Source organism: Coffea eugenioides, chromosome 1 (assembly GCF_003713205.1).
Source record: "Coffea eugenioides isolate CCC68of chromosome 1, Ceug_1.0, whole genome shotgun sequence".
In the NCBI taxonomy this organism is placed as follows: domain Eukaryota; kingdom Viridiplantae; phylum Streptophyta; class Magnoliopsida; order Gentianales; family Rubiaceae; genus Coffea; species Coffea eugenioides.
This window is the reverse complement of record NC_040035.1, coordinates 14,306,485-14,378,573: the sequence shown is the minus strand read 5'-3', so window position 1 is coordinate 14,378,573 and position 72,089 is coordinate 14,306,485.

Below are 72,089 nucleotides of genomic sequence, written 5' to 3'. Positions count from 1 at the left end.
ATCAAAAGCGAAGCGTCCATGCTTCCACTGCGCCACTCTGATCCTTGATACCAACCATTCACACGGAGAACTTTAATACAAACGTTTCCTTCGCCACGAGCCCTGTGGAGGGGAATAAAATAGTTTTGGGGTGAGCTAGAAGCTCAGCGAGTAACCAGCAAAATCAGTAATCAAATATATTTCACAATGTTGCATTTCGATCCTTTCGATGATGTCATGATTCAGAGATCAAATGTCCGTTTATTGCTCTCGTGAGCCAGTGAAGTCATAGCACTTGAACACCCAACGCTCAAATAGAACATTTAACATTCACATTAACATTAAGAGGGAGCCCCTTTTTGAGCTCCGGAGCCATTTGCTCCAAGTAAACAGAGGTGGAGACGTTGGTGTCCAGCACAAGACTCCCCAAGAGCTCATTGAAGCCAAAATCATATCATGAATTCACATGCAAGCACGCATGAGATGCAGTCGAGTAAATAATGCAAGAAACATTTCATAAGAAGCTTTAACAATAGTTTGGGGTCACTCACCTCCACGGCTCAGAAATCATCCAGCATATAACATTGCCTTGCTCAAATCCAAGTCTTAGATCACAAACTCAATGCAAACAAATCCCTTCAAAGTTCGGACAGCACTTCCCCTGAATTTGCTAACTTTTCTAGCCAGCCATCATGGCTTCATTATTTCCTCATTCCATCCCAAAGGTACACACACAACAACAAGTTCATCCAATATCCATTCAGCAAGCTCCAAGTAGTACTAGTACAAGTCAAGCTAGGGAAAAGTCCGGAAATGAAAGTTAAGCTCAAAACAAGAAAAACAGTTTTTGACGTCATTTTGCGGTAATGGTACCAAAGGCGCTACGATTGTCGGATGAAGGTTCAAGACCCACCCTTTCGAAGCTAAGAGACAGGGCTACAATATTACAGAAGGTCACTCAACCCAGTTTCGAGTTTAACCAGGTCAAAAATGCAAGATACCATACCAGAAACACAAAAACAGATTCACAGAACGCATTCTAGCGGAAACATCATAAAGCAGGCTATCCAAGTCCAAATCCAGAAATTCCAAAACCATAAGAAATCTAAGAAACAGGGCTAAATTTCATATTAATACCTCAACAACCAATTCGGAAGCAATTCCAGCCAAAACAACCAATTACAGGCGCAATTCTTACATTCGGGTAAAACCAGAACAGCAATAGTAATTTCGACTTTTCTCATTCTACACAACTCCGATTGACCTGATATTTTGTAGGCACCTTCAAAATGTCATTCCATACAACTTTCATGTTTTAATCCAAGGCCAATTCTGCCTCTAACTAGGAGCTACAAATTCGGGCAGAATGAAGAACATCAAACCCTAGCTTTCCAAGATTTCTTCCAAAACAGAAATTGGTTGCAATTAACCACCAAATACACCTTCTAGCTTCATTCTATATCATTTACAATCATCATACATAGCCACACAATCATGTTCATATTAAAACAGAAAAATCCCCAAAAATTATAAAACTTCACCAATTCAACCAAACTCAAGATATAATCCATAAAAGTGCATCTTATACCACCACCAATCATGAATTGAACATCGTTAGAGGAAGGAGAGGGGTCCTTCACAACTCACCTTAGCAATACAAGAGATAGAGCAACTAGTCACCTTAGCTTTCCAAACAACTTCACAACCAAGCTCAACTCCACCAAACTAAGAGGTTTTATGGAGTAATTGGAAGATTAATCGGTTTAATTGAAAGATTGGGCAAGATTGGAGACTAGAAAATTGAGAGCTTTTCTTCCCTTTTTTGAGCAAGAGAATTCGGCCAAGAAGCTTGCAAAATGAAGAGATTTTTGGTCAATTTCAATTAAATGGTAAAGTTATGAATAGTAGTCAAACTCAAGACTAAATCTTACGGTGACACTTGTCACCTTTAGGTTTAAAACTTATCTTTTTGTCTCTCCAATGCAAATATCTTAACACTTTGTAAAATAATATCACTTAATAGAAATTTCCAACAAGTTGTCAAAAATATAATGCATTTACCGCACTTGCGGGTCCCACGTTCAAAATACGCTCTTAATTTCTCAAAAACTAACCGATACTAGAAAAATCATTTTAAAACTATCTTTGCTCATAAACTTTATCTGGGCATTTTTTCTAATAAAAAAATGTAGAAAAGGCGGGCGATTAAAAAAAAATAAACCCTAGAAAATTAGAAAATTTCCGGGTTCTCACTCTCATTCTTTCGGGGCGTCACAAACTCCCCTCCTTAAAAGAATGTCGTCCTCGACATTCCATCTTGTACCAATCAAGTCGAGATATCCCGCAAGAATCTCTCAAGCATTCCAAGCAGACACTAAGAGTCAAATCAAACCCACAGTCCGGCATCCTAAACTTCAAGCCTAGGATACACTACAGAGATCTGAAGCCTAAGCTCTGATACCAACTGTGACAGCCCCACCTCCCCCTAAGGCGAACCAGAGGGTTCGGCGGGCCGCCTGCCCAGCTCTCGCCGGGACTCAGTCGTTCACTACATTCCTCAAACAGATTACAAGATAAAACTTCAAATATTACATCAAATTCTCCAATAAATAATTACATATCAAAAGCGAAGCGTCCATGCTTCCACTGCGCCACTCTGATCCTTGATACCAACCATTCACATGGAGAACTTTAATACAAACGTTTCCTTCGCCACGAGCCCTGTGGAGGGGAATAAAATAGTTTTGGGGTGAGCTAGAAGCTCAGCGAGTAACCAGCAAAATCAGTAATCAAATATATTTCACAATGTTGCATTTCGATCCTTTCGATGATGTCATGATTCAGAGATCAAATGTCCGTTTATTGCTCTCGTGAGCCAGTGAAGTCATAGCACTTGAACACCCAACGCTCAAATAGAACATTTAACATTCACATTAACATTAAGAGGGAGCCCCTTTTTGAGCTCCGGAGCCATTTGCTCCAAGTAAACAGAGGTGGAGACGTTGGTGTCCAGCACAAGACTCCCCAAGAGCTCATTGAAGCCAAAATCATATCATGAATTCACATGCAAGCACGCATGAGATGCAGTCGAGTAAATAATGCAAGAAACATTTCATAAGAAGCTTTAACAATAGTTTGGGGTCACTCACCTCCACGGCTCAGAAATCATCCAGCATATAACATTGCCTTGCTCAAATCCAAGTCTTAGATCACAAACTCAATGCAAACAAATCCCTTCAAAGTTCGGACAGCACTTCCCCTGAATTTGCTAACTTTTCCAGCCATCATGGCTTCATTATTTCCTCATTCCATCCCAAAGGTACACACACAACAACAAGTTCATCCAATATCCATTCAGCAAGCTCCAAGTAGTACTAGTACAAGTCAAGCTAGGGAAAAGTCCGGAAATGAAAGTTAAGCTCAAAACAAGAAAAACAGTTTTTGACGTCATTTTGCGGTAATGGTACCAAAGGCGCTACGATTGTCGGATGAAGGTTCAAGACCCACCCTTTCGAAGCTAAGAGACAGGGCTACAATATTACAGAAGGTCACTCAACCCAGTTTCGAGTTTAACCAGGTCAAAAAATGCAAGATACCATACCAGAAACACAAAAACAGATTCACAGAACGCATTCTAGCGGAAACATCATAAAGCAGGCTATCCAAGTCCAAATCCAGAAATTCCAAAACCATAAGAAATCTAAGAAACAGGGCTAAATTTCATATTAATACCTCAACAACCAATTCGGAAGCAATTCCAGCCAAAACAACCAATTACAGGCGCAATTCTTACATTCGGGTAAAACCAGAACAGCAATAGTAATTTCGACTTTTCTCATTCTACACAACTCCGATTGACCTGATATTTTGTAGGCACCTTCAAAATGTCATTACATACAACTTTAATGTTTTAATCCAAGGCCAATTCTGCCTCTAACTAGGATCTACAAATTCGGCCAGAATGAAGAACATCAAACCCTAGCTTTCCAAGATTTCTTCCAAAACAGAAATTGGTTGCAATTAACCACCAAATACACCTTCTAGCTTCATTCTATATCATTTACAATCATCATACATAGCCACACAATCATGTTCATATTAAAACAGAAAAATCCCCAAAAATTATAAAACTTCACCAATTCAACCAAACTCAAGATATAATCCATAAAAGTGCATCTTATACCACCACCAATCATGAATTGAACATCATTAGAGGAAGGAGAGGGGTCCTTCACAACTCACCTTAGCAATACAAGAGATAGAGCAACTAGTCACCTTAGCTTTCCAAACAACTTCACAACCAAGCTCAACTCCACCAAACTAAGAGGTTTTATGGAGTAATTGGAAGATTAATCGGTTTAATTGAAAGATTGGGCAAGATTGGAGACTAGAAAATTGAGAGCTTTTCTTCCCTTTTTTGAGCAAGAGAATTCGGCCAAGAAGCTTGCAAAATGAAGAGATTTTTGGTCAATTTCAATTAAATGGTAAAGTTATGAATAGTAGTCAAACTCAAGACTAAATCTTACGGTGACACTTGTCACCTTTAGGTTTAAAACTTATCTTTTTGTCTCTCCAATGCAAATATCTTAACACTTTGTAAAATAATATCACTTAATAGAAATTTCCAACAAGTTGTCAAAAATATAATGCATTTACCGCACTTGCGGGTCCCACGTTCAAAATACGCTCTTAATTTCTCAAAAACTAACCGATACTAGAAAAATCATTTTAAAACTATCTTTGCTCATAAACTTTATCTGGGCATTTTTTCTAATAAAAAAATGTAGAAAAGGCGGGCGATTAAAAAAAAAATAAACCCTAGAAAATTAGAAAATTTCCGGGTTCTCACTCTCATTCTTTCGGGGCGTCACAAACTCCCCTCCTTAAAAGAATGTCGTCCTCGACATTCCATCTTGTACCAATCAAGTCGAGATATCCCGCAAGAATCTCTCAAGCATTCCAAGCAGACACTAAGAGTCAAATCAAACCCACAGTCCGGCATCCTAAACTTCAAGCCTAGGATACACTACAGAGATCTGAAGCCTAAGCTCTGATACCAACTGTGACAGCCCCACCTCCCCCTAAGGCGAACCAGAGGGTTCGGCGGGCCGCCTGCCCAGCTCTCGCCGGGACTCAGTCGTTCACTACATTCCTCAAACAGATTACAAGATAAAACTTCAAATATTACATCAAATTCTCCAATAAATAATTACATATCAAAAGCGAAGCGTCCATGCTTCCACTGCGCCACTCTGATCCTTGATACCAACCATTCACACGGAGAACTTTAATACAAACGTTTCCTTCGCCACGAGCCCTGTGGAGGGGAATAAAATAGTTTTGGGGTGAGCTAGAAGCTCAGCGAGTAACCAGCAAAATCAGTAATCAAATATATTTCACAATGTTGCATTTCGATCCTTTCGATGATGTCATGATTCAGAGATCAAATGTCCGTTTATTGCTCTCGTGAGCCAGTGAAGTCATAGCACTTGAACACCCAACGCTCAAATAGAACATTTAACATTCACATTAACATTAAGAGGGAGCCCCTTTTTGAGCTCCGGAGCCATTTGCTCCAAGTAAACAGAGGTGGAGACGTTGGTGTCCAGCACAAGACTCCCCAAGAGCTCATTGAAGCCAAAATCATATCATGAATTCACATGCAAGCACGCATGAGATGCAGTCGAGTAAATAATGCAAGAAACATTTCATAAGAAGCTTTAACAATAGTTTGGGGTCACTCACCTCCACGGCTCAGAAATCATCCAGCATATAACATTGCCTTGCTCAAATCCAAGTCTTAGATCACAAACTCAATGCAAACAAATCCCTTCAAAGTTCGGACAGCACTTCCCCTGAATTTGCTAACTTTTCCAGCCATCATGGCTTCATTATTTCCTCATTCCATCCCAAAGGTACACACACAACAACAAGTTCATCCAATATCCATTCAGCAAGCTCCAAGTAGTACTAGTACAAGTCAAGCTAGAGAAAAGTCCGGAAATGAAAGTTAAGCTCAAAACAAGAAAAACAGTTTTTGACGTCATTTTGCGGTAATGGTACCAAAGGCGCTACGATTGTCGGATGAAGGTTCAAGACCCACCATTTCGAAGCTAAGACAGGGCTACAATATTTAAGAAGGTCACTCAACCCAGTTTCGAGTGTAACCAGGTCAAAAATGCAAGATACCATACCAGAATCACAAAAACAGATTTACAGAACGCATTCTAGCGGAAACATCATAAAGCAGGCTATCCAAGTCCAAATCCAGAAATTCCAAAACCAGCTGAAAGCTAAGAAACAGGGATAAATTTCATCAGAAGACCTCAACAACCAATTCGGAAGCAATTCCAGCCAAAACAACCAATTACAGGCGCAATTCTTACATTCGGGTAAAACCAGAACAGCAATAGTAATTTCGACTTTTCTCATTCTACACAACTCCGATTGACCTGATATTTTGTAGGCACCTTCAAAATATCATTCCATACAACTTTCATGTTTTAATCCAAGGCCAATTCTGCCTCTAACTAGGAGCTACAAATTCGGGCAGAATGAAGAACATCAAACCCTAGCTTTCCAAGATTTCTTCCAAAACAGAAATTGGTTGCAATTAACCACCAAATACACCTTCTAGCTTCATTCTATATCATTTACAATCATCATACATAGCCACACAATCATGTTCATATTAAAACAGAAAAATCCCCAAAAATTATAAAACTTCACCAATTCAACCAAACTCAAGATATAATCCATAAAAGTGCATCTTATACCACCACCAATCATGAATTGAACATCATTAGAGGAAGGAGAGGGGTCCTTCACAACTCACCTTAGCAATACAAGAGATAGAGCAACTAGTCACCTTATCTTTCCAAACAACTTCACAACCAAGCTCAACTCCACCAAACTAAGAGGTTTTATGGAGTAATTGGAAAATTAATCGGTTTAATTGAAAGATTGGGCAAGATTGGAGACTAGAAAATTGAGAGCTTTTCTTCCCTTTTTTGAGCAAGAGAATTCGGCCAAGAAGCTTGCAAAATGAAGAGATTTTTGGTCAATTTCAATTAAATGGTAAAGTTATGAATAGTAGTCAAACTCAAGACTAAATCTTACGGTGACACTTGTCACCTTTAGGTTTAAAACTTATCTTTTTGTCTCTCCAATGCAAATATCTTAACACTTTGTAAAATAATATCACTTAATAGAAATTTCCAACAAGTTGTCAAAAATATAATGCATTTACCGCACTTGCGGGTCCCACGTTCAAAATACGCTCTTAATTTCTCAAAAACTAACCGATACTAGAAAAATCATTTTAAAACTATCTTTGCTCATAAACTTTATCTGGGGATTTTTTCTAATAAAAAAATGTAGAAAAGGCGGGCGATTAAAAAAAAAATAAACCCTAGAAAATTAGAAAATTTCCGGGTTCTCACTTTCATTCTTTAGGGGCGTCACAAACTCCCCTCCTTAAAAGAATGTCGTCCTCGACATTCCATCTTGTACCAATCAAGTCGAGATATCCCGCAAGAATCTCTCAAGCATTCCAAGCAGACACTAAGAGTGAAATCAAACCCACAGTCCGGCATCCTAAACTTCAAGCCTAGGATACACTACAGAGATCTGAAGCCTAAGCTCTGATACCAACTGTGACAGCCCCACCTCCTCCTAAGGCGAACCAGAGGGTTCGGCGGGCCGCCTGCCCAGCTCTCGCCGGGACTCAGTCGTTCACTACATTCCTCAAACAGATTACAAGATAAAACTTCAAATATTACATCAAATTCTCCAATAAATAATTACATATCAAAAGCGAAGCGTCCGTGCTTCCACTGCGCCACTCTGATCCTTGATACCAACCATTCACACGGAGATCTTTAATACAAACGTTTCCTTCGCCACGAGCCCTGTGGAGGGGAATAAAATAGTTTTGGGGTGAGCTAGAAGCTCAGCGAGTAACCAGCAAAATCAGTAATCAAATATATTTCACAATGTTGCATTTCGATCCTTTCGATGATGTCATGATTCAGAGATCAAATGTCCGTTTATTGCTCTCGTGAGCCAGTGAAGTCATAGCACTTGAACACCCAACGCTCAAATAGAACATTTAACATTCACATTAACATTAAGAGGGAGCCCTTTTTTGAGCTCCGGAGCCATTTGCTCCAAGTAAACAGAGGTGGAGACGTTGGTGTCCAGCACAAGACTCCCCAAGAGCTCATTGAAGCCAAAATCATATCATGAATTCACATGCAAGCACGCATGAGATGCAGTCGAGTAAATAATGCAAGAAACATTTCATAAGAAGCTTTAACAATAGTTTGGGGTCACTCACCTCCACGGCTCAGAAATCATCCAGCATATAACATTGCCTTGCTCAAATCCAAGTCTTAGATCACAAACTCAATGCAAACAAATCCCTTCAAAGTTCGGACAGCACTTCCCCTGAATTTGCTAACTTTTCCAGCCATCATGGCTTCATTATTTCCTCATTCCATCCCAAAGGTACACACACAACAACAAGTTCATCCAATAGCCATTCAGGAAGCTCCAAGTAATACTAGTACAAGTCAAGCTAGGGAAAAGTCCGGAAATGAAAGTTAAGATCAAAACCAGAAAAACAGTTTTTGACGTCATTTTGCGGTAATGGTACCAAAGGCGCTACGATTGTCGGATGAAGGTTCAAGACCCACCATTTCGAAGCTAAGACAGGGCTACAATATTTAAGAAGGTCACTCAACCCAGTTTCGAGTGTAACCAGGTCAAAAATGCAAGATACCATACCAGAATCACAAAAACAGATTTACAGAACGCATTCTAGCGGAAACATCATAAAGCAGGCTATCCAAGTCCAAATCCAGAAATTCCAAAACCAGCTGAAAGCTAAGAAACAGGGATAAATTTCATCAGAAGACCTCAACAACCAATTCGGAAGCAATTCCAGCCAAAACAACCAATTACAGGCGCAATTCTTACATTCGGGTAAAACCAGAACAGCAATAGTAATTTCGACTTTTCTCATTCTACACCACTCCGATTGACCTGAAACTTTGTAAGCACCTCCAAAATGTCATTCCCTATAACTTTCATGTTTTAATCCAAGGCCAATTCGGCCTCTAATTAGGAGCTACAAATTCGGGCAGAATGAAGAACATCAAACCCTAACTTTCCAAGATTTCTTCCAAAACAGAAATTGGTTGCAATTAACCACCAAATACACCTTCTAGCTTCATTCTATATCATTTCCAATCATCATACATAGCCACACAATCATGTTCATATTAAAACAGAAAAATCCCCAAAAATTATAAAACTTCACCAATTCAACCAAACTCAAGATATAATCCATAAAAGTGCATCTTATACCACCACCAATCATGAATTGAACATCATTAGAGGAAGGAGAGGGGTCCTTCACAACTCACCTTAGCAATACAAGAGATAGAGCAACTAGTCACCTTATCTTTCCAAACAACTTCACAACCAAGCTCAACTCCACCAAACTAAGAGGTTTTATGGAGTAATTGGAAGATTAATCGGTTTAATTGAAAGATTGGGCAAGATTGGAGACTAGAAAATTGAGAGCTTTTCTTCCCTTTTTTGAGCAAGAGAATTCGGCCAAGAAGCTTGCAAAATGAAGAGATTTTTGATCAATTTCAATTAAATGGTAAAGTTATGAATAGTAGTCAAACTCAAGACTAAATCTTATGGTGACACTTGTCACCTTTAGGTTTAAAACTTATCTTTTTGTCTCTCCAATGCAAATATCTTAACACTTTGTAAAATAATATCACTTAATACAAAATTCCAACAAGTTGTCAAAAATATAATGCATTTACCGCACTTGCGGGTCCCACGTTCAAAATACGCTCTTAATTTCTTAAAAACTAACCGATACTAGAAAAATCATTTTAAAACTATCTTTGCTCATAAACTTTATCTGGGGATTTTTTCTAATAAAGAAATGTAGAAAAGGCGGGCGATTAAAATAAAAATAAACCCTAGAAAATTAGAAAATTTCCGGGTTCTCACTCTCATTCTTTCGGGGCGTCACAAACTCCCCTCCTTAAAAGAATGTCGTCCTCGACATTCCATCTTGTACCAATCAAGTCGAGATATCCCGCAAGAATCTCTCAAGCATTCCAAGCAGACACTAAGAGTCAAATCAAACCCACAGTCCGGCATCCTAAACTTCAAGCCTAGGATACACTACAGAGATCTGAAGCCTAAGCTCTGATACCAACTGTGACAGCCCCACCTCCCCCTAAGGCGAACCAGAGGGTTCGGCGGGCCGCCTGCCCAGCTCTCGCCGGGACTCAGTCGTTCACTACATTCCTCAAACAGATTACAAGATAAAACTTCAAATATTACATCAAATTCTCCAATAAATAATTACATATCAAAAGCGAAGCGTCCATGCTTCCACTGCGCCACTCTGATCCTTGATACCAACCATTCACACGGAGAACTTTAATACAAACGTTTCCTTCGCCACGAGCCCTGTGGAGGGGAATAAAATAGTTTTGGGGTGAGCTAGAAGCTCAGCGAGTAACCAGCAAAATCAGTAATCAAATATATTTCACAATGTTGCATTTCGATCCTTTCGATGATGTCATGATTCAGAGATCAAATGTCCGTTTATTGCTCTCGTGAGCCAGTGAAGTCATAGCACTTGAACACCCAACGCTCAAATAGAACATTTAACATTCACATTAACATTAAGAGGGAGCCCCTTTTTGAGCTCCGGAGCCATTTGCTCCAAGTAAACAGAGGTGGAGACGTTGGTGTCCAGCACAAGACTCCCCAAGAGCTCATTGAAGCCAAAATCATATCATGAATTCACATGCAAGCATGCATGAGATGCAGTCGAGTAAATAATGCAAGAAACATTTCATAAGAAGCTTTAACAATAGTTTGGGGTCACTCGCCTCCACGGCTCAGAAATCATCCAGCATATAACATTGCCTTGCTCAAATCCAAGTCTTAGATCACAAACTCAATGCAAACAAATCCCTTCAAAGTTCGGACAGCACTTCCCCTGAATTTGCTAACTTTTCCAGCCATCATGGCTTCATTATTTCCTCATTCCATCCCAAAGGTACACACACAACAACAAGTTCATCCAATATCCATTCAGCAAGCTCCAAGTAGTACTAGTACAAGTCAAGCTAGGGAAAAGTCCGGAAATGAAAGTTAAGCTCAAAACAAGAAAAATAGTTTTTGACGTCATTTTGCGGTAATGGTACCAAAGGCGCTACGATTGTCGGATGAAGGTTCAAGACCCACCCTTTCGAAGCTAAGAGATAGGGCTACAATATTACAGAAGGTCACTCAACCCAGTTTCGAGTTTAACCAGGTCAAAAATGCAAGATACCATACCAGAAACACAAAAACAGATTCACAGAACGCATTCTAACGGAAACATCATAAAGCAGGCTATCCAAGTCCAAATCCAGAAATTCCAAAACCATAAGAAATCTAAGAAACAGGGCTAAATTTCATATTAATACCTCAACAACCAATTCGGAAGCAATTCCAGCCAAAACAACCAATTACAGGCGCAATTCTTACATTCGGGTAAAACCAGAACAGCAATAGTAATTTCGACTTTTCTCATTCTACACAACTCCGATTGACCTGATATTTTGTAGGCACCTTCAAAATGTCATTCCATACAACTTTCATGTTTTAATCCAAGGCCAATTCTGCCTCTAACTAGGAGCTACAAATTCAGGCAGAATGAAGAACATCAAACCCTAGCTTTCCAAGATTTCTTCCAAAACAGAAATTGGTTGCAATTAACCACCAAATACACCTTCTAGCTTCATTCTATATCATTTACAATCATCATACATAGCCACACAATCATGTTCATATTAAAACAGAAAAATCCCCAAAAATTATAAAACTTCACCAATTCAACCAAACTCAAGATATAATCCATAAAAGTGCATCTTATACCACCACCAATCATGAATTGAACATCATTAGAGGAAGGAGAGGGGTCCTTCACAACTCACCTTAGCAATACAAGAGATAGAGCAACTAGTCACCTTAGCTTTCCAAACAACTTCACAACCAAGCTCAACTCCACCAAACTAAGAGGTTTTATGGAGTAATTGGAAGATTAATCGGTTTATTTGAAAGATTGGGCAAGATTGGAGACTAGAAAATTGAGAGCTTTTCTTCCCTTTTTTGAGCAAGAGAATTCGGCCAAGAAGCTTGCAAAATGAAGAGATTTTTGGTCAATTTCAATTAAATGGTAAAGTTATGAATAGTAGTCAAACTCAAGACTAAATCTTACGGTGACACTTGTCACCTTTAGGTTTAAAACTTATCTTTTTGTCTCTCCAATGCAAATATCTTAACACTTTGTAAAATAATATCACTTAATAGAAATTTCCAACAAGTTGTCAAAAATATAATGCATTTACCGCACTTGCGGGTCCCACGTTCAAAATACGCTCTTAATTTCTCAAAAACTAACCGATACTAGAAAAATCATTTTAAAACTATCTTTGCTCATAAACTTTATCTGGGGATTTTTTCTAATAAAAAATGTAGAAAAGGCGGGCTATTAAAAAAAAAATAAACCCTAGAAAATTAGAAAATTTCCGGGTTCTCACTCTCATTCTTTCGGGGCGTCACAAACTCCCCTCCTTAAAAGAATGTCGTCCTCGACAGTCCATCTTGTACCAATCAAGTCGAGATATCCCGCAAGAATCTCTCAAGCATTCCAAGCAGACACTAAGAGTCAAATCAAACCCACAGTCCGGCATCCTAAACTTCAAGCCTAGGATACACTACAGAGATCTGAAGCCTAAGCTCTGATACCAACTGTGACAGCCCCACCTCCCCCTAAGGCGAACCAGAGGGTTCGGCGGGCCGCCTGCCCAGCTCTCGCCGGGACTCAGTCGTTCACTACATTCCTCAAACAGATTACAAGATAAAACTTCAAATATTACATCAAATTCTCCAATAAATAATTACATATCAAAAGCGAAGCGTCCATGCTTCCACTGCGCCACTCTGATCCTTGATACCAACCATTCACACGGAGAACTTTAATACAAACGTTTCCTTCGCCACGAGCCCTGTGGAGGGGAATAAAATTGTTTTGGGGTAAGCTAGAAGCTCAGCGAGTAACCAGCAAAATCAGTAATCAAATATATTTCACAATGTTGCATTTCGATCCTTTCGATGATGTCATGATTCAGAGATCAAATGTCTGTTTATTGCTCTCGTGAGCCAGTGATGTCATAAACGCCGAGGCCCACAAGTGGTCGCAGAGACCTAGCCGAGATCTATCTGAAGTGATAGGAAGGACCACGACCATGGCCCCACTTCGGATAAGGCGATCCGAAGTGACCGCCTTCACATGACAGAGGCAATTACGATTTTTTTCTGCTGCCTTTTCCTTCTATTTTGTGTGCTTTGGCTGTTTTTCCGTATCTTGTATGTCAAGGTCTGATTGTTCTTCCCTTTCTTGACATTTAGTGCTTAGAGTTGGTTTGCTCTCTGTTATAGTATAAATCTTTCGGATAACTTGAGATGTTCAGGTGAAAACTCAGAAATCAGCAAAAAAGATGAAGTATTCGACTGAGTTGCTTGAACATTTTTTAGAAATTCTATTTAAACCCTTCAATTTTTCTTAAATAATTACGCTAAAGCCCTGAAAACTTGTACGTTCTTTCAATTAGGTCCTTAATTGAATTGCAAATAGGTCCCTAAACTTTATTTTTCTTTAATTTTGACCTCGGATCTTTGTGATAATTATAATTAACCCCCAAAACTTTGTTAATTTTTGCAATTAAGTCCTTGATTGTCTTAATTTCTTAAATGTAGGTTGTTTACATTCATTTAAATGATTTGATTGATTCAATTTCATGTTTATTTTCATCTTTTATGATTATTTGCTAATTAAAGTGTAAGTCCCAAAGACAACTTAAGAGGGGGGTGAATTAGGTTGATTAAAAATACTTTATTGAGTTTATGCACTTTTTCTTTAATGAAAATTTACCTTCTTTTCTAGTAGTGATCAGCCAAGTAAATTTAAAGAAAAGAGCAATGTTGATCAGAAATAAGAGTATATATAAGCAATGAGAATTTTATTAAACAAAAGGAATAAGATAGAGTATCAAACCGATTGTCTACCAAGCTTTCCTCAAACTTGAAGACCAATCACAAAGATGAGCACCTTCTCTTTGATAAAAAATAATCAACTCAATGCACAATGGAGGGATTACTTCCTCCTTGCCCCAAGCATCACTTAGTCAAGCTAGGAAGTTTTACTATCACTCAGATAACCCTCAAGAAAGCTACACTATTGAAAATTTCAAACACAAGAGAAGTGCATACACGAACTTCACACTACTTGGAGAACAAATCTTGCTTAGGAGACTATTTTCTAGCTAAAATATCTCTTGAGATCTTGTAAACAAAGTGTGCAAAAGTCTCTTTCTCGTTCAGAATTGTTTGTATTTGAAGGGGACAAAAAATGGGCTTTATTAATGCTTCCAACGGATAGAAGGCAGATGAAGAGTCAGCTAGCCGTTGGGGCTGTCAGACGTCCGACAGCTTAATCATCGTCCGATCCCATCGTCCGAAAATCACCAAGTTGTCGTTCGGACGTCCGATGGGATTTTATCGTCCGAAAGCATCTGCGTCCGAACGTCGTCCAGAAAGTCATCAAAACTTTGCGAAATTTTTCGGACGTCCAACGCGATCGATATGCGTCCGAAGAGTGCGTCCGATCCTCCCGGACGTCTGATGCTTCCTCACGAGCGTCCGAAGGAGTTTCCTTCTTGATGTTCTTCATCCTTTCAGACGTCCGACAGTTTCCTTTCGGACGTCCGACATGAGTGCCCTGTTTTTGCTTCTTCTTTTGATTGATTTTCTTTCCTTGACACCTTTGTACCTAATTCTCTAAAAAGCAAAACACTTATATTTGAAGAGAATTAGATAGACATTTCAAAGTGCTTTGTGATCATCAAAATCAAGAATAACATTTCCCCTATATACACCCCTTATCCCATATTTCCTTCTATATAACCCTATGTGTGAGACATGACACTAGACTTGCATTTCATATAAGAAAAATTAGAGGTAGGTTAGTACATTTGCTTGATTAGATTAGGAAATACCTCTTAAATATGGGATATGGACGAGTTTGGCTTTTCTAGCCTTAGCACGCTCGTATTCCCTCTATTAAAGGAAAAATTGAAGTCACCAACATTAGATCCCCACACCCGTTATGATGCATTCCTTTAGATCATGTATTCGTATATAATTATTTTTATTTTTCTTTTATTTTTTACTTTTTTTTAGTCTCATATTTTTGTACAATTCGTGACTTCTTCAAAAGTTTACTTTTGGGCAATGCAATTAATGCGATTTGCATCAAATAACTTCGAAGAGACATGTTAATCCCGATACATTAGGTCTAGAGTTTGCATTCATATAGTACGTCCAAATATGATAAATGTTTAGGTTAAAATAAGAAAATTTTTTACTAAATCACGCAACTAGCCTTGGCTAGGTGGAAAGGGTGCCTTGGATTTATCCTTGCCTTTCCTTTCTTCAAATGTGACTCCTGAACACTTTTTCTCTGATTTTCGAAGATTTGGAGTCGTTTAAAAAGGATTTTTTTTATTTTTTCTTTAAAAAATTCATTTTAGGTGATTTGGTACACCTTAACTCAATACCAAGAAGCGGCTCCAAGTTTTTCATTTAAAAATCTTTTTTAAACTATTATTTTTTGGGGCCCAAACCGTCGCACTTTTAAGTCCCATTAGGCCCATTTTTCTTTAATTACATTATCAAAATTCAAAAACTCATTTTTCAAATAAAAAATTAATCAAAAAAATTCATTTCTTTATTCATTTTAATTAAAAATTCATTTTTTCCAAAATTAATCAAAGATTCATAAACACATTTATTGTTTTATTTAAAAAATGGGGTGCGACAGCTTGGCGACTCCACTGGAGATTTTGAGAGTCCGAGCATTTAATGTAGTCAATCTTTTTCTTTTTTCTAACCTTCTTATATATCACATTTGGAGGTTTTAGGTTGCATTTTTTTCCTTTTTTGGGTTTTTTACATTTACCATGCCCGTAATCACCTCTCGCACACCGCGTATGTGATGAATGGATGGTTTATTTATTTATTTTTTACTTGTATCACGCTTGCATCTTAGGGGGGTAGCTACCCTAGAACCGTCGACCGCAATTGATGGTATTATGATCTCTCCCCTCGAAAGGAAACACTTCATACGTGTGTGTATTACTTTTTACCTTTTTTTTTCGTGGGCGCCATCCCACATCTCCTTGTAGGATTAGGATCGATTTCCTTAGGTAGGCAGATGATGTGCACTGCGCCTATAGCAATGCCTAAGGGATCACTCGAGCCACCGACCGAAGGCCCTGGGATTGATGACCCTTCGCCTTTTGGTCTGAAGGCTTGGGAGCCGAAAATCTCATCGAGTCTAGATGTATTAGTGAGCCAAACCTCATGTATCCATATTAGAAATACCCTAAGATAGAGTCAAACCTTACCCAACTAGGAACACTAGGCACGAGGGGAGGGATTCCACCATTCTTTCCTTATTTTTCTTTATTGCCTTTTATATCAATTGATTGCCACAACGTGTTATGTGTTGAACTAACATTTTCTTGTTTTCTTGTCTTTTGCATTCACAAACATTAGGAGTAAGAGATCTAGCATGATCCTCTTTATAGAGCCTACCTTCTTAGATACGCTATTGTACGTTTAAAGATTTTGATGTATTGCATTTATAGATTAATAATTGCATGTCATTTTAGGCCTACCCTGGCATACAAAGGGTTCCTTTAGGTCATGTTTTCATTAAATTATATTTTATCGCGTTAATAAACTGACATCATGCATAAATCTTAGAAGGGAATGCCGCAAAGGGAATCCCATGTTAGGAATAAGCCACCATGTGTCTCGGATATTTAATCCAATGAGACTTGCATGTTTATAATTTGTATTGCCTAAGGGGTAAAATCCCGAGGTAAGGTACTAAAAAGCAAATTTCTCCTCAGATGGCTCCATGCAGAGTGTTAAACCAGATACCTACGGAACTGACAGACTGGAAAAGTAATATATCGCATGAGGTGAAAGGGTTATTTAAATATATGGGGCATTTACCAAGTCTCTTAAATGTGACACCCAATGTGGCAATTATCTAAGCTCTACTTGAATATTGGGATCCGGAGGGTTCAATTTTTCGATTTAATGGATGTGAGTTGACGTTGACTTTGGAGGAAATAGAAGGACTTTTACAAATACCACGGAAAGGTCATCCCATGGTATATCCAACTAATGGAACAAGGGAACAGTTTAGGCTTTTAGGGCTGAGGCAACATAGTATGGATCAACATTCCGATGTAAAATCGTGCCCGTTAAGCCTCCTGTACAAGTGGTTTGGGGAAAGGGAATCTTATGATCAAATCCGTGATTACTTCTTCATTAGCAGAGAGTAATGGGAGGAGAAGCGAGTGCAAGCCTTTGGACTAGCCCTGATTAATCTGTTATTGTGACGGCCCCACCTCCCCCTAAGGCGAACCAAAGGGTTTAGCGGACCGCCTGCCCAGCTCTCGCCGGGACTCACTCACTACTACATTCCTCAAGTAAATTACAAGGTACAACTCGAATAATACATCCAATTCTCCAAAAATTACATATCATAAGCGAAGCGGAAACTAGGTCTAAGCGTCGAACGTAGATATACATCCGATTCAATTCCAAATATTTATACAGGCCCAAAAGTACATAAACCAAAACCAAATCTAAACTATACAAGATGTACGCCATCCAGCCACACAAAGATCCAAATACAAGTTCTTCCTTTACTTCGATCCCTGTGGGGAGAAGAAGATAATAGGGGGTGAGCTAGAAGCTCAGTGAGTGACCAGTAAAATCAACAGCCAAGTATATTTCACAATAAAGCATTGATATGATGTCATGATGCAGTAATCAAATGTTCATTTATTGCTCATGTGAGCCAGTGAAGTTCTTGTACTTAAATATCCAACGCTCGTTTAGATCAGGTAACCGGGAAACAGAAGTAAGGAGCCATCGTGCTCCAAAGAATGTGTAAACAGTAGTGGAGACATTGGTTCTAAGCACAAGACTTTCCAGGATCTCATTGGAGCCAAATTATGTCATGGCACACACCCAAACCCAAATGATATGCAATGGAGTAATAAATGCAAGAATTAGTTCAAAAGTAACTTTGGAAATAGTTGAGGGATCACTCACCAACCACGACTCACGAACCTCATCCATCATTTATTATTGTCTTGCTCAAGTCCAAGCCCTAGATCACAAATGGAAATAAGGACTAAAACGATCAAAGCGGAAAAACAGTAAAGGAATGCATCGGGCGTGCACGGAAATGAAAATGGTACAAAATGGGTTACACGATTTTGCCCATAACTGGAGTTGTGGTTATCAGATCAAAATGTACTAGGTAGTGTCTCGAAGCTTAGACAAAGAGTTACAACTTTCATGAAGACACCTCAACCTAGTTTTCAGTGTATCCAAGTCAAATTTTCCAAATATAGAACTAGAACTCTAAAGGCTAGTTTATCTTTCTCGTGAAAATTTGGCAGCATGCCCCTTGTGTTTACCCATTTTCCAGCCATTTATGGCTTCAATATTTTCCTCAAACAAACCCAAAGGTACACACACAACAATCTAATTTCAATAGCCGTTCAATAGGCTCAAGATAATACAAGGACAAAATCAAACTAATAACAAGTGCGGAAATAAACTTAACATAAGACAGATTTGACGGATTTTTACGGAAAGAACACATCCGAGGCTACGCTTATCGGATTGAGGTACAAATTACACCATTTAGAAGCTAAGACACAGGGTTACAACTTTCATGAAGATCACTTATACCAGTTTCCAATGCAACCTAGTCAAATTCCCAATTTACATAACCAAAATCCAACTAGTCGGCTAATTAATCGCACTGCACTGGAATGGTCATATCTCAGGTTACCAAGGTCCGATTAAGGTGTTCTTGGAGGTTTTTAAAAGCTAAGACAGAATACTAAAACTTTCATGTTTCGCCAACAGGCTAAATCCCCACGGATTATAGTGAATAAATACAACCAAATAGACTAAACTGTCCACGCAGAACTATGGAATGTAACCTAGAACAGCGAGGGTATTTTCATCTTTTCACAAGCTACATAGCTCCGATTGAGGTGAAATTTTGTAGGCACCTATAAAATACCATTCTATACAACTTTCATGTTTTAGGCCAAGCCTAATTTGGCCTCTAATTATGAATTCCAAAACCGGACAGAACTGAATTAGGAAATTCCAGAAATCTGAAATTTTTGGTTTCCAATGAAACTCTCTTCAATTCCTTGTTCCAAACTCTACCAAAGCCCCTTATATAATCTTATATATAACATCTATCAACCATACAACAAGTTAAGGTAGAAATTAATCAAACCCTAACTTGCTTAAATCATCCAAAATTCATCACAACAACTTGCATATCTTGTAATCAAGCCAAAACATGAACTAGATAGCATCTTAAACCAAAATAAAAGAATCAAAGCCATAAATCAGACTTTATACCTCAAAAAAAAAGCTTGAAAGAGTGATACTTTGTTGGCCTAATCAGCAACATCCCTCAGATCCCGGCTCGAAGGGACTAACCGCCCAGCGCGTGGCACCGAGGGGTGCAGCCCCTCATGCTGGCCGAGCGTGGTACGGTGCTTTGCGCTGCCATTGTGGTTAAGGAAATAAAGTTGCGCCTTCGCTAAAAGCTATAGCTTTTGGTGCAATGGTAAGCGCTTGATCCTGACAAGTGGTATCAGAGCGAGGTCGCGGGTTCGAATCTCCCTGGCTGTTGCTGGGGGAGGGATTGTTGGCCTAATCAGCAACATCCCTCAGATCCCGGCTCGAAGGGACTAACCGCCCAGCCCGTGGCACCCAGGGGTGCAGCCCCTCATGCTGGCCGAGCGTGGTACGGTGCTTTGCGCTGCCATTGTGGTTAAGGAAATAAAGTTGCGCCTTCGCTAAAAGCTATAGCTTTTGGTGCAATGGTAAGCGCTTGATCCTGACATACTTCACCTCCTTTGGAATTTCTTAGTTCCCCAAGCTTCCCAACTCACAACCCGCACTTTAATCGGTTTAGAATTTTGATTCTTCACTTGGATGATGTAAATCAAGAAGAAAATGGTGCAACTCTTGCTCTCCCTTTCTCTCTCTCTATTCTCGGCCAAGGAGCAGAAAAAAATGAAGAAGAAAGGCTGCTCATGGTGTTAATTAAGGCAAGAGATTAGGATGAATCTTGACCACAAGCTTTGCCAACACTTGGCTCACCCTCCACCACAAAATTTTCTCTTTCTTCTCCTTGCATTTTGGCCACATATTTCGATCAAGAGATAGCTATGAGGGGGAAGATATTTTGCTCAATTAGTAATGAGCTTGTATGGTAAGAAAGTAGTGGTCAAGTGGTGCGTTCAATCGCTAGTACGCGGTACCCGCCGGTTCGCGCCGTTTTTCTTAAAAACACACGTACTAGGGTTTTCACTTCCTATTCACTAATCTTGTATCATTGTTTCTAATCACATATTATTTCTCACTTAAAAGTCATTTTTAATCACCAAATTTGATCCTTGCTTCGTACCGAAAATTCATCCGGCGAAAATCGCGAAAACCCTAATTTTGCTCCAATCTTGAAACCAAAAGTGAAACCCTACTTTCTAAGTTCATTGGCACTTATTGTGGGGTGATTGAGTAGTAGGGCCACTATAAAGTGATATTTGTCAAAGAAAAGGGAATTTTTAAGAAAAATATAAGGAATTTGCACGGCTTCTGGCCGGATTCTCCACAAAATACTATTCACCAGAAATTTTTCCCTTTTCTTTTGCCGCGGGGCGTCACAGTTATTGTTTCCACAAAAACATGGGAAAATCACGTTCTCAACCATTAACATGATTTAGAGTCTGTTTCTAGGAATCAATGGAGCAACCCCTACTTTGGTACCTGTTATCGTCGCCGATATCTTCACTGCTATTACTGAGTGTCGAAAGAAAAGGGGATTCTTTTATGCATCAAATTTGGTACTTCAGATGTGGGCAATGGAGCATTTATCAAAGAGAATACTCAATCCCTTAGGATCATGCCTTCCAATAGAGAATTGGATCGAGTCACACCGAGAGAGGATACTACCGAATAGCATCTCCGAGTCGCTTTGTTCAAGAGTTCGAAAATTTGACACCGGATAAGATACAATGGGTTCTTGATTGGACAAAAGTTAGGGATCCGGCCTTCACAACTACACAACATGGTTTTATCCCTCTAGCAAGCATTAATGGGTTGGTCTCGTATGTTTCGCAATGAGTTATAAGGCAGTTTGGGTATCCACAGAGGGTCCTGATAGTACAAGAAATCGAGAACATCGGACTCAACACCGTTGCTGAGTGCCGAAGCATGGTACTGGAGGTTTAGGGGAATCTTCGTAGCCTAGACAACCTGCACCTAGATCAAGTGAATAAAGTAGAGCCTAGGGTCACTTTGGAATACAATGAATGGATCAAAATGATAATAGCACAAGGAAGAGAAAGGTCGTCGTCTGTCTCCATTAGTCTTGAAGAGCAAAATGAGAAACTAAAGAGAGAGTTGGAGGATCACCAATTGCAGATTATAGTGGCCGACCAAGCTTGGAAGATGCCCGATCACAATTAAAGCATTGGACGCCTTTGACAAAATTCAAGAAGAGATTCGAAAACTTAACATAGGGAATTCTGGGGAGTCGCAACATACTAGATTAGCAAGGTATGAGGACTTTGTAAAAATGGTCAGTCGAACCATCAATGAGATTGTAAAGAAGGATTAAACTTATCAGTATTTAGTGAGAACTTCTACTTTAGCTTCTACATTCACTCACAGGTTTAAAATTGGGATTTTACCCCGAAGGTCTTGCATCATGTTAGGCCAACCCTTGGCGTAAAAAGGGGTCCCCCATAGGACATGCATCCGAATTATTTGAACATCTACTAACTCATTTTTTTTTCTTTTTTTCTTTTTTGAATAAATTACAGCAATTTGATACAAAAACAATTCCTAAGCTGATTTCTTTCTTCTACTAACAGGTAACCGTAAACATAGCTACACGAAGAAGTCCCATCATTACTCGATCGCGTAGCCGAGTTTCAAGAACTGGTGTAAACATGAGTACACACCCGGAATCGTCCGATAGATCTGCAACGACATCATCAACTGACTTGACAAATCTGGGAGCTCAACTGAGCGAAGTGCTAAACAGATTCAATGAGCTGAGTATGGAAATGACCGCACAACGGCTCCTGATTGATCAGTTGGTCGCTGGTAGCGGTAACGGTGGTCAACCTGAGCCTTTACCTGCTAGTCAACCTGAAACACAACCAATATTTTTACCCTATACTCAAACCTCTGTTACTTCACATATCATAAATCCACCCGAGAAAGCTTTCACCTATCCCACCCATGGCCCACCACCTACCTATGCACCCAACATCCAAACCAATCCTTCTTACACTCAAGTTCCCCAAAACTATCCGCCGGTTAGCATACTATTCCACCATTGAACCATTCACGCTAGACACCGCTGCTCAAGGGAAAGTTGAAGCTGGGGAATCATCCGTGCCAATTGACAAGAATTTGCTAAAGCAGTTGGATCAGTTTGATGAATTCATGAGGAAGAGCCAAGCCTTGAGCAAACAAGGAGGTTTAGACTATAATGAGCTGTGCCTACTTCCTGATATGCAACTGCCTGTGGGTTTTAAAGCACCCAAATTTAGCAAGTATCATGGAATGGACAATCCCAAGACACACCTTCAAATGTTTACAAACAAACTAGGGAAGCCAATAGATGATGAGAATCTATCTGTGCGCCTATTCCCTGAAAGTCTAGAAGGCAATGCGCTAGATTGGTATTCCAATTTGAAGCCTGAGGATATGAGGACCTGGCTGGATTTGTCAACTGCTTTTGTAAGGCAGTATGAGTACAACTGCGAGCTCACTCCGACGAGGACCACATTGGAAGGAACCAAAAGGAAGCCATCTGAGGATCACAAGATGTGTGCAAAGAGATGGAGAAAATTGGCTGCCAAGGTGGAGCCTCCCATGACTAAAGATGAAATTGTTCGTACGTTTATCAAAGCCCATGACCCTCCCTATTTTGAGGAGATCTTCCGCATGACTGGATGTTCCTTCGTAGAAATTGTTAATAAGTTGGAAAAATATGATGAGTTTGTGTGAGCAGGAAAGATTATAAATGTGTCAACTTTAAAATCACAATTGGAGGCAATGCAAAGTCAAAGCAGCAGTAGTAAGAAATCTCAGTTTAAGAAGAAAGAGGAGGAAGCTTCATTTGTCTGGAACCAAGGCCCTTCTTTCCGACCTAGATATCAACAATACCCCACCTACTCACCCCGTTACCCATACCAATCACGCCCTCGACCTGTTTACCACACTACCATCAACCACCCTCGACCTCGACCGAATTACCCAAACACACCCACAACACCATTTCACATTTCCCCACCTAACTTTCAGATTAGACCTCACCCTCCTTATAACCCAAGACCTAGTTCACTCATCAACCCAAATTACCACTATCAACAAACCAATGACACCCAAAACCAAACCCCATACCGAACCTTCACCAATCTAGGTCGGCTCATTGATCAATTATATGAACAACTCAAAGCCGCGAGGAAGATTGGTACGGTACCTCCCAAAACCTATCCTAAAGGATTTCCACTTGGTTATGATCCTCAAGCCTTTTGCGCTTATCATTCGGGAGCTCCTGGACATTCAACTACCAATTGTTGGGCGCTTAAACACAAAATTCAAGACATGATTGAAGCTGGAGATATAATTCTCAGAAAGAGGGATGAGCAAGGGCCAAGTGTTAGTAAGAACCCTCTTCCTACGCACAAGGACACCGTTGGGGCTATTACCATAGATGAGGAGATCGAGGAACCAACGCAGTACATTGTGGATGAAACTGAGATAATGGAGGTCATTGGCGAACCATTCGTACTGGAGAAAGAAGCTACGAAGTCAAGGAAAATGTTGACCCTTTTATTCTAGAAGTGATACCTTTCGAATGTGAGCCATCAAAGCTTATCATACTTGAATTGCCTGAACAAGTTCCCGTTCTTAATCTCCAAGAAGTCCCATGGAATTATAGCGAGCCTACGTTATTGATTAGAGAAGAAAAGGCACCCAAGAAGGAAGTAGCTGCTATCACTAGATCTGGAAGAGTCGTAGGTGAACCCATAGTTAATGAGCCAGCAAAAGAGAAGGAAAATACCGCACCAACAAGACCAACTGTTACCGAAGAAGAGGCATTCAATTTTCTTAGGATGTTGAAGAAGAGCGAATACAAAGTGATCAAGCAATTGGATAAAATGCCCGCTCAAATTTCCGTGTTGAATTTGCTCTTAACTTCGGAATTGCATAGAGAGGCTTTGCTCAAGGTGTTAACGAAGGCTCAAGTGCCTAAGAATATTCCGGTTGACAAATTTGCCCACGTAGTTGAACATGTTTTGGCTTCCAATCAGATTTCTTTTTCTGATGAAGATTTAACCTCCGAAGGGATTGGACACAACAAAGCACTATATATCTCGATCCGTTGTAATGGAAGGTAATTTCAAGGGTTCTGATAGACAATGGATCTACTTTAAATATTTGTCCATGGAATACTTTAGTTAAGTTGGGATTTCAAGAAACTAAACTTCGCTCGTCTGCAACCGTTGTGAGAGGATTTGATGGTGCGAAAAGAGAATCAATGGGGGAAGTGGATTTAGTGCTAGAAATCGGACCCGCACAGTTCCAAGACATATACCAAGTTATGGATTTCTCGAGTGTTTATAATATTCTACTTGGACGACCTTGGATTCATACTTCGGGCTTGATACCATCTTCGCTCAATCAGATATTGTGGTTTGTGGTAAATGGACAGTTGATCATGGTGTTTGCAGAAGATGATTGCACTATGATCGTCAATCCTGCATTGGGAGAAGGAAGTGATAGAAAAGCTCTAGTTTCTCCTCACCACGTCGCCGATATTGTCTCAGTAGGTTGGGTATCAAAGGAAAAGGCAATGGTGGGGGTAAATTTGTCAGAAGCCAGTGTTTTGATAGCTAAAGAGATGATTCGGGGAGGATATGAGATAGGCAAGGGTCTCGGGCGTAATCTGCAAGGTGTGCTAGAACCAATAGAGTTTCAGGGAAAGAAGGATACCTTTGGATTAGGTTTTCAACCTACTGCCAAGGACAAGAAAGAGATGTTGGATCGTAAAAGGGCGGAAAAGGAAGGAAGGCAAATGATCAGGAGTATCCCACCGTTGTATTGTACTTTTCCTTATCCATCAGAAGTGATTAGATCTGAAATGGACCCAATTGAGGAGGTGGATATTGGTTTGTCTGAGTTATTTGTGGGGGTTACTTATGAGGGTGAGCCGTCAGAGGATCCAGAATTCCCAGAGGTTCCCATAGAAGCAATGAAGAACTAGACCAGTGATTTCCTTCCCTCCCGAAGAGAATTTCGATAAATTTAGGGGATTGCCTTTGGTTGAGAAAAATAAGAGAAAGCATTCGCATTATTCATCTTTTGTCTTTCAATTTTGTAAATAGCTTTGAATTAAATGTTTTTATTACAAGTCTGATGTTAAATAGCAGCATGTTATGACGTTTTGTCCTTTATTTGAAATTCAATGAAATGCACAGTGTTTATTCCCCAAATTGATTTTCTTACACATTGTTGTATCTATTTCACTCTTTTCAGATGGCCAAAAATAAAACACATTGACACTTTGGATATCACTATTCTGGAATTTGATGATTGCAATCTCGATATCTCTCACGAATTTGAAATTATGGAATCAGAAATTCAAGACGAGAGCGATAACGAGGAAGAATCTGAATCTTCGTTAAAGAATCTTGAACACTATGAAGAGAAATCCAAACCTAACTTAGAAGAAATAGAAATCATTAATATTGGCACTGAGACTGAGGTTAAGGAGATAAAAATTAGCATTCATTTGAATAAGAAACAGAGAAAAGAGATGATTGAGTTTTTGACCATATTTCAAGATGTGTTTGCTTGGTTCTATGATGACATGCCTGGAATTTCAACAGACAGTGGTCCATCGACTACCGACTGATCCGAATTTTCCGCCAGTGAAGCAACAACCGCGCAAGTTTAAGCTAGATATGAGTCTTAAAATCAAGGAACAGATCGAGAAGCAGCTCAATGCCAGAATCATCATGGTGTCTCATTATCCCATTTGGCTTTCAAATCCCGTACCTATTCTGAAGAAAAGTGGAGAAGTACGAGTCTGTGTCGATTACAGGGATCTCAATAAAGCCAGTCCGAAAGACGATTTTCTATTGCTGAACATTCATATTCTTCTGGACAATACCACAGGGCATGAAATCGAATCATTCACTGACTATTTTGCCGGGTATCACCAGATCTTGATAGCTGAGGAGGATAGAGAGAAGACTGCTTTCATTACTCCGTTGGGAACCTTCTGCTATCGGTTAATGCCGTTTGGATTAAAGAATGCTGGAGCTACTTATCAACGGACTATGACCACTTTGTTCCATGACGTGATTCATATGGAGATGGAGGTTTACGTGGACGATATTATCATTAAATCCAAGAAAGTTGAGGATCATCTGATAGACTTAAAGAAATTATTTGAAAGATTGAAAAACTACAACTTGAAACTGAATCCTGCAAAGTATGCTTTTGGAGCTCCCGCCGGAAAATTGTTAGGATTTATTGTCAGTAAAAAGAGAATTGAGATCGATCCAGCGAAAATCAAGGCAATACGAGATATGCCTATACCAAAGACTCAAAAGGATGTGAAGAGCTTTTTGGGGAAGATCAATTTCATCGGCGGATTTGTCGCTCAGTTAACAGCCACATGCGAGCCTTTGTTTAAGTTGTTGAAAAAGAATGCACCCATGCACTGGAACGAAGAATGTCAACAAACTTTCGACAAGAGGGAGGCTTATTTGTTGAATCCTCTGATTTTAGTGCCACCCAAACTCGGTCGACCACTGATCATGTACCTATCTGTGTTGGATGAAGCTATGTGATGCATACTGGGATAACACGATAAGTCAGGAAAGAAGAAGCAGGCCATCTATTACCTCAGCAAGAAGTTCACTGCGTATGAAGCCAACTATTCTTTTCTTGAGAAGAGTTGTTGTGCTTTACCTTGGGCTGCTCAAAAATTAAGGCATCACTTGCTCAGTCATACTACCTACCTCATTTTCCGCTCAGACCCTTTGAAATATTTGTTAGGAAAACCTATGCCGACAGGATGTATGGCAAAATGGCAGATGATTCTTTCAAAATTTGACATTATTTTCACTACGCAAAAGGCAATCAAGGGCCAGGCTGTAGTAGATTATTTGGCTGAAAATCCACTGGAAGATGATTATCAACCGCTTCACATCTATTTTCCAGATAAAGAGGTCCTATTCATCGGTATGGCGGAAGATATGAATGAGCGATGCTCTGAGTGGAGGCTATTCTTTGACGGTGATTCAAATTCTTTCGGAGCAGGTATCGGAGCTGTTCTAGTATCGCCTGAGGGAAAACATTACCTCGGTTCTGCTAAGTTACGATTTCCTGTACTAACAACATGGCTGAGTATGAGGCTTGTATTTTTGGATTAAAAATGGCATTGGAAATAGAGATCAAGAATTTAATAGCATTCAGTGACTCTGATTTGCTCGTGCATCAAACACTCAAAGAATGGATCACTTGGGATTCAAAGATTTTGCCCTATCATTGCAGTTTACTGGATTTAGCAAACAAATTCAGAACTTTAGAGTTCAGACATATTCTGCGGGCTCGAAATGTTTTTGCTGATGCTTTGGCTATTTTATCTTCAATGATTCAACATCCAAACGAGTTGGTGATTGAACCTATTCAGATTCAGTTACAAGAAAAGCCTGCATATTGTCTAGTTTTGGAAAGGTCTTCTGATAGTCGTCCCTGGTATAGCGATATCAAAGAATTTCTCAAAACAGGGTCTTATCCTCCAGGTGCTGATGCGACTGCTAAAAGTTTCTTGCGCAGATTATCATCCAAGTTTTTCTTGAACGGAGAGGTGGTATACAAAAGGACGTCAGATTTGGGCCTTCTAAGATGTGTTGATGAAGATGAGGTGGATTATTTGATGAAAGAAGTGCACAGTGGTATATGTAGATCGCACATGAATGGCCATTTATTGGCAAAGACGATCATGAGGACCGGATATTTTTGGCTTACTATGGAGCATGATTGTGTAGTTTTTGTCAGAAAATGCATTAAATGTCAAATGCATGGGGATGTTTTGCGCACTCCTCCCACAGAATTACAAAGTATGATCGCTCCTTGGCCATGTTCAATGTGGGATATGGATGTAATTGGAACCATTGACCCTCCTGCTTCAAACGGGCATCGTTTTATTCTGGTGGCAATTGAGTACTTTACAAAGTGGGTCGAACTGAGTCTTACAAGCATGTGACTAAGAAGGTGGTGACCAATTTTCTGAGAAAACACATCATTTGTCGATTTGGTGTACCAGAAACATTAATCACCGACAATGCCAAGAATCTCAACAAGGACATGGTGGATGGATTGTGCGAGCAGTTCAAGATCAAGCATCAAAATTCTACTATTTATAGACCGCAGATGAATGGAGCTGTGGAAGCCGCAAATAAGAACTTGAAAAAAATAATTCGTAAAATGACTGAAAGAAATCGTGATTGCCACGAGAATCGCCCTTATGCATTGATGGCATATAGAACTGCTATTCGGACTTCTACTGGGGCAACGCCTTACAACCTCATGTACAGAATAGAAGCAGTTTTGCCAGCTGAGGTTGAAATCCCTTCTTTGCGCATCCTAATGGAGGCCAAACTGGATGAGTCTGATTGGATTAAACAACGTCATGAACAGTCATTTTTAATCAATGAGAACGGCCATTTGTCATGACAAATGCCATTTGTCATGGTTAGTGTTATCAAAAGAGAACGGCCCGTGCTTACAACAAAAAGGTTAGACCACGATTATTCACAGAAGGAGATAAAGTATTAAAACAAATTTTGCCAGTACAAGAGGAGACTAAGGGGAAGTTTGCACCAAATTGGTAGGGCCCTTTTATTGTCCAGAGAGTTTTGCCCGGTAGAGTGCTTATCCTCGCAAAAATGGATGGACAAGTTTTCCCTCAGCCGATCAATTCGGATATGTGTAAGAAATTCTTCATATGATAAATGCAAGTATCCTTTCAGGGTTAATGCAAAGAATGGAATGAAAGTCAGGCCTTCTTTCCTTACCAATTAAATGTTCTATCCCTAATTATCTTTTTTGAGCTTTCAGAGTAAATTATTTCGTTTGACAACTCCTAAGAATCGCAAATCCCACACTGGGATAAATTTGAGTTGAAAAGGAAAAGGAAAAGAGGAAAAAGAAAAGAAAAGAAAAGCTCCAAAAAGTAAAGGTGATAGAAAAAGCAAAAGGAAAGGAAAATTAAAGAAAAGAACCTTGATTGAGAATAAACTGGGGCAATTTTAGTTTAATTTTAGTAGGGTTAATATGAAGATGCGACCTCAGGTCATGTAACCACTTTTGAAATCTACCTTCAAACCTTAACTTTTCTAAACACTTCACCAGACCCCATTACGAAAAATCGAAAGTCCTGACTTCTGTTCTTTGTATCACCTCTTTTAGGAAATTTTCTAATCAAAGGGCAAATGATGTCAATACACCTTCACCATTTTGTAAGGGAAGGATTTTTGCACTGATGCCACCATTTCTTAAAACACATTTCTGAGCTGATCAGGGCTATGGACAAGATCTGTTTATCAGGTGAAAACCCGAAAGGGCATCTTTGAAAAAAAAAAAGAAAAAAGAAAAAGAAAAAGAAAAGAAAAAGAAAAGAGAAAGAAAGAAGAAGAAAAAGAAAAGAAAAAGAAAAAGGCGAAAGAAAAGAAAAGAAAAGAAGAAAAGGAAAATAAAAAAATAAAAAAAAAAGGGTGGGGGCAACCTTAGTGAAAACCCGAAAGGGCGCTAAGGTAAGGTTCATGTTGAAAGCGAGCTTGGATTGGAATGGGTAGTGACTCGGTTCATTTGAATTTCTCTTCACGGTTGTGGTTCTTTTGCTAGCATTGAACTCCGGAGGGATGATATCCAAAGGGTCAAACGTGGCATCTTGTTCGAGAATAACAGTGTTTTTGACTTATCAAAACACAAATTTTTGAATTTGAATGTACTGGTTCATTTCTTTAAAATAAACTCTCTTTCAATAAAAGTAGATGGTTGTTTTCATATTACTAGAATTTTCATCATTTTGTGTAAGTAGAATATTTTTTCTTGTGTTTCATGCTTTCATTTGTCTCTTTGGATTTATCAAACGGCAATCCTTATGATTTATCAAAAGTATGTGGATACCAAATGACGCGTTCGTCTAAGTATTGGAAATTGAGAAAATTTGATCTCATTCACAGGGCAAAGTCGAGTACTCGCTACATCAGGGAAGAACGGTCTAAATACTCATGTTTACACATTTCTTGAAGAAGGGATTGATCGGATGGTGGCGGCATTATCTATCGTTATGATTATTTCTTTTTTGCAGGTTCAATGATCCAATAACATCACGCTGGGGCAATTTTTTTAGAAGAAATCATCTGTCTCTAGTTTCAAAAATTATTCTACAAAAAAAAAAGAAAAGAAAAAGAGCATTCTGTACAAATCTTTCCAAAGTTATACAGCAGGTTTGGGTTTCATCCCACCGACCAAGGATATGGTAGGCTCGGGTTTTATCCCACTGACCAAGGATACAGCAGGCTTGGGTTTCATCCCACTGACCAAGTTATACGGCAGGTTCGGGTTTCATCCCACTGACCAAGGATATGGCAGGCTCGGGATGAAGGTTTCATCCTACTGACCAAGGTTATGGTAGGCTCGGGTTTCATCCCACTGATCAAGTTATGCGGCAGACTCGGGTTTCATCCCACTGACCAAGGATACGGTAGGCTCGGGGTTTCATCCCACTGACCAAGTTATGAGGCAGGCTCAGGTTTTCATCCCACTGACTAAGTCATACGGCAGGTTCGGGTTTTCATCCCACTGACCAAAGTTACGGCAGGCTCGGGTTTCATCCCACTGACCAAGGATACGGCAAGCTCGGGTTTTCATCCCACTGACCAAGGTTATGGCAGGCTCAGGTTTGCATCCCACTGGCCTCTTTATACTTACATATTCCAGTTCACGGCAGAATAACTACAGGTAAGTAATTTGGTGTCTACGTCTTTGTCTCGAGTTTCTTTGAAACTCAAACAAAGAGAGGCAAGTTGTAGACACCAAAATTTTTATTTTTTTATTTTATTTTTAACTTTATTTATTTATTCTATTTAATTTTAGTTTTATTTATTTATTTAATTTAATGTTGGCTTTATGTGTTTATTTAATTCAATTTTTATTTTTATTTATTCTTTTTTTCATTTTTACTATTTTTATTTTAATTAATTTAAGGTTGCAAAATAGTAATTGGTGTTTGTTTTTGGTACTTTAAGATTCATCATTTTCTTTAAAAAAAAAATTTACACTAAACTTCGAAAAAAGGAAATTCTTAATAAAGATACAATTTTTTTTATCTTTTTATTCAAACTCAGTTTTTATATATAAAATGACATTTGAAATTAGCATTGAAAAGAAAAATATAAATACAAAATAACATATGGCACAATGCAATAGGGCCAAGTGGCACACATGTAATAGGGCCAAGTGGCACACATGCAATAGGGCAAATGGGGCACATGCAATAGGGACAAGTGTCCCTTTATTTTTTAGACAACACAACACCTAGGAGGTGAGGTGTTAAGACACATGGGGGCCTAAGGAAATTTGGGGAGGAAAAAAAAAGAAAGAAAAACAAAGAAAGGCTTCTGTTAAAAGGAAAAATGAACAAAAAAGAAGAAAAAGGTGGGCGGAGGAGAGAAGAAGGGAAGGAATTAAAAAAAAGTAAAAAAAAAAAACAAAGGTAACAAAAAGAAAAAAAAAGAACAGAGAGCTTCGTCTTTGGCAGAGGGAAAAATAGGGGGAACAAAGTGAAGAGGGAGGCTTCGGCTGGGCAAGAAAAGAACCAGAGAGAGCAAAAGAAACAGAGTAAAAAAAAATAGAGGAAGAGGAGAGCAAGAAAAGAAGGAAAATCTGGGGAAATTGAGGGAATTCTTCAGGGGTAATCAAAACGAGACAGGGAGAACCAGAGAGTAAGCCAGAGGAGAAAGGCTTGGGCAAAGTGAAGGAAAAAATTGAAGAAAAACAAAGCAAGAAAGGAAAAATTGAGGAAGAATTTCGGGCAAGAAGGAAAGGAAAAGAAGAGACTTGGCAGAGGGATTGAAACTTGTTGCCAGTTCTAGGATTTTTCCATTACTACCTGCGAATCTTCACCGAACAAGAGCACTGTAAGTTTCTTTTCTCTCTAAAAATTTCAGTTCTTGTCCAGTTTTTGAAATGGGTTTTCCGTGATTTCATTTGGTGCAATTTTCCTGTCAATTGGCCTCATTTTTTTGAATACACATGCTGCACATGCTGCATACGTTGATTGAGCTGAATATCTTGGTTTCTGATAATTTTGGGGGTTAGTTATAACTTCAATTTGAGCAAAAATCTGGTAAGATTGTAATGCCCATTCGCTGTTCAATGAAATATGTGACAGCCCCACTTCACCCTAAGGCGAACCAAAGGGTTCAGCGGACCGCCTGCCCAACTCTCACCAGGACTATTAAAACGGTTAAACACAACTCAAAACGTGCCGGAATATAGTAGCGCGCTTAAACAAAGTAAAAATCACAAAACAGAAAAATGAAAATCGAAACGGAAAGTGAATAGTGCCTGCCACGTCACAATCCGACCGGGACCCAATCGAATACAAGTAACTTCATATAATCCTTGAAAGGGGCATATATAAACCAAATATAACACATAAACATGAGTACACGCTTTTATAAACCACATTCGTATTTTTACAAATCAAAAGGACACATTTGAATCCAAGTACAATTAGGGTTTCCAACCATTGAGGAGCTATACAAAATATCTAAACTAGCTCAACTCATTCTTCAAAAATCAAAAGTCCAAAAGATGGTTCCCTGTAAGAAAAACAAAATTAACAGAACGGGGTGAGCTAGAAGCTCAATGAGGTACCAAAAGTATAACAGTAGAAATCATGAGAAAACACTTTTAGGGAACATATACACATCAAGTAAGAGAAATGAACGAACACCACAATTTAAAGGATACAGGTGGCCCTCAGGAGCCAAATCCCCGTTGCAATACTTGATCCAGCCTCGTTGACTCTCCGTCAACGTTTAATGACACACTAATGTCCGTAGACCCCTCTTACGCCAAAATCCCGTTCACCAAACATACCTCTTACCGGGCCCGAACGCCGAACAGGAACAGGAATGGTAATACTTGAGTATACCGGAATCAAGAGTCTCAATACCCAAAGATTCCCCAGGAACAAGCACCAATGGATTGTCAATTACCTCGACCAAGCCATTGCTAGCTCGACTTAATTAACTTCCCATGAGGTTGAGCTCAAGTTAACAGGAAGATCGTTGGACACACTTCCAAACGATCTCATAACAAGCGCAAGTAACAAGTTCAAGTTGATAACAAGTACAAGTAATAGATTCCAGTTCATTAAGTACAGGCAAGAGAACGAGTGTGATAAAGTACACCCTCGTCTCATTCAGAATAACAGAGTTCATAGTTATCCATGTCACAATTTCAAGTATAGATGAACCAATTAAACAACAATTCAGGGGAGTGGTACACTTACCAGTTAAAGCAGAGTTTCAACCAAGGTAGGGCTCTAATCACCAAGAAACCCTAGAATAGCCAAGGTAAACAATTACGGTTCTCATAGCCACAATTCCAATAAATAAAATGCACAAATGAGGCTCGACTACAAGTCGTCGACCTCGCCAACTAATTACTCATGCAAGTGTGAAAAACATGATTTCGGGAACAAAAAGGTAATATGAAAACCTAGGGCTCGAACAACCCCAAAAGCCTATCTTATATATATCCCAAATCAAACCAAAATCGAAGGAATCCAACATTCCCAAAATTTGGACAGCATATCCCCTACATTTCCTTACTTTTCCATCCTGCAGGCAACACCAATTCATCTCAAATCAACCACATACACATTATAGACTATAGAATACACCTTTCGGCACAATAAGCACAACTGAAGCTACACTCATCGGATTGAAACGAATCTTATGGCGTTTCAAAGCCAAAACATAACCTACATTTCTTATGAAGACCTCCAAAGCCAAATCATGCATTTTCATGGTATAAAATGGAAATCTCCACAAAAATAGAAATCTGTCCGCGAAACAGGGTTCATGGGCAGTCAAGGGTATTTCAGTCATTTCACAGGTTACAGTGCTCTTATTGAGCTGAAATTTTGTAGGTATCTAGATAACATCATTTACTACAACTTTCATGTTTTAACCTAAGCCTGATTCGGCCTATAACATGCACTAATAAAGCTGGCCAGAACAGGGCTGATTGGAACCCTAAAACTGAAATTTTCCGCACAAGCTGAAATTTTTCGCAAATAACCGCAATTAACGCACAAGGGATCCATTTAACACAATTTAGAACCATCAATCCAAGGCCAACCATAATCATCATATGAAAACAGAAAAATCCCCAAAAAAATCAGAAATTTAGCTAACTCCACTTTAATCTATGAAATCTTCCACAAAGTAGCATCGATAACAACTATAAGCCACTACTTATCAATTAATTGAAGTAAAGAGGAAGTTTGTTAGCAAAGTACCTTGACACCTCAAGAAAGATGATAACTTAGGGTTTTTATTTCCAAAACAACTTCACCAAGACCTTGAAACTCCCTTAGCAAGTCACTTTAGTGGACAAATTTGAGATTTAATCGGTTGGATTTCAAGTTATAAGCAAGAAATGGAAGATGAAAGTTGAAGCTCTCTTTCTTTTTTCTCCCTAAGAGGTTCGGCCAAGAGGATGAAAATTGGAGATGATTTTGGGTCAAAATTGTTCTTTTAGTAAAGGTAAGAAAGTTAGGCAAGTCAACCATCCAATCGGGTCGCGACACATGGCACTCTTAATGGTTCAAGCTTATCCTTTTGTCTCTCCAAGATTAAACCATCTAAGTAACCTCTAATTATCTCTTAACACCTAGTAAATTAATCCCGGTATACAAAATGTAATCTAATTGGTCGAATTTATCGCACTTAACGCCACTAGCGGGTCCCACGTCCAATAAACACTTCTAATATCTCATGAACTAACTTATACTAGAAAAATAATTTATGTGACAACCCCACCTCACCCTAAGGTGAACCAAAGGGTTCTGCGGACCGCTTGCCCAGCTCTCGCCAGGACTACGGAGTCGATTCACACAAACCCAATTTAGTACGCGCGATAGGACCCAAAGAAAACGAACAATCGGAAACTACTAAGGTGAGAACATGCTTACCAAACCATAAAGTCATAGTCTCAACGAAATACATTTAATAGACAAGGTTAAACACTTATACATATATTTACATTGGAGTCTTGAACAATTTAACATACAGTGCAATCCGAGGTATTCATACTACACAAAATACAACTAGTGCTTCGTTTTCAAAAGAGATTAATAACATGACATATATACTAGCTTGACCCTTTTCTTCCAAAATCATGATTTCCAAGTTTGTCTCCTGTAAGGAAAACAAAGATAACAGAAAGGGGTGAGCTTTCGCTCAATAAGGTACCAAACATATAGGGGTAAAATCATGGCCTTTCACGTTTAACCAATCAGATACATATACCAGATATAAAGGAAAGCAGTTAGACACAGTGATTCAAAGGGAAAGGATACAAGTGGCTCTCAGGAGCCAGATTTTCATTTGCAGTATTTGATCCGAACCCGTTGACTCTCCGTTAATGTAAATAGAACCAACATATCCGTAGACCCCACTTTACACCAATTTCCCGTCCACCAAACATACCCCTAACGGGCCCGAACGCTGAACAGGAACAGTAATGGTAATACTTGAGTATACCGGAATCAAGAGTCTCAATACCCAAAGATTCCCAGAACAGACTACCGTGGTTCGTTATCTAATCGACCAGACCCTTGCCGGCCCGACTTGAGTAACTAGCCACAGGTGTTGAGCTCAGAGGTCACAGAAAGGTCGTTGGATACCAGCCTCCAAACGACGCCCGAACAGACTCAGATACAGTTAACAGATTATATACAGTAAATAGGCATACAGACAGACAAGAGAACGAGTGTGATAAAGTACACGCTCATCTCAAACAGAATAAACAGATGATACAGTCATTCAACTCATAGATTGCAGGTGCAGAAACCAAGTTAAGCAACAAATGAGGGGAGTGGTACACTCACCGGTTCCAGTACAGATACTTCAAAAGTGTTTTACCCAAAGTGGCTTTAATCACCAAGAAACCCTAAAATAATCAAGATAAAACAATTATAGTTCGTACATCCACAAACCTAGTAAATGGAATGCATAAATGAGGCCCGACTACATGTCGTATGCCTTTCCAGGTTAAGTACTAGTATAGAAGAATAAAAATATGACTTTTGAGTAAAAAGATAACAGTTGGTCCTAGGGTTACAAACAACCCTCAAAACCCTTCATTTTTAGTAAGATCAACTCAACTTGAAGGAATCGCGTAGCCCTAAAATTTTGGACAGCATGCCCTCTGTATTTTGCTATATTCCAGCCATTTATGGCTTCATTGTTTTTCCTCAAGTCCGTCCAATTCAACACATAAGAAATCTCAATACAATAGCCCCTCAACTAGGCTCAAGTTCATCCAAATACAAAGCAAGTCTAGGAATGCAACTAGAAATCAAGTTTTAAGGACAAAAGCTAAATAACAAGTTTGACGTCTCTTAGCGGAACAGACACAACCGAACCTATGCTTATCGGATTGGGGTGAAATTTATACTGTTTCGAAGCTAAGATAAAGAGCTACAACTTTTATGAAGACCACTTAGTCCAGTTCATAGTATATCTAGGTCAAAATTTCAAATTACAGAACCAGCATCTCACAATCAGACCAGTTAACCGCACTATGATTAAACGGCAATAACTCAGGCTACCGAAGTCCGATTGAGGTGTATATTATGGAGTTTCGAAGCCAAGACATATAATTACATTTCTTATGAAGGCCTCTAAAGCTAAATCATGTATTTTCAGAGTCAAAAATTGAAATCTCCACGAAGACAGAAAACTGTCCGCAAAAATAGGGCTTATGGGCAGTCAAGGGTAATTCAGTTATTTCATGGACTACAGTGCTCCAATTGAGCTGAAATTTTACAGGAAGCTATAAAACATCATTTCCTACAACTTTCATGTTTTGTACTAAGCCTAATTCGGCCTATAACCTAGTCAAAAAGAACCAGGAAGAACAGGGAAAATCGGAACCCTAAAACTGGAATTTCCACACAAAACCGAAATTTTTCCGCAAACAATCGCAATTAGCACACAAAGGATCCATTTAACACAATTTAGATCCATCAATTCAAGGCCAACCATAACCATCATATGAAAACAGAAAAATTCCCACAAAAATCAGAAATTTAGCCAACTCCACTCTAATCCATAAAATCTTCCATAAAACCAACTAGTTAGCTACCATAAGTCACCAATTGACCATTATTAGAAACAATAAGTGAGTTCCAAGCAAAATACCTTAACTCCTCAAGAAAGGTAGTAGCTTAGGGGTTTTTCTTCCAAAACAACTTCACCAAGTTCTTCAAACTCCCTTAGCAAGTCGATTTTGTGGACTAATTCAAGAGTTAATCGGTTGGATTTCAAGATTTGTGCAAGAAATGGAAGATATAGTTGAAGCTTTCTTTTTTTTTCTCTCAAGGTGGAGTTCGGCCAAGGAGGGTAGCAAATGAAGATGATTTGGGTCAAAATAGGAGTTTTAGTAAAGTTAAAGAAAAGTTAGGCAAGTCAAATTCCAATTGGATCGCGACACTTGGCCCTTCTTAAGTGTATTCTTATCCCTTTGTCTACCAAGCTTAACCTAGATAACTATCCTCTAATTATCTCCTAACACCTTGTAAAATAATATCTCTTCATAGAAAACTTCAATTAATCGTCAAAATTTTATCGCATTTAGCGCACTAGCGGGTCCCACATCTTCAACGCACTTCAAACTTATCAAGACTAACTTATACTATGAAAAATGATTTCAAAACTATATTTACTTATAAAAATCTCGGAAAAACCAATATAATAGGGTTTCATGAAGAAAATGCATGCAAGAAAAGAAAATAACATATTATGAGATAAAGAAAATTTACGGGTCCTCACAATTTAAAAACTATATTTACTTATAAAAATATCTCTAAAGTTGACATAATAACAAAAATATAGAAAATGGGTGCAAAGAAAGAAAATAAGGCCTAGAAATTCAGAAAATTTTCGGGTTCTCACACTCTCTCCCCCTTAATAGAATTTCATCCTCGAAATTTCTTATCATCGCCTTCTCCGGGATACAAAACTTTTATTACTTCCTTCTCACAATCAAATTGAGCACCGTACCTAGCTAACCAATCAGTATCCCTTCACTAGCCAAGTTCATTGAATTCTTTCGTATAGTTTCTTCTTCTTTCTCAAATTGAAATTCTTATACACCATTCCAGTGGTCAAACGGTGGAATACCAGAATCTTACCTCCCACGTCCTCAAACGGGTCAGGGACTTAATGATGCTCTAGGGAATACACCCGAGCCGACACCTTCGGTCCATTCTTTTCCCTCTTCGACTGGTCAGGGTTGGTCGTGGTTGGCTGTCAGTTCCTACTCCCTTCTCGAGATCGGCCTGGGCAATTAGCGATTTGATGATCTGCACTCCCGCAACGCAGACATTTCCTTCCTTTCTTCCAGCAGACATCCTCTATGTGATTCGGCTTCCCACAATACCCGCAGGGACCACGGGAAGCGGAGACTGAGCCTCTCTGTGATGCACTACTTGATATCCCCGGTAGTTGTACTCCCCCGTTCCCCCTTCCAATCTTAGGAGGCGTACTTTCATCCCCTTGCTCCGAACTACTTCCAGGAAATCCCCTTTTCTTGGCTTGGAAGTTCTTAACTTGTAACCTCGCATTTTCAACTCGTTGGGCTTTCTCCACAGCATCACTAAAGGCACTGAGTTGGGCCACAGCCACGTCCTTCTGTATCTCAACATTTAATCCTTGAACAAAATGCCTTATCCTCCTTTGCTCAGTCACAATTAGTTCGGGAGCGAACTTAGACAACCTAGTGAACTGGCTCTCATATTCGGCGACAGTTTGAGTTCCCTGGCGAAGCCTAATGAATTCATCTTCTTTCTTTTCCGGAATTAAAGGTGGGAAATACTTCGTGTTGAACACTCTCATGAAATTTACCCACGTCCTCAGTGTTTGTTCTCTTTCCCATTTCGGTCTTATGATATTCCACCAAGAACGGCAAATGTCACCAGTTGAAAGATGGCAAATGTCACCAGTTGAAAGATGGCAAATGTCACCTGTCGCTCCTCAGTATAGTGTATCGCGGCAAAAATATCAATCATCTTTTCTAGCCACCTCTCGGCCACGTTAGGGTCGGGTCCTCCAAGAAATTTCGGTGGCGAGAACTTTTGAAATCGTTCAAGAGCTTTATCCTCACTCTCTGTATGATTACCAGGATTTCCCGGCTGATTAATAGGATTTTGGCCTTGATGTTCCACTACGTGAGCCAAAAGGTCGGTCATACGTTGGATAGCGGCAGCTACCTGAATGTTAGGGTCCATTCCAGGTTCAGGGTTGGGTTCAGGCATTGGTTCCCGATTTCCCCCTTCATTCGAGGGTTGCCTATGTCCACGGCCCCGGCCTCATCCACTACGAGTTCCTTCCATTGGATTAACTACTCTAGGCTCGAGGCCCGAATACAATATACAAACTAGCGAGGTCAGTCAGTCAGATATATATATATAATACATCTGAATCAATTCAAAAGGAAATATACATATAACACGACTATATCAAACAAATCACACAGTAACAGTCAGTTAGATACAAGCAAAATAAATCCTATGGAAGTAAGGGGGTCATTCAATAGTACACACTACGAACTGGACCAGGAGTACAAAAGCAACTAACGAAAAGCTTCCCCCCCAGGGTTCCATCCGTAATCTACAAGAAATCACAATTTATCTCCTCGGCAGGGTTAATCATCCACACATCATATAAAGTTCCGTAGAATCAGATGTCTAATTCGCCCAAGTCATTTCTAACCTAGGCTTCCATCCCATTTCGTATTCGGGTACAAGAATCCAAAATAAGATAATTCACCACTCGAGCTGGCCAGTCCCAAGAGTAAATCATCTACATTTGTAATTCCTACCTGACATATGTATCTATAGTCTCCAAGTACCAAAATAATGTTTTAAAACCTAAAATACACTGTGATTCATAGCTTATACTCAAAAGAGTACTTAGTCCCTTACACTCATTCACATGAGCGAGACCACAACACCAATTGGCCCCAAGCTCACTCCGCACAGAGACTACGCGAAGCAGCACTGATACCACCTGTGACAGCCCCACCTCACCCTAAGGCGAACCAAAGGGTTCAGCGGACCGCCTGCTCAGCTCTCGCCAGAACTGCTAAGACGGTTAAACACAACTCAAAACGTGCCGGAATATAGTAGCACGCTTAAACAAAGCAAAAATCACGAAACAGAAAAATGAAAATCGAAACGGAAAGTGAATAGTGCCTGCCACGTCACAATCCGACCGGGACCCAATCGAATACAAGTAACTTCATATAATCCTTGAAAGGGGCATATACAAACCAAATATAACACGTGAACATGAGTACACGCTTTTATAAACCACATTCGTATTCAAAAAAAATATTTGAATCCAAGTACAATTAGGGTTTCCAACCATTGAGGAGCTATACAAAATATCTAAACTAGCTCAACTCATTCTTCAAAAATCAAAAGTCCAAAAGATGGTTCCCTGTAAGGAAAACAAAATTAACAGAACGGGGTGAGTTAGAAGCTCAATGAGGTACCAAAAGTATAATAGTAGAAATCATGAGAAAACACTTTTAGGGCACATATACACATCAAGTAAGAGAAATGAACGAACACCACAATTTAAAGGATACAGGTGGCCCTCAGGAGACAAATCCCCGTTGCAATACTTGATCCAGCCTCGTTGACTCTCCGTCAACGTTTAATGACACACTAATGTCCGTAGACCCCTCTTACGCCAAAATCCCGTTCACAAACATACCCCTTACAGGACCCGAACGCCGAACAGGAACAGGAATGGTAATACTCGAGTATACCGGAATCAAGAGTCTCAATACCCAAAGATTCCCCAGGAACAGGCACCCATGGATTGTCAATTACCTCGACCAAGCCCTTGCTGGCTCGACTTAATTAACTTCCCATGAGGTTGAGCTTAAGTTAATAGAAAGATCGTTGGACACACTTCCAAACGATCTCAGAACAAGCGCAAGTAACAAGTTCAAGTTCATAACAAGTACAAGTAATAGATTCCAGTTCATTCAGTACAGGCAAGAGAACGAGTGTGATAAAGTACACCCTCATCTCATTCAGAATAACAGAGTTCATAGTTATCCATGTCACAAATTTCAAGTATAGATGAACCAATTAAACAACAATTTAGGGGAGTGGTACACTCACCAGTTAAAGCAGAGTTTCAACCAAGGTAGGGCTCTAATCACCAAGAAACCCTAGAATAGCCAAGGTAAACAATTATGGTTTTCCCATATCCACAATTCTAGTAAATAAAATGCACAAATGAGGCTTGACTACAAGTCATAGACTTCGCCAACTAATTACTCATGCAAGTGTGCAAAACATGATTTTGGGAACAAAAAGGTAATATGAAAACCTAGGGCTCGAACAACCCCAAAAGCCTATCTTATATATATCCCAAATCAAACCAAACTCGAAGGAATCCAACATTCCTAAAATTTGGACAGCATATCCCCTACATTTCCTTACTTTTCCATCCTGCAGGCAACACCAATTCATCTCAAATCAACCACATACACATTATAGACTATAGAATACACCTTTCGGCACAATAAGCACAACTGAAGCTACACTGATCGGATTGAAACGAATCTTATGGCGTTTCGAAGCCAAAACATAAACCTACATTTCTTATTAAGACCTCCAAAGCCAAATCATGCATTTTCATGGTCAAAAATGGAAATCTCCACGAAAACAGAAATCTGTCCGCGAAACAGGGTTCATGGGCAGTCAAGGGTATTTCGGTCATTTCACAGGCTACAGTGCTCCAATTGAGCTGAAATTTTGTAGGCAGCTATTAACATCATTTTCTACAACTTTCATGTTTTAACCTAAGCCTGATTCGGCCTCTAACATGCACTAATAAAGCCGGCCAGAACAGGGCAGATTGGAACCCTAAAACTGAAATTTTTCGCAAATAACCGCAATTAGCGTACAAGGGATCCATTTAACACAATTTAGAACCATCAATACAAGGCCAACCATAATCATCATATGAAAACAGAAAAATCCCCAAAAAAAATCAGAAATTTTGTGACGGCCCCACCTCCCCCTAGGGCGTACCCCAGAGTTCGGCAAGTCGTCTGCCCAGCTCTTGCCGGGACTCAGTCGATCATAAAACTAGAAAATAGATTCACGCCAAAAGAAAGTTCTATTTACACAATTACATCTTCAAAAGTTGCATAAACTAGTACATCAAGTCATACATACCACGAGTACCAGAAAGTGAACCCTAGAAGAGCTGATAACTACAACCACCACGACCACTATGTACATCTTACTCGTCAACTTTTAACAAATACAAATACAAACATTCTATAGCTCAAAATCTAACCACCTTCCCGAGCGATCCCCGCGTCGGCCCCCTGCTAAGAAAAACAAATGGAATGGGGTAAGCTATATGCTTAGTGAGCAATCAGGGGAAAATAACACTCACATAATTAAACAAGTAAATCAGGATATTTCACATCAATAACAGAAAAGTAACATCACAAGTGTAGGATACGGGTGGCTCCAAAGCCAGTTCAATTCCCCGAACTTGAACGCCTGTTGACACTCCGTCAACCAAGTACTCATGGTCCGTAGACTCCACTTAAACATTCCCCGTTCACCTTATCAATCCCCGCTGGCCAGTCAACAGCACACAGCAGCTCGAGCGAAATAAAGTAACTTAGCTTTCGTCAAAGCTATAACAAGAAACTAAATCCCAAGTTTAGCATGGAACTATCTTCGACCAAGCCCCCGCTGGCTCGAATAGTTCGTCTAACCCTTGGAACCGGGCTGGAACCAAGCCCTGAGATATCCGATCTCTCAATAGATGGTATCTCTCAACAAGTGCACAACAAGATACTTACCCCAAACAGCACACAGCAAATGAGGTTTAATTCAAGTCACGAGATCACCCCTATCAGCACACAGCAAAAGGATGATACTCAAGTCATGTAATTCCCCTCCTCAGCACACAGCAAGAGGGTGATACTCAACATAAAGCATGAATTCTCACATAAGAAATCAAAACAAAGGATGGGCTTAGGTCGAGTGAGATAAAGTACACCCTCGCCTATGTACCCATTTAACATGTACAAACACTTTAACAAATTCACATCAATAACCACCCAATTACTCACTTGATACAACTTGGCACGAAAATGATACAATTCACGGAGCTTGACCGTCACCGTCAAAAGCCTCAAGATCTGTATGGGCAGATTATATACACACATGAATGAAACGGCCATACAACAGCAATTTATAACTGAAACGATCGAATACAGTTGAAAACGGTCAAAATAATCAAAACGGTTACACGATCTTGTCCATAACGGGAGCTAGGGTTATCAGATCAAAATGTACTAGATAGTGTCTCGAACCTTAGACAAAAGGTTACAACTTCCATGAAGATAACTCAATCCATTTTTCAGTGTATCCAAGTTAAACTTGCAAAATATAAAACTAGGACTCTGAAGACTAGTTTATCTTTCTCGTGAAAATTCGGCGGCATGCCCCTTGTGTTTACCCAATTTCCAGCCATTTATGGCTTCATTATTTTTCTCTCAGCCAATCCCAAAGTCATACATATCATAGATTCAAGTAAATAGCCGTTCCATAGGCTCATAACAACATAAGAACAGAAATCAAAGTGACAACAAGTGCGGAAATGTAACCTAGCAAAAGACAGATTTGACGTGTGGTTGCGGAAATAACACATCCGAGGCTACGCTTATCGGATTGAGGCGTAACTTATACCGTTTCGAAGCTAAGACACAGGGCTACAATGTTCATGCAGATCACTTAGTCCAGTTTGTAGACACCAAATTTTGGGGTAATTTCATTTACTGTTTTTTTTTAGTTTTTTATTTGTCGTGTTCGTTTTATTCGATTTTTTTTAGTTTTTAGTTTTTAGTTTTATTTTTATTTTTAAGTTTTTAGCATAGAATTTCTTGAAAAAAAAAAGAGAGAAAAAAGAAAAATCATGAAAAAAGAGAAAAAAGGAAAATCATGAAAAAAGAGAAAAAAGGAAAAGGAAAAATAGCAATTTTGTTTTATTTGGTTTTATTTATCTATTTTAGTCATTTCCACTTAATTTATCTTTTATTTTTGTTTGGTTCATTTAGAAGAAAAAAGAGCAAAGCCGCGGCAATGCTACGCAGCTTGCAAAGAGAGAACTTGGGCAGTCCTTGGTTGCAAATATAGCAGAGGATAGCTGAGGGTTTTAGGGTTGTTAGCTTGGTATAAATAGGACAGGAATAGCAGCCGCAACGAGGGGGGAGCGAACGGAAAGAAAAAACTGGAGCAAGAGAGAAACAGAAAAAGAGCAAGGAGAGAGTGAACGGCGGAGTTTGGAAAAGAAAGACACAACCGAGGAGTTCTCTGGAAAAAGGCAAAACAAAAACAGCAAGGGGAGATAAGGAAGGTTGACGGCTAGAATCTGGGGAGGTGAGGAGAGAAAGACTGAAAAAGCTGGAAAGAACGAGAGACCAGTAAGCTTGAGGGAAACGAAAGAAAAACCAGAACTTGAGATTTGGAAGAAGACGAGAGGAAACCGGAGGGGAAGAGTGAGAGAGAAGAAAAGAGGGTTTACGGGCTGAGAGCTGGAGGAGAACCAGCAAGGTGGAGGGTGGAAAGGAACGGTCTTTGAACTGGAACAAAAGAAGGGAGCTTCGGTAGTAGCGGCCGGAAGGAAAAGGAAAAACACAGAGCAGCCGCAACCCCAGAGGATCTCATTGTTGACATTGGCTGAAGTGGTGGCGCTGTCATTTCCGCTGCTACTCTCCTTCTATTGCCGTGCACTCCATCACCACCGGCAAAATCTTCACCCAGGTAAGTCCAGAAAAATGGCGTAGAACTCTGGGCAATTCTGATTGATGTTTTCTTCTAGTTGTGTATGTGCGGCAGTGCCTTGGTGTTTTTCCCCTGTTGTTCTCCTTTCCATTTTATTCTTAGCATCGTGCTCGCTGTTGTGTTTGGGCTTTATAATGTTTCTCGAAGTTCTGAGTTAGAGTCAATAAATGTTTATATTCCTTTGCGCTGTTGCTGGATTTTAAGTGAAGTGGATGAATCTGTCTTGTTGTTTCGTTACATTTCATGCTTGGCTGTTTTTGATCAGATCTCCTGGAGACAGATGATTATGTTTTGGGGAATGGTATGACAATGGATTAGAGCCTTTGTGGTTGGGCTTAGTTGTTGAACTAGTATAAGTCTGTTTGAACTCGGTTAAAGGAAATGAAATGCAGCAACAACATTGCCAAGCGCCTGGCTGGCAATTGACGCAAGTTCCAATCTTTCTTTTGTTGCATTTGTATTCCGTTGCTTGGACTGAACCTTCAGTGATAATTTGAGGTCTTGCATTAGATTTTGGTTGTTGAATTGGTAGAATCCGTTTGAGTGGCTTCATCATAGGCCTTCTTGTTGAATGGTGAAGTTTGTTTTTATTCCAAGAAGTTACAAAGCTGGTTTTGTTTTTCTGCTGCTGCACACATTCTCTATTTGGTTCTTCATTTGCCTCCATTTGATCTTAAATGGTTCACGGTTCATGACTGGATTCTGTGAATGAGAATGTTTATGTGCTAAGTGATGTCGAGTGATGGTTTTTGCTAGCTTATATCCTAAATCTTGCATGAAATCTGCATTGCATTGGAAAGCTTAAAGGTTGCCGAAGCAACATTGGCTGGAAAATTGCAGAAATCTCAGTTTCTTCCTGAGCCTTGCATGAAAGTTTTTTCCAGATTTTGCATAACCTTCTTCTAAGTTGTTGCGTGCAAGTTGAGTTGCTGAATCCATTGGTTTGCTTTGTACAAATGCATCTGGGCTAAATAGAAAGGTGGCCGAAAGAATGCTTGCTGGAAAAAATGAATTTCTGGTTGCCGAATGCTTGCTGCAATTTTGCTCTAGCATTTGTGTGATTCTCCTTCTATGTTTTGATTTGTTGGGATGTTGGAATTGTGTGTCATAGATCTGCATTTCTCCCTTCTCACTATCCCAAGTCCACACGAGCCCACATTAGTTCATTTTCCTTTCCCATCGCACAATCACTTTTGGCACAAGAAAATTGCAGCAGGCTCCATCTTCTAAACCGCAGGAACTTTTCTCATGTTTTTTGCATAAAGCTGCATTTTTTTTAACTCTTGGTGGTTCCCATAAGAATCTGAGTTCATGTTGGATTGTTTCTGGTTTAATTTCGCATTTACTTCGATCATACATGGCTGCTCTCCCAGTCTCTTGTGCTTTTAGTTTCCTTCCCACATTGTTTCTCCTATCCAGGTTGTAGTTTCTTTTTGGTTTCTTATTGTGCAGCAGATTTGCATGATGTCTTGCTAAGTTTTCTGTTTGGTTGAGTGAAATTGGTTGCTTAGTTTGAATTTATGATGTTGGGTTGGAAATAAATCAAAGCTTGGCATGAAGTTGCTTGAGTTGTTCAGATTTGCATCTACGAGTTTCATGATGCAAAGTGAGAGGATTGTGTGATTGTTTGCTTGGATTTAATTGTGTTTGAAAGCTGATTTCGGTGAAGTGCTGATTGCAGAAGCCTTGTCTAAATAAAATTGCAGAAGCTTAAACTCCTACGTATGCATGCATGAAATAATCTTGAGAATTGCACTTTGGCCCCCCAAGTCTCTCTTTGTTTCACTATGACCCAACCAATTGAAAAATTTCCTCAATTTGGTCCTTGGCAGTTTTAATTCTACAACTTCATTGCTTGTTTGTTTTAATTAATTACTATGCTTTATTTCAATTGCACTTAAGTCATGACGTTAGGGCTTTATGACCAAGTGAGCTTGTGTTTGCTTATTTTATTTAATTTTCCCAAATAAAGTGGTACCTTGACCGTTTTATTGTTTTGAAGCCATTTTTCTTTCATTTGGACTCCATTCCAAGGGAGGTACACTCTATCCCTTATTTGCACTTCATTTGACCCTACGTGCTCCTACGTGTTATGTGAATATGCATGTCTACGTTGCTTTCTTTGCCTTTCTTTAATTCCTTTCATTTATTTCATTTACTTTTTCCTTTTATTTAAGTTATTCATTATGGGGTATGTGTACACCTCTTGGCTTGTAATAGATAGGGCTCGGAGAGCATCTGGTCCATTTCCCCTTCCCCTTGGTTGCTTGCTTTTGTTGCTACATGTTTAAGCGCTTTATTAGGCTCTTGCATCTAGTCGAGCATGCTAAGTGTTATGTGCTACGTGTTTATAAGTGATTTGCATGTCTACTCGCTTTTCATGGTGTGGATGAATGGAATGGATGAATGTACGTCACCACACTAGTCCAACGCTAGTTGTGGCTTCTTTTATCGTTTCCACTAGTCTAATGCTAGTAGGAATTCATAGGAAGGGCTAGTCCAACGCTAGACCCAATAGGATTTTCCCTTTGTTTTTCATTAATGCATTATTTGCCTGTTCACTACATATCATGCATTTTTCCTTAGTTTTATCATTTGGCATGCTCCTCAATTCCCCTTTCCCTTCATTTTAGGCCTCTTGCATCTCATGCTAGTTATAGGGTCCATTTTGTTTGAGAGTCCCCTTAAATATGGGATATAGACGAGTGTGGCTTTTTCCAAGCCTTAGCACGCTTGTATTCCCTCTATCAAAGGGAAAATTAAGTCACAAAGTTAGGACTCCCCGTTCCCGTCTTGGTGCATTCCTATAGGATTCATGCATTTTTCATTCACGATCACATACATTTACTTTATATTCTCTCTCTTTTTCTACATTCTCACTTCACACTACTTTTACACGTTTTTATTCAACTACTCACACTCTATACCATATCACTCGCACACATGCACTTTATATTATTTTCACATTATCATTCTTTACTCACTTTACCTTGTAAATACACTTGCACACCTCCACTTTTCTCACTTCACATAAACTTACATTTTCACATGACATGCACTCCATTCATTTTTACGTCATTTAGGATTACGTGTGACCTCTCCAAAGGCTCATTAGTGGGCTTCGCAATTAATGTGATTGGCACCACTCAACCTTTGAAGAGAAATTTCCCCGTGTCCCCCTAGGTCTAGGTTTTTGCATTCATATAGTCATATCCAACATGCGATACATACCTTGGGTAGAAAAATTAGGAAAGGTGGGGCTAAATCACGCAACTAGCCTTGGCTAGGTCGAAGGGGTGCCTTGGATTTTTATCCTTGCCTTCCCCTTCGTCAAATGTGACCCCCGAACCTTTTTCTTTGATTTGCGTAGACTAGGAGTCGTTTTAAAAAGGGTTTTCTACATTTTCCTTTGAAAAATTCATTTTTTTAGGTGGCTTGGTACACCTTAACTCTATACCAAGTGGCGACTCTGATTTTATTTTTTTTTAAAAAAAAAAACCCTTTTTTGAACTTCGTTTGGCCAAATCGTCGCATTATTAAGTCCCATGGCCTTTATTTTCATTTTGCACACGTTCACACACACTCACACACCATACACCATTCAAAAAGTGGGGCGCGACAGTTGGCGACTCCACTGGGGACTTCCTAAATGGGTCCAAGCATTTGATTTGGCTATTCTTTTCCCTTTTCTACCCTTTTTATGCATAGCATTTGGATATTAGGGTTGCATTTTTCCTTTTTAGGACTTTTTGCCTCGCGCACATATCAAACTACTCCCTCACTCACGTATGTATGATTGGTTGTTTGGATTTATATTTTACTTGTTTTATCTCGCGCTTTGCATTGCATTGGGTGGGGAGACATACCCTAGAGCCTCGCGTTGGTTCTCGATCCCTCCCCTCCAAACGAGCACTAGCATACGTGCATACGCTTTATTTTTTTCACCCTTCATTTATTTTTCTTTTAGTGGCTTGTCACGCCACTCCACCCTATTAGGATTTTAGGCGACCCACTTGGACGTGTGATCGCGACACGATGTGTGCGTAGCATGATCCGAGGGGTCACTCAATCTTCCATTTTGAGCTTTGGGTTCATAACCTTTAGCTTTTAGTGGAAGGTTGAGGATTTTTGATAGATTCACTCATGACATGTAGCCGTGATACGATGTGTGCGTAGCAATGTCTGGGGAATCGCTCGAGCCACCGACAAAGAGCCTTGGGATTGATGACCCTTGGTTTCCAAGTCTGAAGGCTCGGGGACCTAAAAACCTATCAAGTCTAGATGCATTAGTGAGCCAATACCTCATGCATCCATGATAGCTTGCCTAGGGTAGAGTCTGCTTTGCCCTATTATGGACACTATTCACGAGGGGAGGGGTCCAACCCCTTTCTCCCTTTTATTGCTTTATTTCTTTGTATTGATTTCGCTGCTACAATGTGTTATGTGTATTTATCTGGCTGAACTAACTTTTCTTGGTTTTGTGTCCCCATTGCATTCATAAACCCTAGCAAATAAGAGGCCTTGCATGACCTTCTTTTAGAACCTACCCTCGTAGATAGGTTATTGCACGTTTAAATATTTTGGTATATTGCATTCATAGATTAATAATTGCATATCATTCTAGGCCTACCTTGGCGTATAAAGGGTCCTTTTAGGTCATAATTGCATATTTTACTGCTTTAATAAAATGGCATCATGCATAAACCCTAGAAAGGGAATGCCGTTTAGGGGATCCCGTGTTAGGAATAAGCCACCTTGTGTCTCGGATACTTAATCCAGTGAGACTTGCACGTTTACATTTTGTACCATCCAAAGGGGTAGTGCACAAGGTAAGGTAGGATCCGATCATTTTCATAGAGTGATCTTTGGAATATGAGCATCTAATAATCACTTTTTGGCCATTTTATCAAAATTGGTAAAAATCCCTTGCGTGAAGGACATTAATTTGAAGAAATTCACAAATGATTCCTCCTATTGAGACGATAAATAAATTGAGGCCAAAATTTGATTTTTAGAAGGTCATAGACTAATGCACCTCGATAATTTTGAAATAACCAATGGCCGGACAATTCAACCAATCCAGTTTGCCAATTCATTCAATAAATCGTCAATTCATTTGACCAATTTACCCTTTTTAGGGTCATTCGGCCGATTTTTGAATAAATCACTAATTCAATTTCATTCATTTGGCCAATTTACCCATTTTTAGGGCAACCGAGCCGATTTTGAATAAATCAAGTTTCGTTCAATCTATTTGATCAATTTCCCCTTTTTAGGGCGATCTGATTAATTTTGGACAAATTAAATTTCATTCAATTCATTTGACCTGTTTCCCTTTTTAGGGTAATCCGGTCGATTTTAAATAAATTGTCAATTTCATTTGACCAATTAGGATTTCAATGTCGAATTTCAAAATGGAAAACCTAGTCGATTTTGAGAAAAGCATCCATTGCATCCAGCCATTTGATCAGTTGGAGTTTTGACCCATGCTTCACTGAGAAAATTTGTCAACGAATTCCAATCTCTTCGATAGGAAGTTTGTCAAGGTCAAACCCGTGCGTTTTGCAAATTCTTGTATCGATCAAAAGTGATCAGTCCACTCGAACGTTGACCTCATTTTGACATATGTCTCTCGTCACTCCAGTTGACCAAATTTTTCAAAATTATTTTTCACTCAATCAATTGATCGGATTCATCAGGTATGGTATAGTGCCTACCCTAGAGGATTGCATTTTCATGCTAGGCCTACCCTTGGCATAAAAGGGTTCCCCCATAGGACATGCATACCGATTTTATAGTATTGCTTACTAACTCATGGTTTTTTCTTTCTTTTGTTTTCCCCCTTCCTTTGCATTCATAAAAATGTTTCAATAAGGCAAAAATATTTTTCTATATCTGATGGCACTTCCGATCTAATAAAGTGTCAAAACTGCAAGTCTTATTTGATTTTTGGGCAGATCCTACAATGGAAACATAAATGATCTATCTGAAAGCTCTACGCTAAAGCATCTGAGAGATTTTTGTAATTATTTCCAAAGGAAAATTTTGTATATTTAGTTAATACATTTTGTTCCAAAAGAAAAGGAGACAAAAAGTGTATATGTGGAGCTCTTTACAAGTTTCTCTCTTCTCATTTGTATCGTAATTGAACAGGAATTTTTGTTGCAAACTTTCTCAGCAATAAAATTTTTGGACAATTATTGTTTTGTGTATATTTATGTACATTTCATTCTTTATTCTTATTCATTGGAGAGTTCATGATGAATTTTGAGAAATAAGACCAAATTGAGATTTTTTCAACCTATAGGCTGAATTTCACAAGTGTATAAAATCCTCATGTACAATAGATTGGTGATCCGAGCTATACAATAAGAGTGCTCAGAAAAAAGGTGAATGGTCACTCAAAAGTCCCAATGAGATACCTTTTCTCCTTCACTTAACCCCAGAATAAAATCAGTCACATTGATTGATAAATTGCAAATTGGGGCCATCTTTGCTTGAAAATATCCATTGTGTTTAACCGATTCAATTCACATCTAAGTGAAAGCAAAAATGTGCATTATTCTTGTTTGTTTTGAAAATTTGGAATGATACTTCAAGCATTCTTTTCTCTATCTATACAGAGTTTATCATTTGCTCTCCCGTTTGAGCCTTTGAAAGAATAATTTCGTTTCAAATAAGAGCCCTAATGATTACTACCCTTCATTGGAAAATTTTCAAATATCAAAAGAGGAATGGATTTTCAAATGACTATTTCGCTACTTTGGTTGTCATGAAGGTGTAAGAATGATATTTTGGCCGTCATTTCTACAACCTAAACACTGATCATCCCTTGCATCCTCATTTGAGCTAAAAATTGGTGGTTCTTTTCGAGTGCACATATGATCGCACCCCACATTGGGGAAGGAGATTGGGGAATTTTGAAAAAGAAAAAAGAAAAAGGAAAAGCAAAAATGCTAGAATAAGGAGGGAACCGCAAATTGGGGAATTTGATTCCACTTGAGGTCCAATTTTGAAAAAAGGAGAAAGAAAAGGAAGAGTTTTGTCCACGTGGATCGCCTATGTTTCACAAATATGGATGAGCAAGAGTCTTCCCTAGTCAATTAATTCAGATACATGCAAGAAATTTCGCATTAATGAAAGTTTCCTTTCAGAGTTATTGTAAGGAACGGATTAAAAGTCAGGCCCTCTTCTTTTCCGATCAAACATTCTATCCCTAGTTATCCCTTTTGAGCCTTCAGAGCAAATTATTTCGTTTGGCAACCCCTGAGAATCGCAAGCCCCACACTGGGGCAAGTTTGAGTTGGAAAAGAAAAGTTTCGAAAAGTGAAAAGTCATAATGCAACAAAATCAAAAGCAAAAGAAGAAAAAAGAACCTCAGTTCAAAAATAAACTGGGGCAAATTTTGTGAAAGTTCAAAAATGGCAAAAGGCCGGAAAAATCAAAAGAAGAAAGAAATGAAAGTGAAAAGCCTCAATTGAGCATAAACTGGGGCAAATTCTGATTTAACCCTAAATAGGGCTGGCGCAACAATGCGATTTCAGATTCTTCAAACCACTTTTGAAATCTGCCTTCAAGCCTTAACTTTCCTGAGCACCCCACCTGACCCCATTACAAAAGCCGAAAGTCCTGATTTCTGTTTTTTGCAATGGCCCCGTCAAGGAAATTTCTGATGCCGAAAGTTTTAGCTGTATTTCTGAATTGCCTGTGTGACGACCCCACCTCCCCCTAAGGCGTACCAAAGGGTTCGGCGGACCGCCTGCCCAGCTCTCGCCAGGACTCACTCACTATCTCAATCGAGTCACGTACACACATTCATGAACCATAAATAACATTCCCAATTCAAGCTTATAATTTACATTAATAGAAATCGAAGTACGAAGTCTCAATACACCAAACTAGATCAAAACGAATACAATCCAAATACAACATGTTCCATCCGAGGAATAGCGTGAGTACAAGTCAAAATCAAACAGCTAGTCTATGCTAGACTTTACATATCTCACACCTCGCTCGTACCCCTGAAAGGAAAACAAATGGAGTGGAATGAACTAAAAGCCCAGTGAGGTTCCAAATAGCAAATTGACCATTATTTATAAGTACGAGTTTTCGATATAGCAAAGTAACGAGCATAAAGTGTTCATAAATGTGAACAGTAACACGTCAAGTAGCAATCTTAAAATGAGCGAATGTAGAAAATTTTTCAAAAGAAACAATAATCCAATAAACAATAATTACTCCAAAGTATAAGGATACGGATGACTCTCAGGAGCCAAATTCCCATTACATTACCAGAAGCTTGATCCCGTAGTAGTTGACACTCCGTCAACTTTCAAGTAAGTAACCAATCCAGTAGAACACCACTTAAACGACTCTCCGTCCACCGTTCAACCCCCAGCTGGGCCCAAAATCCTCAAGAACACGGGTGGTAATACTCGAGTATACCGATTAGTCGAGGAGATATCACTCCACTCGACAATACAAGAGACCCAGGGTTCGTTACCCAATCGACCAAGCCCTTGCCGGCTCGACTAGAGTAACTCGCCACAGGGTTTCTGGAATTCCAGGAAGTGCGCGCATCATAAACAAGTATATCAAGTCAATTGCAACAATAAACAAGTATATCACGTAAGGGCAAGTGCGATAAAGTACACTCTTGCCCTTACAATTCACGTATATAACATGTAATCAGATTGGTCACGTATCAAGTTCAAGTATCAAGTTCAATTCGGTATTTGAAAGCACTCACCCAAAAGATATAGTGCTACTGGTCACTTTCAGGTTATACTCCGAGTTCGGAGTCCAAATCTGCGATAAAACTCAATTTGAGAACTTTGAAACATGACTAGAGTTCGAAACTTAGACGTTTCGTTCAATAAGAATCAAGAAATTGAAATTCACTTGGAGAATACTCGTGAGATACTCGCTCACTTTTTAAATGATAAAACTTTGTAACATTTATACTTGAAATGGTCATGCGAGTCGAAAGTACAAGGGAAAACGTACTTTGAGCAATCATTATTTCATTTCTCAAGGGTACAAGTTCGGCCAAGTCCTTACTTATATACCTCGGAACACGCAGACTCAAGTACCCTAGATGGTTCAAGCAGTAATCACTCTTAACCCATACTCGAGTTGCAAGTAGTTCTCTAGTCTTCGAGCGTAAATTTGGGCAGCATGCCCTTTGTGTTTACCTAATTTTCCAGCCATTTAGGCTTCATTATTTTTCTTCAACACCACCCAACATCATACATATCAGCAATTTATGTCAAGAGCCATTCCATAGGCTCACAATATCATAACAACAAGAACCGCATCAAGTACAAGTGCAGAAATTCAATGTGGCACAAGACAGATTTGACGTATACAAGCGGAAATAACTTGTCCGAGGCTACGCTTATCGGATTAAGGCGAAACCTATGCCGTTTCGAAGCTAAAACACAAAGCTACAACATTCATGAAGGTCACTTAGTCCATTTCCTAATGTAACTTAGTCAAAATCTCAGACTACTAAACCAGAAACCAATTCATCGGCTGTTTAAACGCATTATGCTGTAGCGGACCTAACTCAGTGTACACAAGTCCGAATCAGGTTTTCTTTGAGGCATTTTAAAGCTACTTCAGAACACTACAACTTTTATGTTTTGGCCCATAGCTAAATCAGAATGGATCCTGATCAAAAATCGTGATAAACTGGACTGAACTGAAGAAACGGACTGCTGGGAAATTCTTAAAACAGTAGGGGTATTTTGGACTTTTCACGTTCTACGTTGCTCCGATTGAGCTGAAATTTTATAGGCACCTATAAAACATCATTTCCTACAACTTTCCTTCTTTGACCCAAGGCCAAATCGGCCTCTAACACATAGATACAAATTCGGACAGAAGTGATCCAGAATTTTCCAGAAATCTGGAATTTGTAGTTTCTAGTGAAATTTTCCCTAATTTCTTGGTTCAATCACTACCACAACACCATATGAAACCTCAATTGCATCATATAAACATCATACAACCATTTGGGCAGAATTTCCATAAGCCCTAGTGCATCAAATAAATTGGGGAAAACTACTAAAACATGCTCATCATCCATAATCTCACCATAAAATCAAGTTACTAGGCTTAATTTAACAAGATTAGAAGTAAAACTTGGAGAGATAAACTCTCTTACCTTGAATAGAGATCACAAAGAGTAGCCCAAGCTTCCTCCTTCCAAAGCTTACCACAAATCACCACCTAGTCACTTAGGAACAAGTTTAATCGGTTTACTTTGTTTATTTTCTCACTAAATTGCTGGATTTGAAGATGAAATGAAGAAATTTCCCTTGGTGTTTTCTTCCCTCTCCCTCTCGGCTCTTAGGCAGAAATATGAAGAGAAATGAGGCTAAGTTTATCTTATAATAAAGCCAAAAGATTAGAACTAATGATGTCCACAAATTGCCCAACACTTGGCCTAATCTTGGCCACTCATTTTTCTCTTTCTTTCCCTTGCTTATAAGCCACAAATTTCGGTCCCCTTAGCTGTAATATAAGAAGATATTTTGCTCAATTATCAATGAGCTTGTAGGGTAAGAAAGTGGTGGTCAAGCAGTGCGTTCAATCGGTAATGCGCGGGACCCGCCGGATCGCGCCGTTTTTCTTAAAAACTCACGTACTAGGGTTTTTACTTCCCATTCACTAACTTTATACCATTGCTACTAATCACATATTATTTCTCACTCAAAAGTCACTTTTAATCTCCAAATTTAATCCTTACTCTGTACCGAAAATTCATCCGGCGAAAAATCGCGAAAACCCTAATTTTGCTCCAAACTTGAAACCGAAGCGTAAAACCTTATTTTCTAGGTTTATTTACACTTATCATGGAATAATTGGATAGTAGGGCTTTAATAAATGATAATCTTCAAATAAAAAGAAATTTTTAAGAAAACGTGAGGAATTTTCCAATTCCAGTAATTAAAATTAGGGTTTCAATTAAAATATGAGACATTTAGGAAAACCGGTTAGTCACAAGTAAACTAGGGTTTTTGGCTACAATATTAGGGTTTCTAGTCTTTTAAACCAAAATAAGGTTTTAAATCAACCCAAAGAAATACACTTTAATATTTTCTTCACAAACAACCTCCTAATATTCGGGATGTTACAATCTCCCCTCCTTAAAAGAATTTCGTCCTCGAAATTCATACATGCACTTCGAATAACATAGGGTATTTTCCTTATATATATCATCCAATTGTGCCATCTCACAGATTCACTGGAACTCAAGTGATAGCCTGTCAGGCAGATCAACAGATCAGGGTAAGTAACTAAACACAAGTAATAATCTAACCATATACCGGTTGGTTGAAAAATCGAATGAGACGGACGGGAGGGTAGAACATAATCGGGGCAATATCTTAAAATGACATCAAGGAAGCATAACCAAGGGAAGAAGAAAGAAATCGGTCTTTGGCGAGACTTTCTCGACATATACTACAACCTAATCATCCTCTATAGGAACCCTAGCCAAACTATTACTCGATTCGTCCATGAAAACACTCCTGGGTGTTCAGGTACAAGAATCCACAATAAGGTAATTCACAACTCGAGCCGGCCGGTCCCAAGAGTAAATTACCCATATTAGAGATTCCTACCCAGCATACATATCTAAGGTCCCCAACAATAGACAATTGTTCCACACTTAACAAGTCAATCCCCACAGTCCAAGAACCTTCTCCCGGCACGAGCTCGATAGGAGCTCTGATACCATCTGTGACGACCCCACCTCCCCCTAAGGCGTACCAAAGGGTTCGGCGGACCGCCTGCCCAGCTCTCGCCAGGACTCACTCACTATCTCAATCGAGTCACGTACACACATTCATGAACCATAAATAACATTCCCAATTCAAGCTTATAATTTACATTAATAGAAATCGAAGTACGAAGTCTCAATACACCAAACTAGATCAAAACGAATACAATCCAAATACAACATGTTCCATCCGAGGAATAGCGTGAGTACAAGTCAAAATCAAACAGCTAGTCTATGCTAGACTTTACATATCTCACACCTCGCTCGTACCCCTGAAAGGAAAACAAATGGAGTGGAATGAACTAAAAGCCCAGTGAGGTTCCAAATAGCAAATTGACCATTATTTATAAGTACGAGTTTTCGATATAGCAAAGTAACGAGCATAAAGTGTTCATAAATGTGAACAGTAACACGTCAAGTAGCAATCTTAAAATGAGCGAATGTAGAAAATTTTTCAAAAGAAACAATAATCCAATAAACAATAATTACTCCAAAGTATAAGGATACGGATGACTCTCAGGAGCCAAATTCCCATTACATTACCAGAAGCTTGATCCCGTAGTAGTTGACACTCCGTCAACTTTCAAGTAAGTAACCAATCCAGTAGAACACCACTTAAACGACTCTCCGTCCACCGTTCAACCCCCAGCTGGGCCCAAAATCCTCAAGAACACGGGTGGTAATACTCGAGTATACCGATTAGTCGAGGAGATATCACTCCACTCGACAATACAAGAGACCCAGGGTTCGTTACCCAATCGACCAAGCCCTTGCCGGCTCGACTAGAGTAACTCGCCACAGGGTTTCTGGAATTCCAGGAAGTGCGCGCATCATAAACAAGTATATCAAGTCAATTGCAACAATAAACAAGTATATCACGTAAGGGCAAGTGCGATAAAGTACACTCTTGCCCTTACAATTCACGTATATAACATGTAATCAGATTGGTCACGTATCAAGTTCAAGTATCAAGTTCAATTCGGTATTTGAAAGCACTCACCCAAAAGATATAGTGCTACTGGTCACTTTCAGGTTATACTCCGAGTTCGGAGTCCAAATCTGCGATAAAACTCAATTTGAGAACTTTGAAACATGACTAGAGTTCGAAACTTAGACGTTTCGTTCAATAAGAATCAAGAAATTGAAATTCACTTGGAGAATACTCGTGAGATACTCGCTCACTTTTTAAATGATAAAACTTTGTAACATTTATACTTGAAATGGTCATGCGAGTCGAAAGTACAAGGGAAAACGTACTTTGAGCAATCATTATTTCATTTCTCAAGGGTACAAGTTCGGCCAAGTCCTTACTTATATACCTCGGAACACGCAGACTCAAGTACCCTAGATGGTTCAAGCAGTAATCACTCTTAACCCATACTCGAGTTGCAAGTAGTTCTCTAGTCTTCGAGCGTAAATTTGGGCAGCATGCCCTTTGTGTTTACCTAATTTTCCAGCCATTTAGGCTTCATTATTTTTCTTCAACACCACCCAACATCATACATATCAGCAATTTATGTCAAGAGCCATTCCATAGGCTCACAATATCATAACAACAAGAACCGCATCAAGTACAAGTGCAGAAATTCAATGTGGCACAAGACAGATTTGACGTATACAAGCGGAAATAACTTGTCCGAGGCTACGCTTATCGGATTAAGGCGAAACCTATGCCGTTTCGAAGCTAAAACACAAAGCTACAACATTCATGAAGGTCACTTAGTCCATTTCCTAATGTAACTTAGTCAAAATCTCAGACTACTAAACCAGAAACCAATTCATCGGCTGTTTAAACGCATTATGCTGTAGCGGACCTAACTCAGTGTACACAAGTCCGAATCAGGTTTTCTTTGAGGCATTTTAAAGCTACTTCAGAACACTACAACTTTTATGTTTTGGCCCAGAGCTAAATCAGAATGGATCCTGATCAAAAATCGTGATAAACTGGACTGAACTGAAGAAACGGACTGCTGGGAAATTCTTAAAACAGTAGGGGTATTTTGGACTTTTCACGTTCTACGTTGCTCCGATTGAGCTGAAATTTTATAGGCACCTATAAAACATCATTTCCTACAACTTTCCTTCTTTGACCCAAGGCCAAATCGGCCTCTAACAGATAGATACAAATTCGGACAGAAGTGATCCAGAATTTTCCAGAAATCTGGAATTTGTAGTTTCTAGTGAAATTTTCCCTAATTTCTTGGTTCAATCACTACCACAACACCATATGAAACCTCAATTGCATCATATAAACATCATACAACCATTTGGGCAGAATTTCCATAAGCCCTAGTGCATCAAATAAATTGGGGAAAACTACTAAAACATGCTCATCATCCATAATCTCACCATAAAATCAAGTTACTAGGCTTAATTTAACAAGATTAGAAGTAAAACTTGGAGAGATAAACTCTCTTACCTTGAATAGAGATCACAAAGAGTAGCCCAAGCTTCCTCCTTCCAAAGCTTACCACAAATCACCACCTAGTCACTTAGGAACAAGTTTAATCGGTTTACTTTGTTTATTTTCTCACTAAATTGCTGGATTTGAAGATGAAATGAAGAAATTTCCCTTGGTGTTTTCTTCCCTCTCCCTCTCGGCTCTTAGGCAGAAATATGAAGAGAAATGAGGCTAAGTTTATCTTATAATAAAGCCAAAAGATTAGAACTAATGATGTCCACAAATTGCCCAACACTTGGCCTAATCTTGGCCACTCATTTTTCTCTTTCTTTCCCTTGCTTATAAGCCACAAATTTCGGTCCCCTTAGCTGTAATATAAGAAGATATTTTGCTCAATTATCAATGAGCTTGTAGGGTAAGAAAGTGGTGGTCAAGCAGTGCGTTCAATCGGTAATGCGCGGGACCCGCCGGATCGCGCCGTTTTTCTTAAAAACTCACGTACTAGGGTTTTTACTTCCCATTCACTAACTTTATACCATTGCTACTAATCACATATTATTTCTCACTCAAAAGTCACTTTTAATCTCCAAATTTAATCCTTACTCTGTACCGAAAATTCATCCGGCGAAAAATCGCGAAAACCCTAATTTTGCTCCAAACTTGAAACCGAAGCGTAAAACCTTATTTTCTAGGTTTATTTACACTTATCATGGAATAATTGGATAGTAGGGCTTTAATAAATGATAATCTTCAAATAAAAAGAAATTTTTAAGAAAACGTGAGGAATTTTCCAATTCCAGTAATTAAAATTAGGGTTTCAATTAAAATATGAGACATTTAGGAAAACCGGTTAGTCACAAGTAAACTAGGGTTTTTGGCTACAATATTAGGGTTTCTAGTCTTTTAAACCAAAATAAGGTTTTAAATCAACCCAAAGAAATACACTTTAATATTTTCTTCACAAACAACCTCCTAATATTCGGGATGTTACAATCTCCCCTCCTTAAAAGAATTTCGTCCTCGAAATTCATACATGCACTTCGAATAACATAGGGTATTTTCCTTATATATATCATCCAATTGTGCCATCTCACAGATTCACTGGAACTCAAGTGATAGCCTGTCAGGCAGATCAACAGATCAGGGTAAGTAACTAAACACAAGTAATAATCTAACCATATACCGGTTGGTTGAAAAATCGAATGAGACGGACGGGAGGGTAGAACATAATCGGGGCAATATCTTAAAATGACATCAAGGAAGCATAACCAAGGGAAGAAGAAAGAAATCGGTCTTTGGCGAGACTTTCTCGACATATACTACAACCTAATCATCCTCTATAGGAACCCTAGCCAAACTATTACTCGATTCGTCCATGAAAACACTCCTGGGTGTTCAGGTACAAGAATCCACAATAAGGTAATTCACAACTCGAGCCGGCCGGTCCCAAGAGTAAATTACCCATATTAGAGATTCCTACCCAGCATACATATCTAAGGTCCCCAACAATAGACAATTGTTCCACACTTAACAAGTCAATCCCCACAGTCCAAGAACCTTCTCCCGGCACGAGCTCGATAGGAGCTCTGATACCATCTGTGACGACCCCACCTCCCCCTAAGGCGTACCAAAGGGTTCGGCGGACCGCCTGCCCAGCTCTTGCCAGGACTCACTCACTATCTCAATCGAGTCACGTACACACATTCATGAACCATAAATAACATTCCCAATTCAAGCTTATAATTTACATTAATAGAAATCGAAGTACGAAGTCTCAATACACCAAACTAGATCAAAACGAATACAATCCAAATACAACATGTTCCATCCGAGGAATAGCGTGAGTACAAGTCAAAATCAAACAGCTAGTCTATGCTAGACTTTACATATCTCACACCTCGCTCGTACCCCTGAAAGGAAAACAAATGGAGTGGAATGAACTAAAAGCCCAGTGAGGTTCCAAATAGCAAATTGACCATTATTTATAAGTACGAGTTTTCGATATAGCAAAGTAACGAGCATAAAGTGTTCATAAATGTGAACAGTAACACGTCAAGTAGCAATCTTAAAATGAGCGAATGTAGAAAATTTTTCAAAAGAAACAATAATCCAATAAACAATAATTACTCCAAAGTATAAGGATACGGATGACTCTCAGGAGCCAAATTCCCATTACATTACCAGAAGCTTGATCCCGTAGTAGTTGACACTCCGTCAACTTTCAAGTAAGTAACCAATCCAGTAGAACACCACTTAAACGACTCTCCGTCCACCGTTCAACCCCCAGCTGGGCCCAAAATCCTCAAGAACACGGGTGGTAATACTCGAGTATACCGATTAGTCGAGGAGATATCACTCCACTCGACAATACAAGAGACCCAGGGTTCGTTACCCAATCGACCAAGCCCTTGCCGGCTCGACTAGAGTAACTCGCCACAGGGTTTCTGGAATTCCAGGAAGTGCGCGCATCATAAACAAGTATATCAAGTCAATTGCAACAATAAACAAGTATATCACGTAAGGGCAAGTGCGATAAAGTACACTCTTGCCCTTACAATTCACGTATATAACATGTAATCAGATTGGTCACGTATCAAGTTCAAGTATCAAGTTCAATTCGGTATTTGAAAGCACTCACCAAAAGATATAGTGCTACTGGTCACTTTCAGGTTATACTCCGAGTTCGGAGTCCAAATCTGCGATAAAACTCAATTTGAGAACTTTGAAACATGACTAGAGTTCGAAACTTAGACGTTTCGTTCAATAAGAATCAAGAAATTGAAATTCACTTGGAGAATACTCGTGAGATACTCGCTCACTTTTTAAATGATAAAACTTTGTAACATTTATACTTGAAATGGTCATGCGAGTCGAAAGTACAAGGGAAAACGTACTTTGAGCAATCATTATTTCATTTCTCAAGGGTACAAGTTCGGCCAAGTCCTTACTTATATACCTCGGAACACGCAGACTCAAGTACCCTAGATGGTTCAAGCAGTAATCACTCTTAACCCATACTCGAGTTGCAAGTAGTTCTCTAGTCTTCGAGCGTAAATTTGGGCAGCATGCCCTTTGTGTTTACCTAATTTTCCAGCCATTTAGGCTTCATTATTTTTCTTCAACACCACCCAACATCATACATATCAGCAATTTATGTCAAGAGCCATTCCATAGGCTCACAATATCATAACAACAAGAACCGCATCAAGTACAAGTGCAGAAATTCAATGAGGCACAAGACAGATTTGACGTATACAAGCGGAAATAACTTGTCCGAGGCTACGCTTATCGGATTAAGGCGAAACCTATGCCGTTTCGAAGCTAAAACACAAAGCTACAACATTCATGAAGGTCACTTAGTCCATTTCCTAATGTAACTTAGTCAAAATCTCAGACTACTAAACCAGAAACCAATTCATCGGCTGTTTAAACGCATTATGCTGTAGCGGACCTAACTCAGTGTACACAAGTCCGAATCAGGTTTTCTTTGAGGCATTTTAAAGCTACTTCAGAACACTACAACTTTTATGTTTTGGCCCATAGCTAAATCAGAATGGATCCTGATCAAAAATCGTGATAAACTGGACTGAACTGAAGAAACGGACTGCTGGGAAATTCTTAAAACAGTAGGGGTATTTTGGACTTTTCACGTTCTACGTTGCTCCGATTGAGCTGAAATTTTATAGGCACCTATAAAACATCATTTCCTACAACTTTCCTTCTTTGACCCAAGGCCAAATCGGCCTCTAACAGATAGATACAAATTCGGACAGAAGTGATCCAGAATTTTCCAGAAATCTGGAATTTGTAGTTTCTAGTGAAATTTTCCCTAATTTCTTGGTTCAATCACTACCACAACACCATATGAAACCTCAATTGCATCATATAAACATCATACAACCATTTGGGCAGAATTTCCATAAGCCCTAGTGCATCAAATAAATTGGGGAAAACTACTAAAACATGCTCATCATCCATAATCTCACCATAAAATCAAGTTACTAGGCTTAATTTAACAAGATTAGAAGTAAAACTTGGAGAGATAAACTCTCTTACCTTGAATAGAGATCACAAAGAGTAGCCCAAGCTTCCTCCTTCCAAAGCTTACCACAAATCACCACCTAGTCACTTAGGAACAAGTTTAATCGGTTTACTTTGTTTATTTTCTCACTAAATTGCTGGATTTGAAGATGAAATGAAGAAATTTCCCTTGGTGTTTTCTTCCCTCTCCCTCTCGGCTCTTAGGCAGAAATATGAAGAGAAATGAGGCTAAGTTTATCTTATAATAAAGCCAAAAGATTAGAACTAATGATGTCCACAAATTGCCCAACACTTGGCCTAATCTTGGCCACTCATTTTTCTCTTTCTTTCCCTTGCTTATAAGCCACAAATTTCGGTCCCCTTAGCTGTAATATAAGAAGATATTTTGCTCAATTATCAATGAGCTTGTAGGGTAAGAAAGTGGTGGTCAAGCAGTGCGTTCAATCGGTAATGCGCGGGACCCGCCGGATCGCGCCGTTTTTCTTAAAAACTCACGTACTAGGGTTTTTACTTCCCATTCACTAACTTTATACCATTGCTACTAATCACATATTATTTCTCACTCAAAAGTCACTTTTAATCTCCAAATTTAATCCTTACTCTGTACCGAAAATTCATCCGGCGAAAAATCGTGAAAACCCTAATTTTGCTCCAAACTTGAAACCGAAGCGTAAAACCTTATTTTCTAGGTTTATTTACACTTATCATGGAATAATTGGATAGTAGGGCTTTAATAAATGATAATCTTCAAATAAAGAAGAAATTTTTAAGAAAGTAGCGTGAGGAATTTTTCCGATTCCAGTGAAATTCAAATGTAGGGTTTCAATTAAAATAGTGAAGACATTTAGGAACAAAAGCCGGTTAGTCACAAGGTAAACTAGGGTTTTTGGGCTACAATATTAGGGTTTTCTAGTCTTTTAAACAAAATAAAAGGTTTTAAAATCAACCCAAAGAAATACAAGCTTTAATATTTTTCTTCCCAAAACCTCCTAATTTCGGGATGTGTACAATCTCGCCCCGTCCCTTACAAAGCATATTTGTCCTCGAAGATTCATACATGCATCTTTCGATAAGCATAGGGTATGTTTCCTTATTTATATATGCATCCAATTTGTGCATCTCACAGTTACTGGAACTCAAGTGATAGGCCTGTCAGGCAGATTCAAGCAGATCAGGGGTAAGTAAACTAAAACACAAGTAATGAATCTAACCATGATACCGGTTTTGGTTGAAAAATCGAGATGAGAGCGGACGGGAGGGTAGACGATAAATCGGGGCAATAATCTTAAAATGACATCAAGGAAGCATAACCAAGGGAAGAAGAAAGAAATCGGTCTTTGGCGAGACTTTCTCGACATATACTACAACCTCATCATCCTCTATAGGAACCCTAGCCAAACTATTACTCGATTCATCCATGAAAACACTCCTGGGTGTTCAGGTACAAGAATCCACAATAAGGTAATTCACAACTCGAGCCGGCCGGTCCCAAGAGTAAATTACCCATATTAGAGATTCCTACCCAGCATACATATCTAAGGTCCCCAACAATAGACAATTGTTCCACACTTAACAAGTCAATCCCCACAGTCCAAGAACCTTCTCCCGGCACGAGCTCGATAGGAGCTCTGATACCATCTGTGACGACCCCACCTCCCCCTAAGGCGTACCAAAGGGTTCGGCGGACCGCCTGCCCAGCTCTCGCCAGGACTCACTCACTATCTCAATCGAGTCACGTACACACATTCATGAACCATAAATAACATTCCCAATTCAAGCTTATAATTTACATTAATAGAAATCGAAGTACGAAGTCTCAATACACCAAACTAGATCAAAACGAATCACAGATCCAAATACAACAGTGCCATTCCGAGGATAGCGTGAGTAACACAGTCAAGAATCAAAGCAGCTAGTCTATGATAGACCTTTACATATTCTCGAAAGCACCCTCAGCTCGTGACCTGAAAGGAAGCAAATGAGTGGGAATGAACTAAAAGCCCAGTGAGGTTCCAAATAGCAAATTGACCATTATTTATAAGTACGAGTTTTCGATATAGCAAAGTAACGAGCATAAAGTGTTCATAAATGTGAACAGTAACACGTCAAGTAGCAATCTTAAAATGAGCGAATGTAGAAAATTTTTCAAAAGAAACAATAATCCAATAAACAATAATTACTCCAAAGTATAAGGATACGGATGACTCTCAGGAGCCAAATTCCCATTACATTACCAGAAGCTTGATCCCGTAGTAGTTGACACTCCGTCAACTTTCAAGTAAGTAACCAATCCAGTAGAACACCACTTAAACGACTCTCCGTCCACCGTTCAACCCCCAGCTGGGCCCAAAATCCTCAAGAACACGGGTGGTAATACTCGAGTATACCGATTAGTCGAGGAGATATCACTCCACTCGACAATACAATAGACCCAGGGTTCGTTACCAATCGTACCAAGCCTTGCCGGCTCGACTACGAGTAACTCGCACACAAGGGTTTCTGGAATTCCTAGGAGTGCGGCGCAATCATAAACAGTATATCAAGTCAATTGCAACAATAAACAAGTATATCACGTAAGGGCAAGTGCGATAAAGTACACTCTTGCCCTTACAATTCACGTATATAACATGTAATCATGATTGGTCACGTATCAAGTTCAAGTATCAAGTTCAATTCGGTATTTGAAAGCACTCACCCAAAAGATATAGTGCTACTGGTCACTTTCAGGTTATACTCCGAGTTCGGAGTCCAAATCTGCGATAAAACTCAATTTGAGAACTTTGAAACATGACTAGAGTTCGAAACTTAGACGTTTCGTTCAATAAGAATCAAGAAATTGAAATTCACTTGAGAATACTCGTGAGATACTCGCTCACTTTTTAAATGATAAAACTTTGTAACATTTATACTTGAAATGGTCATGCGAGTCGAAAGTACAAGGGAAAACGTACTTTGAGCAATCATTATTTCATTTCTCAAGGGTACAAGTTCGGCCAAGTCCTTACTTATATACCTCGGAACACGCAGACTCAAGTACCCTAGATGGTTCAAGCAGTAATCACTCTTAACCCATACTCGAGTTGCAAGTAGTTCTCTAGTCTTCGAGCGTAAATTTGGGCAGCATGCCCTTTGTGTTTACCTAATTTTCCAGCCATTTAGGCTTCATTATTTTTCTTCAACACCACCCAACATCATACATATCAGCAATTTATGTCAAGAGCCATTCCATAGGCTCACAATATCATAACAACAAGAACCGCATCAAGTACAAGTGCAGAAATTCAATGTGGCACAAGACAGATTTGACGTATACAAGCGGAAATAACTTGTCCGAGGCTACGCTTATCGGATTAAGGCGAAACCTATGCCGTTTCGAAGCTAAAACACAAAGCTACAACATTCATGAAGGTCACTTAGTCCATTTCCTAATGTAACTTAGTCAAAATCTCAGACTACTAAACCAGAAACCAATTCATCGGCTGTTTAAACGCATTATGCTGTAGTGGACCTAACTCAGTGTACACAAGTCCGAATCAGGTTTTCTTTGAGGCATTTTAAAGCTACTTCAGAACACTACAACTTTTATGTTTTGGCCCAGAGCTAAATCAGAATGGATCCTGATAAAAAATCGTGATAAACTGGACTGAACTGAAGAAACGGACTGCTGGGAAATTCTTAAAATAGTAGGGGTATTTTGGACTTTTCACGTTCTACGTTGCTCCGATTGAGCTGAAATTTTATAGGCACCTATAAAACATCATTTCCTACAACTTTCCTTCTTTGACCCAAGGCCAAATCGGCCTCTAACACATAGATACAAATTCGGACAGAAGTGATCCAGAATTTTCCAGAAATCTGGAATTTGTAGTTTCTAGTGAAATTTTCCCTAATTTCTTGGTTCAATCACTACCACAACACCATATGAAACCTCAATTGCATCATATAAACATCATACAACCATTTGGGCAGAATTTCCATAAGCCCTAGTGCATCAAATAAATTGGGGAAAACTACTAAAACATGCTCATCATCCATAATCTCACCATAAAATCAAGTTACTAGGCTTAATTTAACAAGATTAGAAGTAAAACTTGGAGAGATAAACTCTCTTACCTTGAATAGAGATCACAAAGAGTAGCCCAAGCTTCCTCCTTCCAAAGCTTACCACAAATCACCACCTAGTCACTTAGGAACAAGTTTAATCGGTTTACTTTGTTTATTTTCTCACTAAATTGCTGGATTTGAAGATGAAATGAAGAAATTTCCCTTGGTGTTTTCTTCCCTCTCCCTCTCGGCTCTTAGGCAGAAATATGAAGAGAAATGAGGCTAAGTTTATCTTATAATAAAGCCAAAAGATTAGAACTAATGATGTCCACAAATTGCCCAACACTTGGCCTAATCTTGGCCACTCATTTTTCTCTTTCTTTCCCTTGCTTATAAGCCACAAATTTCGGTCCCCTTAGCTGTAATATAAGAAGATATTTTGCTCAATTATCAATGAGCTTGTAGGGTAAGAAAGTGGTGGTCAAGCAGTGCGTTCAATCGGTAATGCGCGGGACCCGCCGGATCGCGCCGTTTTTCTTAAAAACTCACGTACTAGGGTTTTTACTTCCCATTCACTAACTTTATACCATTGCTACTAATCACATATTATTTCTCACTCAAAAGTCACTTTTAATCTCCAAATTTAATCCTTACTCTGTACCGAAAATTCATCCGGCGAAAAATCGTGAAAACCCTAATTTTGCTCCAAACTTGAAACCGAAGCGTAAAACCTTATTTTCTAGGTTTATTTACACTTATCATGGAATAATTGGATAGTAGGGCTTTAATAAATGATAATCTTCAAATAAAAAGAAATTTTTAAGAAAACGTGAGGAATTTTCCAATTCCAGTAATTAAAATTAGGGTTTCAATTAAAATATGAGACATTTAGGAAAACCGGTTAGTCACAAGTAAACTAGGGTTTTTGGCTACAATATTAGGGTTTCTAGTCTTTTAAACCAAAATAAGGTTTTAAATCAACCCAAAGAAATACACTTTAATATTTTCTTCACAAACAACCTCCTAATATTCGGGATGTTACAATCTCCCCTCCTTAAAAGAATTTCGTCCTCGAAATTCATACATGCACTTCGAATAACATAGGGTATTTTCCTTATATATATCATCCAATTGTGCCATCTCACAGATTCACTGGAACTCAAGTGATAGCCTGTCAGGCAGATCAACAGATCAGGGTAAGTAACTAAACACAAGTAATAATCTAACCATATACCGGTTGGTTGAAAAATCGAATGAGACGGACGGGAGGGTAGAACATAATCGGGGCAATATCTTAAAATGACATCAAGGAAGCATAACCAAGGGAAGAAGAAAGAAATCGGTCTTTGGCGAGACTTTCTCGACATATACTACAACCTAATCATCCTCTATAGGAACCCTAGCCAAACTATTACTCGATTCGTCCATGAAAACACTCCTGGGTGTTCAGGTACAAGAATCCACAATAAGGTAATTCACAACTCGAGCCGGCCGGTCCCAAGAGTAAATTACCCATATTAGAGATTCCTACCCAGCATACATATCTAAGGTCCCCAACAATAGACAATTGTTCCACACTTAACAAGTCAATCCCCACAGTCCAAGAACCTTCTCCCGGCACGAGCTCGATAGGAGCTCTGATACCATCTGTGACGACCCCACCTCCCCCTAAGGCGTACCAAAGGGTTCGGCGGACCGCCTGCCCAGCTCTTGCCAGGACTCACTCACTATCTCAATCGAGTCACGTACACACATTCATGAACCATAAATAACATTCCCAATTCAAGCTTATAATTTACATTAATAGAAATCGAAGTACGAAGTCTCAATACACCAAACTAGATCAAAACGAATACAATCCAAATACAACATGTTCCATCCGAGGAATAGCGTGAGTACAAGTCAAAATCAAACAGCTAGTCTATGCTAGACTTTACATATCTCACACCTCGCTCGTACCCCTGAAAGGAAAACAAATGGAGTGGAATGAACTAAAAGCCCAGTGAGGTTCCAAATAGCAAATTGACCATTATTTATAAGTACGAGTTTTCGATATAGCAAAGTAACGAGCATAAAGTGTTCATAAATGTGAACAGTAACACGTCAAGTAGCAATCTTAAAATGAGCGAATGTAGAAAATTTTTCAAAAGAAACAATAATCCAATAAACAATAATTACTCCAAAGTATAAGGATACGGATGACTCTCAGGAGCCAAATTCCCATTACATTACCAGAAGCTTGATCCCGTAGTAGTTGACACTCCGTCAACTTTCAAGTAAGTAACCAATCCAGTAGAACACCACTTAAACGACTCTCCGTCCACCGTTCAACCCCCAGCTGGGCCCAAAATCCTCAAGAACACGGGTGGTAATACTCGAGTATACCGATTAGTCGAGGAGATATCACTCCACTCGACAATACAAGAGACCCAGGGTTCGTTACCCAATCGACCAAGCCCTTGCCGGCTCGACTAGAGTAACTCGCCACAGGGTTTCTGGAATTCCAGGAAGTGCGCGCATCATAAACAAGTATATCAAGTCAATTGCAACAATAAACAAGTATATCACGTAAGGGCAAGTGCGATAAAGTACACTCTTGCCCTTACAATTCACGTATATAACATGTAATCAGATTGGTCACGTATCAAGTTCAAGTATCAAGTTCAATTCGGTATTTGAAAGCACTCACCCAAAAGATATAGTGCTACTGGTCACTTTCAGGTTATACTCCGAGTTCGGAGTCCAAATCTGCGATAAAACTCAATTTGAGAACTTTGAAACATGACTAGAGTTCGAAACTTAGACGTTTCGTTCAATAAGAATCAAGAAATTGAAATTCACTTGGAGAATACTCGTGAGATACTCGCTCACTTTTTAAATGATAAAACTTTGTAACATTTATACTTGAAATGGTCATGCGAGTCGAAAGTACAAGGGAAAACGTACTTTGAGCAATCATTATTTCATTTCTCAAGGGTACAAGTTCGGCCAAGTCCTTACTTATATACCTCGGAACACGCAGACTCAAGTACCCTAGATGGTTCAAGCAGTAATCACTCTTAACCCATACTCGAGTTGCAAGTAGTTCTCTAGTCTTCGAGCGTAAATTTGGGCAGCATGCCCTTTGTGTTTACCTAATTTTCCAGCCATTTAGGCTTCATTATTTTTCTTCAACACCACCCAACATCATACATATCAGCAATTTATGTCAAGAGCCATTCCATAGGCTCACAATATCATAACAACAAGAACCGCATCAAGTACAAGTGCAGAAATTCAATGTGGCACAAGACAGATTTGACGTATACAAGCGGAAATAACTTGTCCGAGGCTACGCTTATCGGATTAAGGCGAAACCTATGCCGTTTCGAAGCTAAAACACAAAGCTACAACATTCATGAAGGTCACTTAGTCCATTTACTAATGTAACTTAGTCAAAATCTCAGACTACTAAACCAGAAACCAATTCATCGGCTGTTTAAACGCATTATGCTGTAGTGGACCTAACTCAGTGTACACAAGTCCGAATCAGGTTTTCTTTGAGGCATTTTAAAGCTACTTCAGAACACTACAACTTTTATGTTTTGGCCCAGAGCTAAATCAGAATGGATCCTGATAAAAAATCGTGATAAACTGGACTGAACTGAAGAAACGGACTGCTGGGAAATTCTTAAAATAGTAGGGGTATTTTGGACTTTTCACGTTCTACGTTGCTCCGATTGAGCTGAAATTTTATAGGCACCTATAAAACATCATTTCCTACAACTTTCCTTCTTTGACCCAAGGCCAAATCGGCCTCTAACACATAGATACAAATTCGGACAGAAGTGATCCAGAATTTTCCAGAAATCTGGAATTTGTAGTTTCTAGTGAAATTTTCCCTAATTTCTTGGTTCAATCACTACCACAACACCATATGAAACCTCAATTGCATCATATAAACATCATACAACCATTTGGGCAGAATTTCCATAAGCCCTAGTGCATCAAATAAATTGGGGAAAACTACTAAAACATGCTCATCATCCATAATCTCACCATAAAATCAAGTTACTAGGCTTAATTTAACAAGATTAGAAGTAAAACTTGGAGAGATAAACTCTCTTACCTTGAATAGAGATCACAAAGAGTAGCCCAAGCTTCCTCCTTCCAAAGCTTACCACAAATCACCACCTAGTCACTTAGGAACAAGTTTAATCGGTTTACTTTGTTTATTTTCTCACTAAATTGCTGGATTTGAAGATGAAATGAAGAAATTTCCCTTGGTGTTTTCTTCCCTCTCCCTCTCGGCTCTTAGGCAGAAATATGAAGAGAAATGAGGCTAA